Below are 72,089 nucleotides of genomic sequence, written 5' to 3'. Positions count from 1 at the left end.
CTCAGCCAGACCTAGCAAGAAACTGAAGTTGTGGCCTGAGAGGTATCCCTCAGGACAGCTACTAGTAACTATTCATCTTGTTGCATGCAGAAGTCCTCCAAAACAGAGGATGAGCAGTGGGGATTCCAACCTGTGAACTGGCTTTCTCTCCACCTGCTTTCCCCCTTGTCCTCCTGCTGTACACACCTCTGTCATCTCTCCTTGGCAGAGATTTGTCTATCACATCCTATTCAGAGACTGTTGGTCTCTTTCTCCGTTCACCACCTCTGTGATCCTTTGGAGTTGGTTCCAAGAGACTATAAGAATCTAGGATAGACTCCCTGTAATGTGTTTCCAATGTGGTAGCCCAGGCAGAGAAAGACTTAGGATGTTTTTTGGACTCTATGTCATGACAGTCTGGTTTCTCTTGTTTTCCCTGCTGCTGTGCCTTATGCTGCCAAAAAGAAAAAGTTGGAAAAAGATGGAATGTTAGCTCAGTTTGGGTACCCATTTTCTGATTCCTGACCTGAGCCTACATCAGAAGTCCTAGGTTGGCACTGTAATACATTAGATTCTGGATGATTTTTGGAATAGGTCCTTCTGAATGGTCTTTGGAAGACACCAACCTAACTAAAACTATTTTGCATTAAACTCAACATTGTCTGTAGTCCAAAGGTAGGCCTCTTCCCAGGAGAAAGTGCCTCTCTTTATCAGGGCCACAGCTAACCTTGAACCCTGCTGGCTGCCTTTGGTAACTGGGTGATAGACAAATGAAAACGTTCTCCAATCACTTCCTTATGGTTTTTCTTTGTCACTGGCTTCCCTAAGTTTTCTCCCTGCAGATCAGTCACACCCTGTCGTATGCCTACTTTAGCCACATTGGAGTTTCCCTGTGGCCCATATTCTCTCTTCCCTGTCAGCTTCAGGTACTTCCCCAGCACCGTCAATTCCTGGTCCCACAGTACCTACTGAGTACAGCCAATCTCTACCTCACTATTGGTACATGGTTGCTGCTCCCATTAGAACAGCTGGTTGGCATAGCACTTTTAGAAAGCACCATTAGGGGCTTCTGGGTGGCTTACTTGGTTAGGCATCTGACTTTTTATCTCAGCTCAAGTCTTGATCTGAGCGTTGTGAATTCAAGCCCCAAGCCCTGCATTGGGCTCCACACAGGTGTGTATCCTTCTTATAAGCAAAAGCAAAAACAAAACACGCCATTAGACACAATCTTACTTAATGCTCACCCTAACCTTGTGTAGTATGTACTATTATTTCCATTTTTCAGGTGAAGAATCTGAGGCTCAAAGAAGTGAGGTGACTTATTCCCAATAACACAGCTGGTTTTGAGAGCAACAAAACTAGGATTCAAACCCAAGCCCTTCTAAGGAAAATAAGATGTATTTAATCGTTGCTTTTATAAAATATCTGCCTGTTGGGAGAAGAGAACTGGGAGGTAGAGGGGCAGGAATGGCGGGGAGGCTTCCTACTATATACCATTCTGTGAACCATGTTACTGTATTATCCATTTAAACAAACAGAAAAGCTTGCCCCTGCCTTACTTCTTTAGCCTGATCTACTGACTTCTGTCAGTGCCCAGCTTAATAAGCCACTCAGCTGAGTTCATCAAGGCAATATGCTTCTGGAATTGACAGTATTTGGGGTTTAAAATTCAAGTACTGGTTTCAGCCTTCTCTCATGAATCCATTCTACATTATCTAACACATCCAGTCTCCCTTAGGGGAAAAAAAAAGATCTATTTCCCTAGTCAAAGCAGACCAGCCAGCAGTTGTCTGGGCATTGCACTTCAGCCAGCCTACTAGGGTGCTGACACTGCAGAGAAGCCACAGCACATCCAGGGTCATCTGCCACTGGAGGATCTGGGATGGTCCGCTGTTCAAGGGATTGAGAGTTTTTGGCAGGCTGGGGGATTTTTCCCTCTATTAGATTCTTGGTCATATCAAGAATCAAGCTTGAGGGGGTTGGGACTTCCAGAATGGCAGAGAAAGGAGCTCAGCAGATCTTCTCCCCAGCAAACAATAATGTAAAAATTAAAGTCTCTGGAAATTGTCCTAAGGGCATACTGCAAATGAAGAAACAGTCATTCAAGAAAATCTACTAAGTCTCAGTAAGAACGGGAAAAAGCTATGGCATTTGAGACATGGGCAAGCTCCTTTACCCCTTCTCCCAGCTTCAGGTTCTGGGAGTTCTACCTCAGGCATGATACTCCTTACGAGTGCAGCCAAGAAGACAGAGGCTCCCCCCCAGCATCTCTCAGTCTGGGATCACAGTTTAACCCCAGGAGGGTTAAGCTGCCAGTTTTCTCACCCCTTTCCCATAGCCTCTTGTTGCAAAAGCTTCATAGCAGGCAAGCAGAGAAGAGAGGACTGGGTCTTCTTTCCCCAACTTGGTCTTCATTCATAGAAACTGGATCACTCATGCTACTGGAGAGAATGCAAAATGATGCAGACACTCTGGGAATCAGTTTAGTAATTTCTTAAAAACCTAATCATACAAGTACCAAACAACCCAGCAATTGCAATCCTGGGCATTTATCCCAGAGAAATGAAGACATATGTTCAAACCAAAACCTGTACACATATGTTTATAGCAGCTTTATTTGTAATTGCTCAAAACTGGAAACAACCCAAATGCCCTTCAACAGGTGAATGGTTAAACAAAGTGGTACATCCATACAAGGGAATATTCCTCAACAATAAAAGGAAACAAACTATTCATCATGCGACAATCTGGATGAATCTCCAGAGAATTATATTGAGTGGGGGGAAAAAAACAATCCCCAAAGGTTATACACTGTATTCTTTCATTTATATAACATTCTTGAAATGACAAAATTATAGAAGTGAAGAACAGATTAGTGGTTACCAGAGGTCAGGAAGGGTAGGAGTAGGAGTAGGAGGGAAGTGGGTGTGGCTATAAAAGGGCACATGAGGGATCATAGAGATAATGGAAATGTTCTGTATCTTGACTGTATCAATGTCAATATCCTGATTGTGATATTGTAGTACATTTTTGCAAGATGTTACATGGGGAAAATTGAGTAAAGGATATCTAGGATCTCTCTATTTCTTAGAGCCATATGTGAATCTACACTTACTTCAAAATAAAAAGCTTAATTTTTTAAAAACTGGAAAAGATTTGAATGGACATTTGTCTAAAGAAGAGATACAGATGGCTAGTAAGTACATGAAAAGATGCTCAACACCATGAGTCATTAGAGAAGTGCAACTCAAAGCTGCAGTGAGCTAGGATAGCTAGGAGCAGAGCCAGACAGTAACAAGTGGTGAGGAGGATGCAGAGAAATTGGAACCTTTATACACTGCCGGTGGGAATGTAAAAAGGTACAGTCGCTTTTGAAAACAGCTTGGCAATTCTTCAAAATCATAAACTTAGAGGTACCACATGGCCCTGTAATTCTATTCCTAGGTACATCCACAAGAGATATGAAAATATACATTCACCAAAAACTGTTTTTCAGCATTAGAAAGGCATGACTGATACATGCCACGACATGGATGAACCTTGAAAACATACTAAGTGAAAGAAGCTAGTCATAAAAGACCGCATACTACACTTAAATTAATTACATTTATAATTATATTTACATGAAATGTCCAGGACAGGCAAATCTATAGAGGGAAAATAGATTAGAGGCTGCCTAGGAGCAATCTGTGTGACTGCAAATGGGGAGAGGATTTTTTTGGGAGAGAGTGAGAGTGTCTCAACTGTGGAGATGGTTGCACAAACCTGTGAACTTACTAAAGAACATTGACTTTTACACTTTAAATGGGTCAATTGTATGGTAAGTGAATTCTATCTCAATAAGACTTTTAAAAAGAAGAAGAATTAAGCTTGAATCCAAGCCGTTTCTCTTCTGCATTATTAAAAAAAAAACAACATTTTATTTAGAAAAAATTTTGAAGTTACATAAAATCGCAAGATAAACCAATTACTGAAATTTTGCCTATTTTTAAGATCAAATTCCATCATCAGCTTTGGGCTTTTGTATTCATCGGCTTTTTTGGAAGGTCTTGGTTTCAGATTGTGTTGCTTACTCTATGCCAATGGTTCTCCTTCGGGGCACTTGGCAACGTTTGGAGACACTGGGGCCGCTACTGTCATCTAGCGACTACAGGCCTAGGATGCTGCTAGACATCCTACAATGCACAGGGCAGCACTCCCAACAAAAACTTGTCTGGACCAAAATGCAAACAGTATCAAGACTAAGAAACTTGCTGTACTCTGTTAGTGTATTTATCAAAGAGAGACATGTTATCGTCTGGTCAAAATAGTCTAGGGATTTTACTCTTCGATTAGTGTTTTGGAGCATAGAATTTGTGCATCTTTTATGGTTTATTTATTAGTCTTTCAATTGGTTCTCCCACCCTAAACATTTGCCTGTTGCCTAGAAGGGCAGGAGCCAGACATAAAGTGCTACAGCCTCTGAGCAGCTCTATAAACTAATGGGCACTTAAGTATTTGGAAAAGATGATAGGGCCACAGCTGGGAAGTCAGGTGGCAGCATTAACATGGCCCAGAGGGACAGTAAAGCCTGTGGCTTGAGAGATATGGTCCCAGTTTGAGGCACCCATGACATGACACTGGGATAAACTACAACCGTAAAACTTAAAGGATCTAAAAGGTCATTTCAAATGTGTCATCTTGCTACTGTTTCCCTCATGAAATGGTGGCACTGTGGTCTCTCCCAGAGGCTGAGTGGTTGAGCGGGATAACTACATGCTAGCATATCTCTACATGCAACCAGTCAAGGCTTTTTAGTAGATATGGCTCTCCTAGTTTCACATGGGCCTGTTTAGGGTTTCTCTTACCTCCTGAGAAGATGGGAACCACTAAGGGAATCTTAGGTCTTCTGAAAGACCTTGCACAGGAAGTTGAAAGCTTTCACTCGCCATTACATAGATATATGTGCCATGATGGGACTTGGGTGTGTATGTGAAGGCATGCTGAGCATCTGGTCGTGAACTCCTGAATCCATTATTTCTGCATGTTCCCAGAATGTTTTGGTCTCCTGTGCAAAGAGGGCACTCAGTAATCTTTTTTTTTTATTACTATTTTTTTAATGTTTATTTATTTTTGAGAGAGACGGAGTGTGAGTGGGAAAGGGGCAGGGAGAGGGAGACACAGAATCCAAAGCAGGCTCCAGGCTCTGAGCTGTCAGCATGGAGCCTGATGTGGGGCTCGAACCCATGAACCACAAGGTCGTGACCTGAGCTGAAGTCAGACGCTCAACCAACTGAGCCACCCAGGTGCCCCAGTAATCTTTAGTAAATATTTGAATCTCTGTTATGTTCCAGGCACTGTATGATGTACATTAGTGGGCACGGTCCCTAACCTTAGGTAGCATATATTAACAGGAGTACCTCAGTATATATTCATCAGTTCATTTTTCTGAGAAACTAGCTTCATCACATCTTTGCAAGTTATCATCAGAAAGTTTTTGAGATGAATAATGCTTATCTATTGAAGCAACAGACAGACCATTTTTTAAGTTTTCCAGAAGGGTTAATAGCCATCAGCTAGAGCCATAGGCTACTGGAATATCCTCCTTAAGATGTTTATTTAAGTGGATAAGCCACTAAAAGCTCAGTAATTGAAGAATGAAATGGTGAAATGGAAAATATGGGCATATAAATTGAACCCAAAACTTTGAAGACATCATATGGGAAGGCCAAATGACTTTTGAAAGAGTACTGTTGCATCTGAGCATTAGAAGCTGAGAGCATTCTTTAAAGCAAACTCTAATTGTTGTGGGCGATAAACACTCATTTGACCATATCTGTTTTTTCTGCTCCTTTTTTAAACTAACAAGTTTTTGTTCTGTTTTCCTTTTTGTTGTTCGATTTTATATAGGAAAATATTTTAATTTTTAAATGTCTTCAAAGCTTTTTTTTGAATAGGGTTGGGTGTAAATAAATACTTTTTCAAAAAATCAGAGCAGAGTATAGACAATAGATGTTCCCTGGGGTGAAGGTCAGGAAGGGCAGGGGTGGAGAAAGGTATGCCAAGGACAGAAGTCCCCTGACAGCATTATGCCTCTATGAGATCCTGAGCACAGGTTTCTGTGTCATTTCAGACAAAACGGACCTTTGTCTAAGGCATTGTTTTTTTCAAAGCCAAATAGTTTTGATACATCTTCTACTCCTTAGATAACTGAGATTCAATACCTGTACAGTTACTGAACTGAACATGATTTTATCCATATTCACAACTCCCAGTAAATGGAACTTCATGCTCTAGCCTTAATACAATAGAAGCTGAGGAAAATGAGAACTTGGATGATAACCTAGGACTCTTCTTTAACAGAATCCAGTAGATAAAGATAGGATGCTCTCTCAGTTGAAAATCAGTTTCATTTTGCCACAGGTGGGCCTTTGTTAGCTTTGCCCTACTTCTTTGCAAAACACGGGCAGAATCTGAACCCCTTTTTGGAGACCCAGAGGGTAAATGCCATTTCTTTTACCTGGAGTTTCAAATAGCCAAGTCTTAGCCTCTGCTGGATCCAGACTGGAACCAGTAATTTCCTTCCCTTACCCTTTCACAGAGCCGTTGGGTTTTGTTTTGTTTTGTTTTCCCTCTGAACTCCATAGAGATTTCCCTGACACAGGTTCCTGTTAGGGGTTCAGGGTTTATCATCCAACACACATCATTACCAGTGAACTCACAGGGCTTGTCAGAATCACGTGGGAAGAACTGGTATCCTCTCATGCCCTAGCCTTGCCTCTCCAGTCCCTTGCATGCAGGAGCTGGGTCTCCTCCACACTCAAAGAGCCTAACTTGGAGCCAGGCATACAGAAAACATTAGCCAGTTAGTACTAGCTCAATTGTTTTAAGATATTTATGGCTTTCCACGAAAAGTATGTACAGATTGGGGCACCTGGGTGGCTCAGTCGGTTACATGTCCAACTCTTGATTTTGACTCAGGTTACGATCTCCGGGTTTGTGAGTTCGAGCCCCACATCTCGCTGCTCTGAGCCTTTGTGCTGACAGTGTGGAGCCTGCTTGGGATGCTCTCTCTCCGCCCCTGCCCCCCGCCCGTCCCCCACCTCTGTGTCTCGAATTAAATAAATAAACTTAAAAAATAAGTATGTACACATCTATCATAATGACTGAGACAAAATTAGTGATAACACTAAATGCTGGCAAGGATGCAGGAAAACTAAATCACTTCTACATCACTGATGAGAATGTAAAATCGTACAGCCATTCTGGAAAACAGTGTGGCAGTTTCTTACAAACCTAAATATGTACTTCTGACCCAGCATTTGCACTTCTTGAATATTTATCCTAGAGTGATAAAAACCCATGGTCACACAAACACTTATATGTGAACGTTTATAGCAGTTTTATTCATAATAGCAAAAAAACACAAAAATAACCCACATGTCCTTCAACCAGGTGAATGGTTAAACAGGCTTAGGTACTTCTACATCATAGAAAACTATGGAGCAATAGAAAAGGAACAGACTATTGATACACAGAACAACTTGAATGGATCTCAAGGAAATTATACTGAATCTCAAAAAAGCCCATCCTAAAAGATATATACCGAATGGTTCAACTTCTATAACATTTTTTTGCAGTAACATTGTGAGTTTTCTTTTCATTTTTAAAAATATAATTTATTATCAAGTTAGCTAACATACAGTGTATACAGTGTGCTCTTGGTTTTGGGGGTAGATTCCCGTGATTCATCGCTTTCACACCCAGTGCTCACCCCGACAAATGCCCTCCTCATGCCTATCACCTATTTCCCCCTCTTCCCCGCCCCCCTCAACTTATATAACATTCTTAAAATAATTAGTTTTAGGGGCACCTGGGTGACTCAGTCAGTTGAGTGTCCAACTTTGATTTCGGTTCAGGTCATGATCTCAGGGTCATGGCATCGAACCACGCATTGGGCTCCATGCAGAGCATGGAACCTGCTTAAGATTCTCTCTCTCTCTCTCTCTCTCTCTCTCTCTCTCTCAACTTCTGCCCCTCTCCCCAGCTTGTGTACTCTCTCTCTGTAAAATAGAAAAATAAAAAAGTAATAGCTTAGTTTTAGAAATGGAGAACATCTAAGTATTTGCCAGTGACTAGGGATGTAGGGAAGAGTTGCTGGATGGAAATGGATGTGATTGTAGTAGGAAACAAAAGAGATCCCCGTGGTTCTTTAACTCTTTTGTATCTTGACTGTGGGTAGTGGATATAAATACCTATTCATGAGATTAAACTGCATAAACACACACACACACACACACACACACACACACACACATAAAAGCTAAACTAAAGAAATCTAAGGGGGTACCTGGGTGGCTCAGCCAGTTAAGCATCCAACTCTTAATTTTGGCTCAGGTCATGTTCTCAAAGTTTGTGAGATTGAGCTCTGTGTTGGGCTCTGCGCTGACAGCATGGAGCCTACTTGGAATTCTCTCTCTCTCTCTCTCTCTCTCTCTCTCTCTCCTTGCCCCTCCCCCGATCTTGTGCATGCACTCTCTCTCTCTCTCAAAATAAATAAATAAACTTTTTTAAAAAGAAATCTGAGCAAGATTGGTGGATTGTATTAATGTCAATATTCTAGTTGTAATGTTTTGCAAGTTGTTAGCACTGGAGTAAACTGGGTAAGCAGTACATAGATCTCTCTGTATTCTTTCTTAAACCTGCATGTGAATTTATAGTAAATTAAAATTTCAATAGCCATTAATGATAAAAACTCAGGGGGCGCCTGCGTGGCTCAGTCGATTAAGCGGCCGACTTCGACTCAGGTCATGATCTCGCGGTCTGTGAGTTCAAGCCCCGCGTCGGGCTCTGTGCTGACAGCTCAGAGCCTGGAGCCTGTTTCAGATTCTGTGTCTTCCTCTCTCTGACCCTCCCCCGTTCATGCTCTGTCTCTCTCTGTCTCAAAAAAATAAATAAACGTTAAAAATTTTTTTTTAAATTAAAAAAATGATAAAAACTCAGCAAACTGGGAATAGAGAGAGACCTCCTCGATCTGACAAAGAACACCTACAAGAGACCTGCATCTATCATCGTGCTTAATAGTGAGAAACTGGATAATTTCCCCTAGGAACAAGGCAGAGATGTCCTCTGTCACCACTCCTATTCAACATTGTACTGAAATTTAAAGCTAGTATGGTAAGACAAGAAAAGGAAATAAAAGGTAGATAGATTAAGAAAGGAGGGATAAAACTATTCACAAATGACAAGAAAATCCCCCCCAAAAAACAACCAAAAAACCCCCTGGAACTAATAAATGAGTATAGCAAAATCACAGGATACAGGGTTAATATACAAAAGTCAATTACTTTCCTATATACCAGCAATGAATTATTGGAATTTGAAATTTCAAAAAACAATTCCCACTTACAATAGCACTGAAGAAATGAAATACTTAAGTATAAGGCTAACAAAATATGTATGGGACCTATATGGGGAAAATTAGAAAACACTGATAAAAAGAAATCAAAAATCTAAATCAATAAAATCGAAATCTCAGCAAATTATTTTGTAGATAATGACAAACTATTTCTAAAGTTTATATGTAAAGGCAAAGGACCTAGAATAGACAACACAGTACTTAAAAAAAAAAAAAAATTGGAAGACTCATTCTACCCAATTTCAAAACTTAATGTAAACCTTCAGTAATCAAGACAACATCCTATTAAGAACCTAAATGTCCACTGACTGATGAATGTTGGATAAAGAAGATGGAATGGAACAATGGAATGTTACTTGGTGATCAAAGAGAATGAAATCTTGCCATTTGCAACAACATGAGTAGAACTAGAGTGTATTATGCTAAGTGAAATAAGTCAGTCAGAGAAAGACAAATATCATATGATTTCACTCATATGTGGAATTTAAGAAACAAAACAGATGAACATAGGGGAAGGGAAGGAAAAATAAGATAAAAACAGAGAGGGGGGCAAACTATAAGAGACTCTTTAGAGAACAGTCTGAAGGTTGCTGGGCTTGTGGGATGGGCTAGATGGGTGGAGGGCATTTGTTGTGATGAACACTGGGTGTTATATGTAAGTGATGAATCACTAAATTCTATTCCTGAAACCAATACTATATTTATGTTAACTAACTTGAATTTAAATAAAAAAAATAAAGCTTTATGGTTTCAGGTCTTAAAAAAAATAAGACAACATGGTATTGATGAAGAATACACACAGATCAATGAAATAGGTTAGACAGCCCAGAAATGGGCCCACACAAATATAACCAACTAATCTTTGGCAAAGGGGCAAACATGATTCAATGGGGGAAAGGATAGCCTTTTCTTTTCTTTTTTTTTTTTTTAATTTTTTTTTCAACGTTTATTTATTTTTGGGACAGAGAGAGACAGAGCATGAACAGGGGAGGGGCAGAGAGAGAGAGGGAGACACAGAATCGGAAACAGGCTCCAGGCTCTGAGCCATCAGCCCAGAGCCCGACGCGGGGCTCGAACTCACGGACCGCGATCGTGACCTGGCTGAAGTCGGACGCTTAACCGACTACGCCACCCAGGCGCCCCAGGATAGCCTTTTCAATAAATGGAATGAACAAATGGTGATGGATATCCATATGCAAAAAAAAAAAAAATGAACCTAGACACGGACCTTACACCTTGTACAAAAAGTAACTCAAAGTGGATCATAGACCTAAAAAAACCTGCACTGACAGTGCAGAGCCTGCTTGGGATTCTCTTTCTCCTTCTCTCTCTTTGCCTCCACCCTGCTCTCCCATGCATGCTCTCTCTCTCTCTCAAAATAAACATATAAAATATAAAATAAAATAAAATATAAAATAAAATATTTGTCTTTAAAAACCAGTGAAGGGTCTCAAAGAGATATCTGTACACCCATGATCACAGCAGCATTAGTCACAACAGCTAAAATGTGGAAGTAACCCAGTGTACATTCACAGATGAATGGATAAGCAAACTGGTATATACATACAGTAGACTATTATCCTTACAAAGGAAGGAAATTCTGACATATGCTACAACATGGATCAATCTTGAGGTTCCCTTTATGCTACTAATGTGAATTTAGCATATTAACATTATGTTAAGTGAAATAAGCCAGTCACAAAAAGACAAATACTGCATGATTCCACTTATCTAAAGTGTTTAGAGTAGTCAGATTCACAAAGACAGAAAGAATAGTGGTGGCAAGGGGCTGGGGGGAGGGCGGCATGGGAGTTATTGTTTAATGGGTGTAGAGTTTCAGTTTTACAAGATAAAAAGAGTCCTGGAGATGGACAGTGATGATGGTTGCACCACATTTTGAACGTATTCAATACGTTCAAATACACTGACCTGTACACTGAATGGTTAGGATGGTAAATTTTGTTATGTGTGTTTTACCACACACACAAATCAATGAATCAATGAGTAAAAGACTGTTGGAGAAGAGCATATTCACACAGTATGAAGGTAACTCATACATACACACACACAAACTTACACAGTTTGCCTATTAACTACAAAATGGAGAAGTGATCTTCACAGAAGAGAAAACTGGATGGGGAGCCTGGGTGGCTCAGTCAGTTGAGGTCTGACTCTCAGTTTTGACTCATGAGTCTGAGCCCCGCATTGGGCTCTACACTGTCAGTGTGGAGCCTGCTTGGGATTCTCTCTCTCCCTCTCTCTCTCAAAATTAGTAAATAAACTTAAAAAAAAAAAAACTCTTTAAATAAAACAATGAAAAGAAAAGCCCAAGACTTAGAAAAAATATTTGCAAGACACATATCTGATACAGAACTTATATACAAAATATATAAAGAATTGTTAAAATACTATAAGAAAACAACCCAATTAAAAAATGAACAAAAGATCTAAACAGATATTTCACCAAAAAGATCTACAAATGGTAGGTAAACCTATGAAAAGATGCTCAACATCATTTGTCACTAGGGAATTGCAAATTACAACAACAATGTAATACACCACATACCTATTAGAATGGCTTAAGAAAAAAACCCAGGGGCGCCTGGGTGGCCCAGTTGGTTAAGCATCCAACTCGACTTTGCCTCAGGTCATGATCTCACAGTTTGTGAGATGGAACCCCACATCTGTCAGCGCAGAGCCTGTTTGGGATTCTCTGTCTCCTCCTCTCTCTCTGCCCCTCCCTTGCTTACACTCTCTCAAAGTGTGCTTACACTCTCTCATTTATAAGACTAAAAACAAAAGGAATTATGTATGTAAGTACCATTTCCCATGAGGGTATGGGAATTCTGAAACCATTATATAGGTATACTGGAATTGAAGAATTAAAAGAATGATGGGTGATAGGAGCCAGGTTGTTGTGGTAGGTTACAGATAAGGAAGGGAAGGGGAAGAAGCTAACATAATCTATGTTGTAATGGATTAGAGTTGGAAATACCAGTGTGAACTCATGTTTAGCTTAGTATAGATACAGATGATTACAGATAGAAATATTTATAGATATGTATGTATATATATAGGTTAGTATACACACCTATTATTTATTTGCTTTGTCAACTGAGAGGGCTTAAAAGAAATGACAGCCCAGTAGCAATGAACACACCTAGAGCCAGATCTTGGTTTCTAACACCAGTCTCCAATAAAAGGAATCAGGGCTCCTTGAAGAAAAGGCTGATGCTAGGAATGGGACAGGAAAGATAGAATTTGAGCCTAGAGCATCTTGTAGTGCCAGAAAGGAAAAGAAAGTGCTAAAAACAAAAAAAAAAAATCAACTTCACAGTGATGGTCATATGGAGACATAGTGTCTGATTGAATGAGTTCCTAATGGCCAAAGCTGGAACAACGTGAGCAACACAAAGAATAAAATAGTCTTGGGGTGCCTGGGTGGCTCAGTCGGTTAAGCGTCTGACTTCAACTCAGGTCACGATCTCACGGTCTGTGAGTTCGAGCCCCGCATCGGGCTCTGGGCTGATGGCTCGGAGCCTGGAGCCTGCTTCGGATTCTGTGTCTCCCTCTCTCTCTGCCCCTCCCCCGTTCCTGCTCTGTCTCTCTCTGTCTCAAAAATAAATAAACGTTAAAAAAAATTTAAAAAAAGAATAAAATAGTCTTGTAACCCTAAGTATAAAATAAATATTCATGAGTCCATACTGATATACATAAGTGACTAAATAAATAAATAAATTCAGGACATTAGATATATCTCTCATGCAGAATTGCAAATAATTGATGTAAGTATTCTGCCCTTAAGAGTGTGGAACATAATTCCCCATTCCTTAAATGTGGGCTGTTTATGGTGACTTTCTTCCAAAGAATACAGTATGGAAAGAAGAAAAAAAAGAGAGACAGAGAGAGAAAGCTTACAGTAGAGAATCCTGACAAACACTATCCCAGGCAGGAAATTAAGGGCAACATCAGCAGTGATAAGTCATGTTGATAGTATGTACCCTTGATATGATATGTGATGATAATGGTGCTTCATCTCTGTGGTCTTCCTTCCCAAAACACATTACCCCAGTCTAATCATGAGGGAGCATCAGATAAATCGCAATGGAAGGACTTTCTACAAAACATCTGACCAGGAGTCCTTGAAACTTTCAAGTGTCATCAAAAACAAGAGAAGTCTGAAAATAATAGTCACAGCCAGAAAGACCCGAAGGAGACATAACTGTAAAACATCAGATAGTATCCTGGATACGATCCTGATATAGAAAAATGACATTAGGGGAAAACTGAGGAATCTTCAAGCGTGAACTTTAGTTAATAAGAATAGATCGATTGGCCCATTAATTATGACAAATGTACCATATTAATGAGAGATGCTAATGATAGAGAAAACTGGATGTAGCGTATATGAGAACTTTTTGTACTTTCTAAATACTAAGTCTGTAAATGTAAGACTGTTCTCAATTTTTTAAAAAATTATTTTAAAATAAAAGAAATAGACGTGTTCCCTCTTTCACTCTCGGAGAGGGTCCTGGTGCACCTGTGCCTGGGCTGGTGGTACTCTCGCACCTTGGCCTTTCAACTTTCCCTCTTTCCCACCCTCTGCTCTGCTTGAACAGAGGACTCGGTGCTGAGATTGTCTGATTGTCTAAACCCACCAGGAAAATGGTGGAAAATTCACTATCACCATTGTCAGAAAGAGTGGTTTATGGTTTTGCTCTTGAGCTCCCAGTTTGTCTTTGTATTATATCTTGTATGAGCCTTTATTTCTGAATCTTTTTTTTTTCCCCATTTATTTTTGAGAGACAGAGAAAGAGTACGAGCAGGGAAGGGACAGAGAGAGAGGGAGACATAGAGTCCAAAGCAGAGCTATCAGCATAGAACCCTACATGGGGTTCGGGGCTTGAACACATGAACGGTGAGATCATGATGTTAGCCAAAGTCAGACGCTTAATCGACTGAGCCACCCAGGTGCCCCTTTTATTCTTGAATCTTGACTAGACTCCTTAGGCTTAACCTTTTGGCCTCAGAAATATTGGGCACTTGCATTACCTGTTTATCTCCTACAGTAATCAGCTATGTACTTTTATTTGGACTTTATGTGATGAATACCTTTCCACTCAATTCCATTCATAACAGACATAAATAACTATACTAAAAATCAACAGCAGAAGAAATACCAAGAGCCTGCCTCATCATTAAGACACACTGCTATTAGTGAAGCAAACCAAATATTCTTTTTTTTCAGCCAAAAAATTTTACACTAAAAACTGAATTATATGTAGACATACTAACACCAGACATTTATTTGTGATTTTTGACATAATAATTTTGGCCATAATTATTTTGAATATTTTTTATTAATACCCAGTATTAAGATGTTAAAAAAAGTACATTGAACTTCTCTTAGATTAAGTTCTATTAATATTGTAAATGTTCTTAAATATTAGTTATTAATGGAAAGAATAAATAAAATGTTATGTTACCAAAGAAAATTTAAAAACAAACAAAGGGAATGAACTATTGATACATATAATATTTGGGTAAATCCCAAGAGAATTAAGTTGACTGCAAAAAGCCAACTCAAAAAGTTGTATATATATTTTTTATTTTTTTAACTTTATTTTTTATTTTTTAAAATTTACATCCAAATTAGTTAGTATATAGTGAAGCAATGATTTCAGTAGATTCCTTAATGCCCCTTACCCATTTAGCCCATCCCACCCTCCCACCACCCCTCCAGCAACCCTCAGTTTGTTCTTCATATTTTTGAGTCTCTTTTGTTTTGTCCCCCTCCCTGTTTTTATATTATTTTTATTTCCCTTCCCTTATGTTCATCTGTTTTGTCTCTTAAAGTCCTCATGTGAGTGAAGTCATATGATTTTTGTCTTTCTCTGACTAATTTCACTTAGCATAATACCCTCCAGTTCCATCCACGTAGTTGCAAATGGCAAGATTTCATTCTTTTTGACTGCCGAGCAATACTTCATTGTATATATATACCACATCTTCTTTACCCATTCATCCATGGATGGACATTTGGGCTCTTTCCATACTTTGGCTATTGTTGATAGTGCTGCTATGAACATGGGGGCAAAAAGTTATGTTTATATAATATGTAGCAATTTATATTAAATTTCGAATAACAAAATTATAGAGAACAGATCAGTTGTTGGCAGCGGCTAGAGATGGGGAGGGTATGAGTAAAACAGGTAGCAGGAAAGACACTTGTGATAATGCAACAGTTTTGTTATCTTGACTGTGGTGGTGTTTACATGAATCTACACACGAGATAAAATTGCACAGAACTACATGCACACACACACGCACACACATACAGCCATGTACAACTGGTGAATTCTAAATAAGCTTTGTGGACTGTACTAATGTCACTTTCCTGGTTGTGATAGGTATATATTCATGCAAGATGCGACCCCTGGGGGAATCTGAATAAAAAGTAAATGGAATCTCTCATTACATTTTTTTAAAATTTTATTTACTTATTTATTTATTTATTTATTTATTTATTTATTTATTTATTTTTGAGACAGAGAGAGACAGAGCATGAACGGGGGAGGGTCAGAGAGAGAGAGAGGGAGACACAGAATCTGAAACAGGCTCCAGGCTCTGAGCTGTCAGCACAGAGCCCGACGTGGGGGCTTGAACCACGAACCACGAGATCATGACCTGAGCGGAAGTCAGACGCTTAACGACTGAGCCACCCAGGCAGCCCTCTCATTACATTTTTAAAGGCATTAGCTGCTGCTTTCTTTTATTCATTCTTTCTTTAATGACATATAATTCATATACCATACAATTCACCCTTTTGAAGTGTACAATTCAATGGATTTTAGTATATTCACGGTTCAATTTAGTAACATACATGCAACCATCACCACTAATTCCAGAATGCTTTCATCACCGCAAAAGAAACCCTATCCTCAGGAGTAGTCACTTCCCGTTTCTCTTCCATTATCCTTTAGAAATTACTAATCTACTTTCTGTCTCTGTGGATTTGCCTATTCTTGATATTTCATTTACATGGAATCAATACATTATGTGTTCTTTTGTGTCTGGCCTCTTTCACCTAGCATGTTTTTAAGATTCATCCACATTGTAGCTTGTATGAGTTTTTCATTCCTTTCTGTGATTAATATTCCACCATATAGATATACCACATTTTGTTATTCATTCCTTACTTAATGGACATCTAGGTTGTTTCTGCTTTTTGACTATTATGAGTAATACTGCTGTAGACATTTATGTACATTTTCCATTTTCTTGAGTATATACCTATGAATGGAATTTTTGGATCATATGATAACTCTCTAGCTTTTTGAAAGACTGACACAGTTTTCCACGGTGCTGCACCATTTTACATTCCCACCATCAGTGGATGAGAATTCCAGTTTCTCCATATCTTTACTGACATGTTATTGCCGGTTTTTTATGATAGCCATCCAAGTGGGTGTGAAGTGATATCTCATTGTGGTTTTGATTTTCTATTTCTTTATTTAAAGTGTTTATTTTTGAGAGAGAAATAGAGTACACAGGCGTTCGGGGGGGCAGAGAGAAAGGGGGACAGAGGATCCAAAGCGAGCTCTGCACTGACAGCAACAAGCCCGATGCAGGGCTTGAATGCACAAACCATGAGATCACAACCTGAGCTGAGGTTGGACACTTAACCAACTGAGCCACCAAGGCGACCCTTGATTTTCTATTTCATAATGACTCAATTTCAGTAGATTTTGGTTTTCTAGGAATTTATCTATGGCATCTATGTTATCTATTGTTGGTAAGCAATTATTCTTAGTTTTTCCTTATAGTCCTTTTTATTTTTGTAAAGTCGATAGTAGCATTCTCTTTTATTGTTGATTTTAGTGATTTGAGTCTTCTTTCTTTTTATCTTTATCAGTCTAGCTAAAGGTTTGTCAATTTCATTGATTTTTTCCCCAAAGAACCAACTTTTGGTTTTATTGATTTTCTCTATTGTTTTTCTATTCTCTAGTTCATTTATTTCCTCTGTAATCTTTTTTAAAATTTTTTAAAGATTTTATTTTTAAGTAATCCCTATACCCAATGTAGGACTTGAACTCACAGCCCTGAGATTAAGAGTTGCATGCTCCATCTCTGTAATCTTTTTTTCTTTCCTTCCTCTTGCTTTGAATTTAATTTGTTCTTCTTTTTCTAGTTACTTTAGGTGGGAAGTTAGATTTTTTTTTTTTATTTTTTTTTAACGTTTATTTATTTTGAGACAGAGAGAGACAGAGCATGAACGGGGGAGGGTCAGAGAGAGGGAGACACAGAATCTGAAACAGGCTCCAGGCTCTGAGCTGTCAGCACAGAGCCCGATGCGGGGCTGGAACTCACGGACCGCGAGATCATGACCTGAGCCGAAGTCGGCCGCTTAACCGACTGAGCCACCCAGGCGCCCCGGGAAGTTAGATTATTGATGTAAGATTTTTTTTCCTTCTTTTTAAACACAGGCACTTATGGGTTCTCTGTATATTTTTTGCAACTTCATGTAAATCTGTAATTACTTCAAAAAAAATAAGCAAAAAGTACATATTTCTACTATGCCAGGGGAGCTGTATATAGTGAGGACTCAGCTATTGCACCTATCCTCAAGGAGTTTAGTCTAGTAGAGCAAGGTACAGAGTGTTCCAGAGATGAGTAGATGCCTGTTTGCTGCAAAGGTGAGAGAAAATACTGAAGGATATCCAGGAAAGCCCCATGAAGGTACAATTGAGGGCTTATATGAATTGAAGAACTATGGTTTTATCATGGGAGTTCCATTCTCAGAGAGGCCAGTCCTTGAGGAGGTTGTCACTTATTTCTTCTCAGATCTTCAGGGACCACAGCTAAAGCCATTTGGGACAGAGATGGAAGCACACTCTGATTAAGGCTAATGTTCCTAGCTGAGGGCTTTTCTCTGCAACTCAAAATTCTCAGAGATACCCTTATCTCCTACCAAGTTGTTCAAAATGTTCAAAATGTGCCTATTGACTTCCTTTATAAAAGATAGCAAGAATGATGTTTAAACAGGAAGGGAAGGCTAGAAAATGTGTTGAGTTACTAATAATGAAAACAGTTTAAAAAATTCCCATATACCCTTTAATGAACTTCCTCAACTCTCCCAAACATTAACACTTTGCCTTCGGTTTCTAACACTTTTTAAATGTTTATTAAAAAAAATCTTTTTGACCAAACAACACATTCTTTTAGCTTATGAAGCAAAATAGTATAAAGAGGTACACAGGTGAAAAGTCTTCTTCTCCTCTCTGCCCTTTCTTTTTTCTTTGTCTTTTTCTTTCTTTCTTTCTTTCTTTCTTTCTTTCTTTCTTTCTTTTGAAGATCTAATTGACTTTATTAAGTGATTCATGAATCAGGGGCAACATCCCATCTAATGAGTAGAGGGAGCCCCTCACCTCTGCCCTTTCTACCCCATTACTCTCCTGCCTCACAAACACTTACAGGTGGCCATCTGTATTTTTCTTTATGCAAACCTAAAAATATTTTCATACCCCCCCATTTCTCCACCTCCCTGCCCCCGATCTAGCATCCTATGCATACTGTTCTGGACTTTGCATTTATCATTTAACAGTGTCGTTTAGAAAGATTTCCAAATCAGAGCATAGTAATGCTTTTTTTTTTAATTTTTATTTATTTATTTTTTTAAATTTTTTTTCAACATTTATTTATTTTTGGGACAGAGAGAGACAGAGCATGAACGGGGGAGGGGCAGGGAGAGAGGGAGACACAGAATCGGAAACAGGCTCCAGGCTCTGAGCCATCAGCCCAGAGCCTGACGCGGGGCTCGAACTCACGGACCGTGAGATCGTGACCTGGCTGAAGTCGGATGCTTAACCGACTGCGCCACCCAGGCGCCCCAATGCTTTTTTTTTTTTAAATGGACTTTAGTATTTATTGTATCTCAGCCCACTGCCCTCCAGCATTACCTCAGACGTTGTTCATGCTCCCTCTCTTTCCTGTCTAACCTCAATTGTTTGAATCCCAAATTCCCCAGTGTAGTTCATTCTCTGCGCTAACAAGCTCAGGGCTTTTACAGACCCCAGACCGTGTGACTGGAGCAAAGCCATAACAAACCCCCTGTGCCATCAGGACCACAGGGACACAGTCAGGAGCGACAGCAACAGGATGATGATTGCCTTAGCATGAGAGACACCCTAAAGAGATCACTGTGGGCCAAGAAGAAGAGATGATCTGGAACTAGGCCTTGTTGCCAAGCAACCCCAGAGGGGATGAAATTAACTCAGTCTGTTTTTCATGTAACTGCATCTCAAATGAAAGCTGAGGCCAGAGTTGATCCCATGCAAAATTAATAATTACCACGTGATTCTTTCTTTCAAATGGCTGTTGCCAAAAGACAGGGGACTAAAGAATATCCCTCTTTTAAAGGGGTAAAGGAGGGGGAATAAAAGAGAACACATAAATGCAGATCCTGTGTTTTTCCATTTGAGTCTTAGGTAGGAAGTCAGGCCTTTCTATCTGAGACTGCTACTGAATCTCCCTGGTAGGAAACCTGTTGTAAAAGCATATCCCAAGTAGACAAGATAATATGCTGATAAAGGGCTGAGGGAGGCTTTTTTTCTTAGAGGTGAGAAAAAGCTTTGGATCATGTGAGACCCTTTCAGTCTCCTTTTTAAGAAAATTAAAGATGAACTTTTTCCCCATTAGTATGTTCAGAGAGGAAAAATTGTCATAAAAATAAAAATAGCCCTACTGCTTCCACCTACTCTCCTTAACCCAACACCAAAGGCTGTAAGAGGAGCACAGCTTGATACACTCAATAACCTTTGCTTTTCAAGGGCTTATCAAATTTAAAAGGCAAAAACGACACAGAAAAGTCGATTCCCAACCCCGACCTCGGCTTCTGCTGCATTAATTTGGGGAAATTAACTGTGTGGTCAGAGAGGAGGAATGGCCTTCTCACCAAGAGAACCTTCGATCTTTGTTTTGTAGTTCTGCAATAAAACATGATTCAAAACACAGCTTTTTTAGCCAAAGAAACTAATTTTACCTGAGAAGGAAAACTTGCTTGCCTAACAGAAGGTCAGACCCAGAATTTGTCCTGGGGAAGGTAGTGACCAAGTGATCACCCTCACTCAGCATTTATGCAGTATATTTACTAGAGCTGAGACCAGACACTCCCTTGTTGCCCTTTGGCCACCCCACCACCTTCACCTCATTCGAGGCCAATTTGAGCAAACCTCCTCCTGCCCATTGTGCCTCTGTGAAGCACGATAGAGTTGAGCAGAATGTACTGGTACAGAGAGAAAACCAGATAGCGAAATGTACACAATTGATTTTTGGGAACTCTATCAGTCAGCGTCTCAGCAGGAAACAGATGCTCCATTCAAATTGGACTCTTCGAGGAGCTTTTAATAAAGGGGTTATTTAGAAAGGTTGGTGGGGAAACCACAAAGGATTGGTATTATCTTGGGCTGATAACACTGGATTGGGAGTCACTACCATGTCTAGGCCTGAAGAGTGGGAGAATTGGGAGGCAGAGGGATGGGAGGGAGAGGGCCACTCCACAACAATGTAGCATCATTGGGGGTAGGAATATCCTCATATCGCTTGCCTTCTTCCCTCCGATATCTGGCAAGGGTTCCCCATTTGGCTGAACCCCAGCGAAAGTCAGAGGACCAAGAGACCCTTAAATGTAGAAACTATACATCAGCTGTCTTGGGCATGGAGCAGCAGGCAGAAAGAGCATGACACACAGAAAATAGCCAGTGCTAAACTTAACTTAATCTTTCTGGCTTCTGGTCTATTCATTCGGCCAGTACTTATTGATCACCAGCTTGGTGCAGGCACTCAACTAGGAGACAAAGCAGTAAACAAGGCAGCCCTCATGGAGTTTACAATCCCCGTGGCCATGTCAGGCCTAGGCAAGCCCAAACTACAACTAGACTGAACATTTAAGACCACAAGCCTTCCAACTTATACTGTAGCTATCATCTGACTTCCCTTATTTGTCTTCCCTCTTGGTCAGGAATAAAGATTTTCTTGTTATTAACTATCAAATCTTGCTATCAGCTAGATTTTCTATGTATCAACTATACTTGATTATTTTTTTAAGGTTTGTGTATTGATTTTGAGAGAAAGTGCAAGTAGGGAAGGGGCAGAGAGAGAGGGAGAGAGGGATCTCAAGCAGGCTCCACGCTGTCAGGGCAGAGCCCTATCTCACAAACAGTGAGATCATGACCTGAGCCAAAGTCAAGAGTTAGACACTTAACCAACTGAGCCAGCCAGGCGTCCCTCAGCTGTACTTTAAATAAATAAATAGGGTGCCTGGCAGGCTTGGTCAGTAGAGAATGCAACTCTTGATCTCAAGGTTGTAAGTACTAGTCCCACCTTGGGTTCAGATTACTCAAAAATGAATTATTAAATAAATAAATAAATAAACAAACAAATAAATACATTTTCAAATAAGAAAGAAAAAAAGATTCTCTTGTTACCATAACTAGTAGCAGTAATGCGGCTGTATATGCGTAGGTATATGGTAAGTCATGGGTATCGGAAGGGAACATAACACAGGAACCCAGAAAAAGGAGGACAGTCAGGCCTGAGGAAAGACAGGAACAGTGGTAAAGCCAGGTCACAGGAGCTTCTCTACAGGGCATAGCCTTTAGGACCCAGCTCCTACCCATGTGTCTGCCCTCTACCTCCTCCAAGTGCACCTAGCTTCTAGCTCTTATTCCCATAGGTTTGGCCCAGCTCATCCTTCTATGCTGGCCACTGCCTGGCCTGTTGGGGGGGTTGGGGTGGCCCTGGTCCCAGCCTAATAGTGGCCATTCCTGGACATAGAACAGCTTGGTGCTATCTCTTTGTGTAGGAGACTCTGGTTGGGGGGGGGGGGGTGGGGGAGAAGACCAATGTCTGTAGAAGACATTGGGTATGTCAGAGCCCATAACTGAGATTTCCAGGGCCCCCTACTGCCAGATGATAAACTGCTAGAGGTCAGGGATCTCGGTCTTAACAGTAGTTTTCCAGTAGCACATGCCATTGTTTCTTTTAAGTCAGCCACTCAGTCAGTTACTGAGTAGACTGGGCAAAATAATCCCTAAGTTATAATTAGCTCCCTCAACTACATCTGTTCTTGGGAATCTTAAAGCACAAAGACATCTGACATTTGTTGAGAAGGACTTTGTTGATCCACAGGCAGAGAAGCCAACCTGTGCTGGGCTGATGAATAGACACACTGGTGAAGTGTGCATCCTGTTGGGGACAATGGCTCCCTTTTCCTGAAATGCCTCCCGGCTGTGTGTGGCCAAACCAGGGCTAGGCTCAGTTCCTTGCACTAAGAAATCTCTTAGTGTAGCCTGGGAGCAAGTGAGGCACTGCCTTTGCTATGGTAACCCTCTTATTCCATTTCAGTGATATGAGCTTATTGACATTGTACAGAGAGACTGACAGCATCAATTCTCCCAAAACAAAGCTAGCCCTTCTGACAGTGAACATAGCACTCACTGCTGTGTATCACAAAGGTTTCCTTCCTGATTGTTTCTGAGGGATAGAATTCCTTTGTTTGATAATTGAGAGTATGAGCTAGAGTAAAAGCTGCTGGCAGAAATGTTTCTGAGTTCTCCTATACTTGTGGCCTAGAACCCTTAAGGCAGAAAACAACTTGTTTCCCTTGCAGGGATAGTTGGCACTTTCCACATGACACAGCTTTCTAAACTAAATTCACCCGTCCTTGGGAGACTTGCTCATCCAGAGACTCAGCTGGTTAACAACTTGAAACAGCAGGATTTGACCCTTAGGATGGGGGAAGGTTTTAATTAATTTCATCTGAGAACTTTCCAAGGCCTTTTCAACTGTTTTAGAATGTTGTGTTCCAAGCAGTAGAACTTCCTTTTTCTGGCATCTAAAAGTGACCTTTAGAAGCAAAATAAGAACAGCTTTTGGTCCCTGATATCATAGCATATCAGCCAGGCCTGAACCTGTCACTAAATAAGGAGAAACTGTCTCTGGGGTTTCCTAGGGCCAGAATGCCATGCTTGACCTTAGACACGAGGACCTGGAAGTCTTGGAGCAGACTGCCTGATTAGCCATCAATGCTCGGGGAAGGTCTGGGTCTTCTCCCAATGCCTGGGACTTGGGGGACAGCCAGTTAATATGATAGCCAGCTGGGCAGTGTTGAATATCAAGAGAGGAGAAATGGTGGCTCTTTGGTATCATGAGGCCTGGTTTTCCTGACAGCTTAGAGCAGAAATGACCTGTTGGGACTAAGGGATCTAAAAAAGTCAAGGAAAAGGGTATGGGAACTTCTTTTCCACCTGAAAGGATGTGCTGCATCTTTTCAAGAATGGGCATCTCATTCTTCCATTCAGGGAAGGTTGATTGAGCCCTTTCTGCCCATCAGGCACCATGCTGGGTATTGGAGGGATAGAGTAGCAGTCACACATTTTAAGAGCAAGGACCATGTTTTATCCTCCTTAGTCTTGCTTAAACAGGAACTCAGGAATATTTCAGTGAAGTGGTTCTCCCTAAGTCACATGGCTTCACCCATTCTCCTGTGTCCATTTCCTCTCCATTTCCTTCCTTTAACTGATCTCCTATCTCCCCAAGTCAAGAAAAGTTTCATTATCTTTTCTATGCAAGTTGCTGCCTTGCACAGAAGTTCACTTGTAAACTACCAAAAGAGAAGTAGAAGGGAAGGGAAAGTAGAATTTGTTTTCCTTGAGCCCTGCCTGGTTTTCACCAGGCACAACCTGACTCTGAGTGGTTGCTGGTCACACTGACAAAAAGCCTGTTCCACCCTAACTCTTCCTTCCCACCTGCCCACTCTCATTATAAATGGATAAATAAAATAGAGACACCTGGGTGGCTTAGTGGGTTAAGCATCTGACTCTTGTTTTCGGCTCAGGTCATGATCTTGCAGTTGTGGGATTGAGCATCACATAGGGCTCCTTGCTGGGGATGGAGCCTGCTTAAGATTCTCCCTCTCCCTTTGCTCCTCCCCTCCACTCTCTCTCAAAAGTAAAATAAAATAGGGCACCTGGGTGGCTTAGTTGGTTATGTGTCAGACTCTTGATTTCTGCCCAGGTCATGATCTCATAGTTGTGAGACTGGGCCCTGAATTGGGCTCTGCTGAGCATGGAGCCTGCTTGGGATTCTCCCTCTCCCTTTCTCTCTGCCCCTCCCCCAGTTACATGCACACACTCTCAAAAAAATAAACATTTAAAATAAAATAAAATAAAATAAAATAAAATAGAATAGAATAGAATAGAATAGAATAGAATAGAATAAAATAAAGGTTTAAGAAAATTAATGAATTTTTAAAATATAATTTATTGTCAAGTTGGCTAACATACAGTGTATACAGTGTGCTCTTGGTTTTAGGTGTAGATTCCTGTGATTCATCACTTACATACAACACCCAGTGCTCACCCAAGTCCCCTCCTCAATGTTCATCAAGTATTTTCCCCTCTCCCCTGCCCCTCCCAAATGTTTCTTTTGATTATAAAAATAATAAATACCATTTGGAAAAGAGAATAATACATTCTTCTCCACCCTAATGCATTAAATAGATTATTTTCCAAGGTGAGTTTCTGAAGCCATGCTTGGTTCTTCCTTTCCAGGGGTTTCCAGAGGAGGAAAATTAGTAACCCCCTTATGTCTTACCTCTGATCCTTGATTCCATGATTCCATTGTGGTGACTGTTGCCATTGAAAGTGCTTCAGGGGCACCTGGGTGGCTCAGTTAGTTAAGCGTCCAACTTTGGCTCAGGTCATGATCTCATGGTTGGTGAGTTTGAGCCCTGCGTGGAGCTCTCCACTCTTGGCGTAGAGCCCGCTTCAGATCCTCTGTCTCCCTCTCTCTCTGCCCCTCCCCTGCTCATGTGCATATCCTCTTTCTCTCTCTCTCAAAAATAAATAAGCATAAAAAAAACTGCTTCAGCCCCAGGCCTATGATTTCATACAGATGTTCACAGCTGTCCAGATGTTCATTTTAACCAGATTTTACTGATAAAAGTGTAGAAAGACAGGCAGGAAATGGGGAGAGGGACCCAGGACTGAGATTCTATGTTTATATGGAATAACATTGGACTGGGCCCTGAGCCCTCAGTTGGAGTCCAGGTTTTGTCAGTAACTAGCTGTTCCCTTAAGAGAGTCGCTCAGATTCTCTGTTTATTTTATCATTTGGGAAATAATAGTTGATTTGATTATCTCCAAGTTTCCATAAATTGCTCTGACCCATCGTTTAAGAATAAATATTTATTTGGTCAGTCTACTTTCTCACTCCACCATGGTTCTTACTCTTTTCACCTCAAAGACCTGCCAATTTTACTGTTTCTCATTACCCATCCCTACTGTTCTTCCATGTAGAAAGGAACGAGATGTTCTCCTTTCCAACTGTTCCTGTCAGTGAGCAAACTCATCATCTCACTTTCTGGTTGTTTTTTGTGCTCTTTTTCTGTGCTCTTTCTGTGGTCCTCCCAATCTTTTATCCCAAAGGAGGCCTCACAAAAGCAGGTTCGCCTCTCTGATCTATGGCTTTTAGTGACATAATCAATTAACTAGCAAGTCTTTATTGGGTACCTACAATGAACAAAGCACAGCTCAGTGTGTTAAAAAGAGAACATAGGTTTAAGACATGTTCTCAGCCTTCTAGAAGGCAAGATCCCTTAACTGCCCTCTGGTCTGCCACTGACCTCCCCAGCCAGCACTGCGAGCCATGCTGCCATGCCCAAATGTTCTCTTCTCTGGGATGTTGCATTTCCACAGTCGCTTTCCTCCTCCCTCAGGTCCATTCACTAAATTTGGTCCCCAGGGGCACTGTCCTAGGCCCTCTTCTCTTCTCAGTCTTTTCATTCCCTGGACCATCTCAACCATTCCCATGACTTCATTTACCATCTGTATACTGATAATTCCCCAAAATATGTATCGTCATTCACATTAGTGTGTCTGCAGCAGCACCTGTGATCAAACACATTAACATATGTGTAGCGAAACCTGGGATAAATAAAAACTAGAACTACCCTCTCATAAGTTCTAGTCACATTTTGCTGCCAGGTTAGCTTTAGCAGCACTTCATTTTCCAGAGCTGTGTGCATTTCAGCTTTGCCCATAAGATTATGAGGGGTGGCCTTTGTCACTCCAGAGAGGGGGAAAAGGTATAAAGAAAAACAAACTGTTTTGTATTTCTCCTTCCACAGAACAATGAGTATCCACAAGAGGTCTCTACTACTAGAATGAGGTCTCTACTACTACTACTCTAATCACTAGAAGTGATTAGAAACTTCCTTTTTCTTGTTAACGTAATAATAATAAAATCATAAAGTTCTATCACATCTGACTCCCTACTACAATATGGCCATATCAGATTCAAGCCCCTCACTCTACCTAGAATTTCTCACTTGGCTGAAATGCTTAGAGCCTCTGTAATGCATAGTCTCTGTACTTTCTTTTTTTAAATTTTTTTTTTTCAACGTTTATTTTATTTTTGGGACAGAGAGAGACAGAGCATGAACAGGGGAGGGGCAGAGAGAGAGGAAGACACAGAATCGGAAACAGGCTCCAGGCTCCGAGCCATCAGCCCAGAGCCTGACGCGGGGCTCGAACTCACGGACCGCGAGATGGTGACCTGGCTGAAGTCGGACGCTTAACCGACTGCGCCACCCAGGCGCCCCTGTACTTTCTGAATTAATATACACCACTCATGTATATGGCTTTAATTCTTGGGTATTTAACTGGGTGCATAACAATGAACAAAGTAAATTTCCCAGCTCCTTTCAATGACGACTATTTTCATTCCCTAACATAACATTTCCTATGAGTTGGCCCTATAGCCAGATTAGTAATAGAGTTTGAGAATGTTCAAGAAGCTGGGGGTGGGGGTTCGGGGGACAGAGCAGCATGCAGAGGCTGAATAACATGTCATTTTAGTATTTTCAGTGAGACGGAGAAAAAATGCATGCAAATATCTCTACCCCCCCCCCCCCCCCGCCCCCACCACCTTTTTCTGTTTTGCAAAGCCTTTCTTTGTCCAAATCTCAGTTTTGGATTAGACCCTTGTTGACTATGTCTGTTTAAGTCCTAGATAAAGGCTTATTTGTTTGACCTGTCGTATCCATAATTGCTCTAACTGCTCGTTTTGATTTTCTTATTGTGTAGACTGTGCTAGGAAGCTTGGCAGGAAGCACACTATGGAAATGTGGAACCGAACAGCTTAATGTGTGTAATTTGGGAAGTTCAGCAGATGCCAGGGCTTAGCAGGCTCTCGGCTTGTTCAAGACTAATCCTGTGGATTTTCATTCTTGTGGGCATCATGCCCCTTAAATCTGAGGGCTTAGGTCCCACCCAAAATCAATCCACACAGCCACCTCCCAGCTGTCCCACCCTTAAAGACTAAGATGGCAGCTGACATTTAAAGGCTCTCTCCTGTCACCTCTTCCTAAGGAAGTGGAAGTGTAGTGAGATGATTGGGTTCCAGAGATGGTCCTGGTACAGACTGTTATTTAATGTTTTCTCTGGACAGGAGTGTGGACTCCTTGTTTCTAGGGGACCAATAAAACTACAAATGCAACAAACATCCCCCCCTCCAGAGGGGATGACATGTTGTGCCACCCAGATCCCCCTCTCCAAGACTGAAGCATTTGTTTCCCCATCTATTGAGAGGGTTGACAGCAGCAACTGTCAGCTGGGTCCCTTTCTGAGACTTCTCCTGTACTGAAAAGAACCACCTTGCCGATGGTCATTGTCCCCCTTCCCAAGGGCAGCTCACATCTCATATCTGGTTGATGCAGGAGTAAAAAGGCCCAGCTCTGTCACCCCAGTTTGGGACAAATCTGAGACAGCCCAGCAGGAGAGCTCCCTGAAAGATCAGCTAGGCTTTTAATGTGATTGCATTGTAGTTCAACTGCTCTCTGTGCCTATTCCTGCTGACTTCCCTTCCCTCCAGGTGTTTCCTAGGAAACTTCCTACTTGCAAACCTCTGTCTCAGGGCTGGGGGCACCCTACCTGCAATACACCTTTTATCTTGGTTAGTAGAGCACTGACTGTATTTGGGGGTCCCTACCTTCTTTATGTGATGACTTAGGAGTAAACCACAACTGGTCCAAGCTACTCAGTGTGGTCCCCATCCACTTTGCTGGTGATTGACTTAGGAAGGATCATATGACTCCATCCCAGCCAATGAGATAGGAAGGGAAATCTGGTAGGGACTATGGGAAATGTTTTCTGGATCAGGAAAAGAGACAAAGGATAAAGAGTCCTTTTTTGTTGGATGTTGACTCTGAATGGGATGCCTAAAATAGCTATAGAAAGGAACAGAGGTGGGAAGAAGAGGGAGCCAAGAGAATATCAGAGAAATCAAATTGAAGCAGAGCCCACCTTGCTGATGATCTTTTTGTCATCTGCAATAAATCCCCTTTGACAGCCCAGAAGGAATTTGTTACACAAGTACTTAGTGACGGAGTTTAGTCTATAATCTGTGATTTTTGTTCCTGTTCCAACTGTTATTTCATTTTTCCATCCTTTGGGGGCTTGCACTTTTTGAATTTTTTTTTAAGTAGGCTCCACACCCAACATGGGGCCGGAACTCACAACCCCTAGATTAATAGTCTCTTGCTCCACTGACTGAGCCAGCCAGGTGCCCCCTTTTTGAAATCTTTGATTGTCAAAATTCTCCCAGAAAGTTTCCTGGTGATCCAAATCCTTTTTTTTTTCTGACTTCTAATGAACATTAATTTTATTTTGGCTGATCAATTAAACTCAGCTTCCTTTTCTATAACTTCCTGGGCACAAAGTTTATAGAGTTCATGAAATCCAATAATGTGTATGTGCAGCTGGGGACAGAGGGAGGGTGACTCCTAAAGGATGCTGACTCTGAAAAACCATGTCCTGGGATGGCTTTACATGAGAAGCAAAGGAAATGTGATGAAAAGGATTCAACTTACAGAGGAACAAGGACTTAAACCTAATGCTTGCCCCAGAATAGGATACTTTTTTTTTTAGAAAAATGCATCCTCTCCTACCTGTAGTTTATTTTGAAATGTCAGTTCATAGCTGTCATAGCTGTCCCAGAGTTTGGTGCTGAAGAAACTGCCTGGCATGGTAGTGGATGGGGGCCCCCTTCTTTCATCCACTTGCCTGTACTCCCACCTAAAGACTGTTTTTCTTCTTCCCTTCCTTCCCTTCCTTTCCTTTCCCTTTTTCTTTCTTTCTTTTTCTTTCTTTCTTTCTTTCTTTCTTTCTTTCTTTCTTTCTTTCTTTCTTTCTTTCTTTCTTCCTTTCTCTAGTTGAGGCCTAATTTATAAACAATAAAATGCACAAATCCAAGTATACAGTGTGGTAAATTTTGACATGGTATGCTCCCACGTAACCATCATTCCAATAATAGATGGACCATTCCTCTCATCTCAGAAAGTTTCCTTATACTTCTCCTTTTTTCCCCTTATACCTGTTTTCAGTTAATTCTCTCCTTATCCCTGAGGCAACTGGTGTTCTGACTTCTATCACCATAGGTTAGTTTTTGCCTGTTCTTCATGTATATTGTTTTCTGTGTGAATTCTTTTACTCAACATGTTTTGAGATTCATCCACCTTGCCACATGTATCCTGCTTCCATTTTAAGACCCTCCATGGGTGTGTCTGGTTTTTTTGCCTTAAACATCTTTGCTGCAAGCATTTCATCTGTGTATGTTATTGGCTATAAGGCAGTTTGACATAAAAGATAAAATGGCAAAAATAAAAGAGGAACATTCATTAAAAAGAACATAATGAAACTTGGAAAATGAATAACAAAATTTAAGAGACTTTATTGCAAAATACAAAATATTTGAATACATTCAAAATGTGTGTTGATTCATGGCAGTATTGCACAAATAACTGGTTTTATTTTGTAGATTTTGTACCTAAGTGATTGTCTTCAGTCTTTTGTTCATAGTATCATACTTTTTTTTTTGCTTGTTGATTTGTTTCATTTGGCATTACACTTTTTCTTTATTTCTCTTTCTTTCTCTTTCTTTCTTTCTTTCTTTCTTTCTTTCTTTCTTTCTTTCTCTTTCTTTCTTTCTTGCTACAATTTCTTCCTTCATAAGAGATGTATCAGATTCCAAATACTAGGATGCATATCTATAACTGGGCTTTGTATTGTGTTGTGAAAGCCTTCTACACTGCTATTTTTCTGTGCATATTTTCACTTGTCTGTTGATAGATGTTCCAAAGTTCTATGGGAAATGCAGGTTCAAGACTCTTTGCTGGAGTGCCTGGGTGGCTCAGTCAATTGAGCGTCCGACTCTTGATTTTGGATCAGGTCATGATTCTAGGGTCGTGGGACCAAGCCCCATGTCAGAGCCTGGAGCCTGCTTAAGATTCTCTCTCTCTCCCTCTGCCTCCCTCCCCTGCTGGTGCTCTCTCTCAAACAAAAGAAAACAAAACAAAACAAAACAGAATAAACACTTCTATGCCACCATATAGACTATTATGAGAGCTAGTATTTATATCATATAAAAATGTGAGGACTGCCTCAGTGGAGAACTGAAACCAAACTATCAACCAGTTGATGAAACCAAACTGTCAAACAAACCAGACTGTCAACCAATTACTTTTTTTTTAAAGATTTTATTTTTTAAGTAATCTCTACACCCACTGTGGGGTTCTATCTTACAACCCTGAGATCAAGAGTTGCGTGCTCTACCGACTGAGCCAGCCAGGCACCCCTACTTTTTTATCTGTAATGGCAACATTGTATTATTGCTAATTAGTTCTTCTACAAAAATGCTGGAGGCAAAGATGTCTATGGCAAAGATGCTTACAGCACAAGTAATCAGAACCATCCATGGGGTCCGTTGGGCTCTGATTTGTTATGCTTAAGGAAAAGGCTCTGCGCCTCCTGGTGATGGTTTTGCTATGAGACAACTTGCCAAGTGAGTTTCGTAAGTTACAGGGTCCTAGAGACCAAGCAGGTGGCTTCTCCTAGGTATAGACAATTGATCTTCCCATTCTAAATGGTGATTTTGGTTAATGGTATCTGAACATTTTGGAATAAAGATAGAATAGCAATTCCTCTTGTAGGCTCCCAGGACAAATGTTGGTAATCTCAGGATTCTCTGCCAAGGTACCACCTATACTTCCCCCTGATGAGGACTTGGTCCCACTCCTCAGGCCGAGGGTGAAACAAACTTTTATTAAGCACTTGATTATAAATGACCTTATTTCCCCATCTTGGGAGCACTTCAAGACAGGTATTACTACACTCATGAGGACACATGGGGCTTGTTCCCAGAGTGGGATTTGAACTTGGATTTGTAGATTTCCATACCATGATTTTTTCACCACCAGCAGCCAAGACTTAGGCCACTGTGTCCATCTGAAGGTGACAGACCTCACACTTATACCCATATCTGGATTGCTGCAGGGCTGGGAGGACTCAGAGCTTAGCATACTTTCTTTCTCAGTAAGAGCCAAGTGAAGCTGACGGATGAGTCTTCATTTTTCAGAAATGTTCTCTGTTCTCCTTAGCCAGGCGGCTTTGACCTTCAGTAAAGGCCAGCAGATCTTTGTTATGCCCCTTGGAAATCACTGTTTTGTAACAGTTGTGTTTACAACTGAGATGGTTTCCAGACCTAGGGTAGCCAGCAGGATGATGCCAGCAGTGAGGCATTAAGTTCTCTAATAGGCTTATGCCCTGATAATCATATTAATGGCACTGTCTCATGCTTGATGCTGCAATTATGGGCCTCTCCTCTTGAATTTGATAATAATTACAAGGATGATTTTGCATTTCTCTTTAATGAGAGTTCCATTTCCCAAACAATATTATGACCCCAATAGAGAAGGCTGTTTGTGCCCCTTCAAATTACTGACCTTACACACCATCACAATGTCATACACAGGGTGGACTTTACTCACCTGGGAATTCTGAGTTCTTCTAGCATCAGGATGCTGTGGGAGATGGAGCAAATCCCCTGGGAATTATGACATTGGTTTCTGGCATCTGCATCTGATAATGGGGTTTTATGTTTTTCTGCTATTGCAAAATTAAAGTAATCTTTGGATAAAGGGTTTGCTTTAGGAGCCAGGTGATTTTTTTTTAAGTTTTATCTATTTAAAACCAATTTTTTTAATCTTTATTTATTTTTGAGAGAGAGACAGAGACAGAGACAAAGTGCGAGTGGGGGAGGGACAGAGAGAGAAGGAGACACAGAATCTGAAGCAGGCTCCAGGCTTTTTTTAATTAAAAAAAATTTTTTTTAATGTTTGTTTATTTTTGAGACAGAGAGAGAGAGAGAGAGTGCACACAGGGGAAGGGCAGAGAGAGAGAGAGAGAGAGGGAGACACAGAATCCGAAGCAGGCTCCAGGCTCTGAGATGTCAGCCCAGAGCCTGATGCAGGGCTTGAACGCACAAACCGTGAGATCATGACCTGAGCCTAATCCGGACGCTTAACTAATTGAGCCACTTAGGTGCCCCTAGTTTTATTTTATTTTTGAGAGAAAGAGCATGAGTGGGAGGGGGCAGAGAGAGAGAGGAATAGAAGATCCGAAGCAGGCTCTGCACTGACAGCAGCAAGCCTGATGCGAGGCTCGAATCCATGAACCACGAGATCATGACCTGAGCTGAAGTCAGACGCTCAACTGACTGAGCCACCAGGCACCCCAGGAGCTAGGTGATTTTTTAACCTGTGACTTAACTGACCAAAATTCAAGAGATTATCTCTAGTATCAGATGCTTGGCCTCCAAAAAGCTAGTTTTCGGACCTTCTTTTTCTCACTTGTAATTTCCAAGGGATTTAGACTGGAGTTCCAAGAATTCCAATGCCAAGATTCCACACTTCCCATCAATTATTAATATTTTAGCCATTAACAGAGGTAACTTTTGTTTTTATGGCCCTAACTGGGACTGATTAACAGACTAGCAAAACACAGCTGTCCTTCAGGAGCAAACCTAAGTCCATAGCGTGCACAAGATTTAGGGATTTCCGCTGCTGATGCTACCCGTGTGTGCTTGCCCCTGAAGCATGATGGGATCTTTTCCGGAATGGTGGTGAAGGGAGGGGGGAAGTACAGGGCTTGAGGCACCATGCAGGCCACGGGACTAGTTACTGAGGAAGAAGGCCTTCACTCTGAGCCATTTCCAAAGGGCTGCAGGGGTTGGCTCCAGCACAACCAAAGGGGTGGAAGCTAGCTCTGGGCTTGCAGGTCTTGGGCTCTAGGGTGGCGGCACCATGGGGTCTGTATCTGAGTGGTGGGTTGTAGGGTGCTCCGGGACAATGAAGCAGAGGCAGTAGGAGCAAAGGAGGCAGGTGGGGGAGCGGGTGCAGGGCTTTGATTCAGTGGACATGCAGGGACCCTAGCCTGGCCGGGTGCAGTGAGGCAAAGAGCAGCAAGAGGAGCATTCAGGATTGCTAGCTCAAGAGCCTGCAGTCCGGCGGGGCAAAAATTTGAGGTCTATGCTAGCACCAAAGACGGTACGAGAAACTTGCTGAAGATCAACCTCTGTTTCTTCACCAGGAAAATAGGTAACAAGGGAGATCAAAACATGTGAGGCCCAGGACAAAGCATGTAAGATTCACTGGATAGTGCAGGCTGCCCAACCACCTGAGGAGGAGCACAGGACACGGACTGAGAAGGTGCATGGCTATAGGGTGACAACACGTTGGGCAGCAAGGGGCGCCAAGAGAGAAATCTGTGACCTAGAAACGTTTTGCAGACCCATGTCAGATTGTCAGATTGGACAGTCTTTGCAGCCACAAAGGAATGGGCATTTGCAAATATTCTTCTTGGCTTAAGTGATCAGTCTGGGTGCCTTTCACCCCACCTTCTCCAGGAAGCCTCCCAGACTTTCCCAATTCTGGCTAATTGTTCCCTTTTCTGATCTCAGAGCTCTTACTGTCTGCACCTTACAATTTAGCACTTAATCAGACACAGCTGTGCATTCCTTTCTAATTGTTTTGGGTGTGTTTGTCCTGTCTCCGGGCAAGATTACTGCTTCCTCTAGAGTAGGACTCACAATCTTTTGGGGAGAGCTCCTGGGAGAGAGATGGATGTATGTGAGGGGGTTTTGATCAAGGGAAATCACTCACATTCCTACAGCGATTTACAGTTTAGAAAGTTTTTTTTTTTTTTGTAATTAATCTCTACACCCATGAGGCTCAAACTCATGACCCCAAGATCAAGAGTCACATGCTCTACCAACTGAGCCAGCCAGGTGCCCCTAGAAAGTGCTATTACTTAAGTTATCTTCTCTACTCCTTATAATTGTCCTGAGAGGGTGTGTGTTTTAGCATCTACAGACAATGAAACAGACAGAAGAGTTCAACAACCTGCCTGAGGAAGAGACAAGGTAAGTAGCAGAGGGGAGATAAGCCTGGGATTCCTGATTCATGGCCAGAGTCCCATAGGCACTCCCAGTGGAGAAGAAGGGGAAGGAAAATGGAGGCCTCCACATGCCTTCCTGATGGGAATCTTGGGGTGAAACAAGTGAGGGGGATGTGGCCCTGGTTTACAGACCTACTGGGTCAGGCTTTATAGAGACCACTCGTTTCTGTTTCCATTATCATTCTCTCATGGATCCTCTATCTGCCATCATGCCCAAATCCTCTGCTCTTCCTGGCACCTGACCTCCCACCTCTACTCACTCCCACACTCCAAATCTTTTTATACAGTCCTCTGGGATTGCAGACTTCAATAAGCAAACTGAGTTGAAGGTCGGTTCATCCATGTCTCCATCCACACATCCATTCTTAAGCTCTACTCAGAATGAAATCCCCTTTGCTTCCCCTGAAGTTCTAGTAGATGGAGCTGCTCACTCTTTCACCTGAGTGTCCCACCAGAGTGGTGTCAGTCCTCTCTGATGTCTCCTCCACCTCTTGCAAACGCTCTTGTTCCTTTGAGGAGACTGCTGCCTACCCATATTCCCTCTTCCTTTCTGGTTTTCCTATCTTCTGACCTCCCGGTCACTCCCTCTATCTCACTTTCTTAAGGCTTTAGCTCCTAGCTCCATGACCTTCACACTAGGACCTTGACTTCAGTTCCTGCCCACATCTTCCAGGTTGGCTTCACTGTTCACGCAGATGACCTATCCAGTACCTTGCCTCTCAATCCCTTGGCCTCATATTTTCCAGTGACTCTCACCTCTACTGTTGCCTATTTTATCATGATTTTGTCATGACCTTAAACCTCTCCATCTCCCAAACCACTAACATCAGCATCCAGATTGTGAGACCCAACCTCCTCTTCTTCCAACATGACTAAACGTTGCCTCCTTTGACCCCTCCAGCCCACTGACTTCTGTCCTTTGTCTCTTATCATTCATCATGCCAACCCCACTTTTGCCACTTCTCAATTCCTTGGCAAAAGGAATTTGCTCCTCTGCCCTAGTGATTTCCTCACCTGAGCAGACAGCTGAGCTCTGCCGGAGCAAATCACATAGGAGGGCCCAAGGGTACCTTATAAGTTCACACCACCAACCTCAAGTGGGTTGCCATGTTGCCGTACCATATGGCCATTTCTCTGGTCATCTCAACCTTCCCACCTTCTGCAATGACTCTGTCACACCTTCTCCACTCTCTTCAGAATCTCTCAGCTATCCTTGCCTCACCCCCAGCCTCCTGTATGTTCCAGAGCAATAGAAAGTCATGGTGTGGAAAGATTCAATGTCCCACACCAAACCTGCTGGCTCCTGTTACAATAGTGGAGGTAGCCTCCTGCATGAGGTCAGCCTTTTCCATCCATACACTGGTTCCATCCTCTCCCATGGTCATAGGAACCTTTACTGTCCACTGTCCTTTCACTGCTATACCTCATCTTCCTCTTCTCTATAGGATCCTCCCCATCTGCATTTAAACACACTCAAGTTATTCTATCGTAAACCCACTGCTGACATAACAATCCTCAACATCTATTTCTCTCTGACTCTTTGACCCTTTCTGCTTGCATGAAGTAAGTGCCTTTCTTCATTTCTTCACCTCTCACTCACTCCTCAATCCACTCCAGTCTATCTCTTTGCGAGTCACTGCTCCATGAATGTCCCAATGATACCAAGGCCAGTCAATCCAGTGGATATTATTTAGTCCTCATATCCCTTGGTCTCTCAGTCATTTTGAGGGCTGCTGACTACTGCCTTCTTATAACATGTTCTTTCCCTGGGCTCTGGGACCCCACCTCCTCAAGCTCCTAGTTTTCTTCCTGCTTATCTGGCTGCTCTTCCACTTCATCTGCAGGATAGTTTGCCTTGGGCCAGCTGAAAAAAAAATTGTTTTTAATGTTTGTTTTTGAGAGAGCCTGTGCATGTGTGCAAGCGAGGGATGGGGGAACACAGCATCTGAAGCAGGCTCCAGGCTCTGAGCTGTCAACACAGCACCCAGTGTGGGGCTCAAACTCACAGTAAGATTATGACCTGAGCCAAAGTTGGATGCTTAACCAACTAAGACACCAAGGCCCCCACCCGAGTCCAGCTTTTACCTAAGAGTTCCTCAGGGCTCAGTCCTAGGCATTCTTCTGGTCAAACTCTCTATTCTCTTAGGAGACCACCTCATTCTCCTGGCTTTATTACCACTTCTACACTTATTACTTTGGCTCCAGCCTCTCCTCAGAACATCAGATACTACAACCAACCACCTGCTCAACATCTCCACTTGGATGTCTCACAGGCACCTCAGACCCACCTTGATCAAATGTGAACGTTGGGAAGGTTTTCTCAATCTTTTTCCCTGAAGGCCCCCCAACTGAGAAAATAGCATCACTGGCCATCTGGTTGAAGAAGCAGAGAACTGGGAGTATTCTTTGAGTCCTCCCCAGTTAAGCAATCACCAAGTTTTGTTGGTATCTACTTCTCTCCATTTGCTTTACCACTTAAACAGCCCCTTTCATTTATATTTTGGCAACAGCCTCCTGTCTCTCAACCCCCTTTCTCCCTCTTCCCTATTCCTTCTTCACATTGTGGTCAGAGTGATCTTACTGAACATGGTATTCTAGGCCCTACAAAATCAAGCCCCTGCCTACCTCTCCAACTTCTCCCTCAACCACATTCCCTTTGTAGTCTAAACCAGCCAGGAACTCTGCTCCATTCTCCTCTCTGCCTGCTCGCTCTTCAGAGCTCAACTCAAATGTCACCTCCTCTTGGACTCCCCAAATGGTCACACCACCTTGAGCTTCCTTGGCCCATATCACAATTGCAATTATATAATTGATAGCACATGTGATTGTGTTTTTAAAAATGTTTATTCATTTACTTCGAGGGAGACAGAGCTCGTGAGTGGGGGAGAAGGACAGAGAAGGAGGCAGAGAATCCCAAGCAGGATCCATGCTGTCAGCGCAGAGCCTGATGTGGGTCTCGAACTCAGAAACTGTGAAATAGTGCCATGAGCTGAAATCAGGAGCTGGATGCTTAACCGACTAGGCCACCCAGGCACCCCAATAATGCACTTCATTGTTAAACTCTCTCTCCAGCTAGACTGTAAGCTCCGAGAGGGAAGTGTTTTACCACATTCACCACTCCAGTGCCCGGCACTGTGCACTGTGCCATGCACCTAGTAGGTGGTCAACACATATTTGTTAAATAAATAAATAATACATCTTTACCTATGGATGATGGACCCAGGACCCAACCCAAGTGTAAAGACTACCGCCAAGTGGGGTATGGAATTTAGCATTGAGTAATTCTCCCCAAGGAACAATGTTAACTGTTATAGATACACTCCCAACTGCATTAATTAATAGCAGGATGGAGAGAATGCCCTTATATGCTTAGAAACAATATATCAATCTGATGGCACAGAAAAATCTTCAGATGTCAGTCTGGTCTTATCACAGTAGTTAATCAGAAAGGCAGCATAGAGATATCTTTATTTAAACCAAGGAACATGGACTCAGGATTAATTACTTTGATGCAGAATGAAAGACATAGGCTTTGTTTGTCTATTAATTTATACTTTATGTACTCTTAAAGAGTTTCTAATCTCTAAGGGCACCTGGGTGGCTCAGTCAGTTAATCGTCCGAATTCAGCTCAGGTCATGATCTCCCCACGTGTGAGTTCAAACCCCGTGTGGGGCTATGTGCTGACAGCTCAGAGCCTGGAGCCTGCTTCGGATTCTGTCTCCCTCTCTCTCTGCCCCTCCCTCAATCACACTCTGTCTCTCAAAAATGAATACATGTGAAAAAAAATTTTTTTAGGAATTTCTAATCCCTATATTTCTTTAAAAATGTTTTATTAGCTTTCTAAATTAAGAGAGTTAATACCACTGGAAAAATACAAGATTCAAAGTCAGTAAGGGTATAAAATTCATCTCCCCGCTTCCCACACTCCAATCCCACTCTTGGGGTAACCGTGGTTAGCAGTCGGTGTGCATCCTTCTTGTTTTTCTATGAATATACAAAAATCCAACTTGTTTCTTGGACTTTTATGTCTCAGTCTTAAGAGAACCATGTGATCAACATAAAAGCAAAACGTTCTGAAGGCTGAAAATAAAAACTTTCCCAGATCTGGCTCTGAATTCCTGTTTCTAGAAGAGTGCACCCACGTGGCTCCGTGCATCCAGCAGCAAAGTGTTCTACTCTGAGCTTGGAGAAGAGTTAGGGTCCACAGTCAAGTGGGCTGAGCTCACAGGTCCCTGAATTCCTACATTTGCAATTCCTTCCCCTTCGGCTAATTCCACCTCAGAAAGCCTTCCGAAAAATGCAAATATTTGAGGGTGTCGTGTCCTTAATTGTTCAGTCTGGCTATGTAAAGGAGACCTTTTTCTTCCTGAAGAGATAAGGACCAAGAGAGGGAGGTGCTCTCAAGTGTGCCTGCCGCCAGGGGTGAGCTGGCTGCTCTGGGCCTTCCAGACCTGGGCAACCTCCCCACGCGGTCGCGCAGGGCTTACCTGGGGCTCCCCAAAGTTGTTTTCACAGCGGCTGGGACTCGCCTTAAAATGCAGTGCTCTGGCGAGCCAGCGGGGGCGCTGGGCTGGGAGGATGCGTCTATGGTTCCAGGTGTTTCGGCCGGTGTGTGTCGTCGGCCCCAAATCCTCACCCCGCAGCGGGGAGCCGAAGGTGTGAGCGTCAGAGTTCAGCCATTTAGGCAGTTCCCAGGCGTCCGCCCAGCCCCTCTGGGCCGCGGTGCGAGTTGGAGGCGCAGCGTCTGGACACCTTATTTCTGGCTTTCAAGACTCGCGTGGAACCTCGAGGAAATTCTCTGCAAGACACCGCAAGGAGAACTAAAACTTCCCCCTCACCAATTAGTGGGCGGCCTCATAAATCCGAAGATCGGGCGGCAATGCCAAGTAGGGCATCACTGTAGGCCTTGGGCTCTAGGGCGTCATTTGGGTATCCGAGAGGTGGCGGCGGGTAATGGGCACGTGGGCAGAGAGCAATGGTCAAGTCCCATTCTGGCCCTGGTTCCCCCTTACTCAGTGGAACCCCGGGTTTTGCGGGGGGGGCACGCACCCAAACACCGGAACGGCGGCTGTGGTCCTGTATAGGCGCAGTTACAAACTGGTTCTGGCCATTTAAGGTCACTGGAGTGCTCCCCTGGCCATGTGCTTAGTCCCCCAACATCAGACGTACCACAAGAGGGGCAACCTGCAGTTGGAGGGATTTAGGCTAGACCAGGTTTGGGGATACGGTCAAACTGCCGTGTTTTTCCGAGGGAGTCTACTTCCTGGGGTCCCCTTCCCCCGGCTTAACCCTTTACTGCCCACGTGTAGACCTGGGGGTCCCAGATGGTCCCCGGAAGTGAGGAGAAGCACGAGACTGGGCGAATCTCGGGCGCCAACTCGCAGACAGATTGGCGCACGGCCTTCCCCAAACTTGGGGCGCGGGGCGGCGGGCCGGGCTGGGCGGTGACGTGAGGGGCGGTGCCGGGCCTGATTGGCGCGTGGGGCGGGGCGAAGGCGGGGCCGGACCGGGCGCCCAGAGGCGGTGGCGGCGCCTGGAGCCGGAGCCGGGAGTGAGAGGCGCGGTGGCAGTGGCGGCAACAAGTGCTGGAGACGAGCCGTGCCGGTGACTTCCCCGCCGCCGACACCACTGGGCCGCCCGTCGCGGTGCAACGCATGGAGCGTGAGCGGCGGCGGTCGCCGGGCTGAGCCGCGCCGAGCGGCCGGGACGTGGATGTGGCCGGGATCTCCCGCCCCCGCCCCGCTGAGCAGGAGCTGCTCCCGGACAAGGTACGGCCGGGCGGGTGTGCCCCCCCACCCCCCGCCCTCCGCCCTTCCCTTCCCCCACCACCTCCCCAAGCCCTCTCCGCTTCCTTTCCATCTCTGCTCCCGGCTCCCCACTGCTCCGCACTGACCCCTCTCCCTCCCAATCCAGATCCTCGCCGGTTCCGGCTTCGTGCCGGCGCCCCAGAGGAGGAAACCATTCCTGGGTGGCTCCCGCCGCATTTAGGCGTCCCCCGTTTCCTCCACCTTTCTTACCCTAGAGGAGGAGGATAACAAAACCAGCAGCAGCGTGTCTTTTGAGTCTCTTGCCCTATTCCACCCCCACCCCCACGGGGCCGGGGGACATTCCCCCCTCCTCGCTGCACCCCAACTTCCGGGGGAGCCCGCGCTGGGTGATGCAGGCATTGCGAAGCGGCATCTGGGGCCCGCGTCCTCACCTGGCTTCCACGGGCGGTTTGGATAGGGGGCTGTGCGTGATTTCGCTCTCGCAACCCTCACCCCACCCGCTCATTGCGCTGGTCTCGGGTGCCGCATGGGGAGATCAGGTGTTTTGTGAGCCAAATAGCCGCCAGCAGCCGCTCCCCGCCCCCATCTGCCAGCCGCTGCCACCTCCGGGTCCCCAAAGGCTGGTTTCTGTGAAACTTAGGGAGAACCTTTCGCTTTGACCTCTAAAAAAATGTTTCACGCCGCCCGCGTTGAATGATTAACCAGGCTACTTGCCTGAGACCTGGGGAGGGGGATGGGTGGGTGCTGCCGGGAGCGTGTAAGACAGGCCCTTGCGAAACCTCTCGTTGGAAGGGTGGGAGTGGGGGCGCGGGGTGGGACCCCGCTGAGGCCGCGGGCGGGGGTCCTGGAGGCTGTCCCGGGACGGCAGGCGGACTCTTCTGGAGGCAATAAAACCAAGTCACCTTAATTTCCAGAGTACGGTATTTTGCACTTAGGGCAGGGGAGCCCCAGAACCCATTATCTCCCCACACGTGTCACGGCGTGGAAGCCTACCTCTGAAAATAATACATTTTAAATCAGGGCGAGGAGGCTCCCTCTCCTCCTTAAAACGTAGAGATGGTATGTTTGTCTTTGCTTCTCTACCCTCATGGCCTCGTGAACCTTCCCAACTTCGTAGAAAGATAGTTTAGGACAATTATACCATATTCTCCTGCCCCTCCCTGTTGGAGCCTTGATGTAGATTTCAGATTGCTAAACCAGTTGGTGAATATGGGTGTCTACTTGTTATGACAAATTCTTCCGGTGTATTTTGCCTCCGGAGGTGGCCAACGGAGTCAGGATTGGGACTGGGAAGTAGGGGAGACCCGAGCCTAGCCCAGTCGAAGGGCTCTGGAGCCCAGCTGTCTGCTGGTCGCACCCATGCGGATCTGACAGCTGACCCCGGTGGGAGGACAGACAGGGTTGGGCGGTCACTTCTTCCCACTGCTCTAGTTCTCACTTCTCTTTCGTTTGAATAGAGGTTATTAAGCCTGGTGGAATTTGGGAGAGTGTTAGAGTCCCTGTGCTCTTAAATCAGATTAGATTTTAAGACGAGGGAAGTGCAGAACCCTATAGAACTCTCTACAAGTAAAGCTTTCTGCTCTGCGCAGCCTTTACCAATGCCTTTATCTTTGGATCTAATGTTTGAAATTACAATGTTGAAACTTTTCAGTTTGAAATGCTCTTTTCCCTTATGGCCGTATCCCAACAGCAGGGGCTCACTGCTCTTCATTTAGTTTTTGTGCAGAGGACATGTGTATGATGCAAGACCTAATTCTCCAGAACAGTTCAAGTTCCCACCCTCTCTGTTCACTGGTCTCGATACTGTTCAGTGACCTAGGGCAGGTTTGATCATCCCAGCCTTATTTTCCATAACTGGTTTTGGGAATGGTAACACCTGCTCCACCAGATTGTTTTTTAGGACAGATAGGATAATGTTTACCGAAGTCCTGGCTCTGCATTATGGGAGTTGAGCACTTAATAAGTGGTGGTCATTGTGTAATCAATATAGAAGTTCCGCTAGGCATCAACTTCCCCTTTACCAGACACAGTAACTGGGAACCATTCAGATTTGTCTGACTGAAATCAGCCAAATTTGGCAGATGGAGATAAAGCTTTTAAAGTCCAGGGAATGAAGTAATCTTTTGATGAAAATAAACATATGCTTGTAAAAGTTATGATTTTTGGGGGGTTGCTGATGGATAGCGGAGTAATGGTTTATAGTTTTGAAGAGTTCCTTGTTTAAAAAAACACAATTTAGATTTTTCTGATTCTAAGATACTACAGTTTTGCTAAAGTAGGAAAATGGAACTGATAATTCATGGTTGATTTTTCACTATACAATTTGTCCAAATGTGTCCCTTTTTTTAGAGGTACATTGGGAAAAAAGGACTTATATTAGGAAATGAATAAGAATGTAAAAAAAAATGGATCATTCTGCTTTACATGATGCATTGTTGGTATAAAGCCAAGATGTTGTGGATAGAAATGTGTGGGGCTTTTTCAGCTGATGCTGGAATAAGAGAAAAGATGAATCCATTGTTTCTTAGAGAAACTTTGAAAAGTTTTAATGTTTTCTGGTAATGTTTTTGTGTTTGTTTTGTTTTGTTTCTTTTTAAACAATAATTTAAGGATCCTGACCAGTGCTGTGAATGTGCTGAAGCATACTCTGTTCTTAACATACTGGGTCAGGGCTTTTAATTCTTTCTAACTTGCTTAATAGCTACAATATTAACTTTACTTAGTTTTTTTGACCGTTTGTTGAAAAGTTTGTTAAAGAGTTTAAAAATTAATAAATGCCAATGTATACTTTTATAAACATTAAGATTCTTGCATCTGGGATAATATTCGGTTATATAATCTATTGCAACATGTCCACTCATGGTTTATAAGTTACCAGTCATGAAAAATTCTCCTAAAGGCCTTTTGGTCTTATATGCAAATGATCAGGGAGAAGTAAAATCATTTCAGTCAATTGCCTGGCAATTTTAGTGTATACAGAACGTTAAAATATGAATTAAATTGGGCTGTGGCAATTTGAAAGTTAGGTTTCCTGGCTGACACAATCGAAAGTACCCAGTAAGACCACAGCACATATACCCAACAGGTGTGTAAGATACAGCTGTCTCCTGCCCCCACCCCACTCCCCGCTCAGGTGGGATAACTGTTACTAGGTGCTTGCCAAAGATATCTCCAAATTGTAGGATGAATAAATTCCTCTCTCTGGAGAGGCAATTACTGTTTGAATAAGATGTATCTGTGTGTGGTATAAGACTTTGAGAGAATTGATGTAATGATTTCATCATCACCTAGCGGTGATGAGGCTTTGCTAGTCTGAACAGAACTTCAGTGGGAAGAACTTGTGCTTACTTAATGGAGAATTTGTTATTAGGGCATATGTGGTACAGTAACTTTACTGCTGGAAAAAGTTAATTGTATGGACCAGTTCTCTGTGTGTTAGAACACTAAGCTGAGATTTTGCACTTATTATGTGTGGCCCCTACTGTGAGCTTTATGTTCTTTGCCCATCAGCTTTGGCCTGCCTGCCTTAATTTTTGTAACAGAATTCAAATTTCTTTTGAGAGTTAGCATTATTGATAAAGTTATAACATGTCTTGAAATATTTTGTGTAATTTTAGCTTTAGGTATTTCCATAGATAACTTGGTTACAAATTTTCTGTGCATCTGCGAACATTGTATTCTGATGTGGCTACAGAGGGGAAATTCCTAGTAGCCAGGAAATTGATACTTTCTACTTTTCATTCTGTGGCATTTAAAAGCAGGTTTATTGTTCCAGTGTCTTCACTCTGATGTGATTAGGATGTACATTGCTCACCAGAATATTAAAAAAAAAAAAAAAAAAAATTATCTGAGGAAATCAATTCTAGAGTGTGGCCGGGTCTGTCAGTGGCTCTGTGGTGGTTTAGTGGTTAAGAGTATGAACTTAGAGTCAGATGAGGATTTTTAAAAATTGTTTTAACTTGAGAGATAGCATACAGTAAAGTGTAAAGTGCCCTAATACTATGTACAGTTCCTGAATGTGTGTCCACCACCTCGCTCAAGAAGTAAACATTTTCAGTGCCCCAGAAGGTGCCTGTGCCCCTTTCTAGTCTGTATCCACCCGCTAGAGGGAACCGTTATTCTAACTTTCATATCATCTTAGATGTGACTCCTTTCATAGAGATTGATTTTGCCTGTTCTTGAACTTAATATAAGTGGAATTACAGAGTCATACAGTGTCGAGTCTTTTGTGAAACAGACCTGGTTTTGAGTTGCATTTCTGCCACTGTGTGACTGTGATTCCTGTAACTAAGTTACTTAACCTCTCTGTGTGTTTCTTCATTTGTGAAAGGGGGAAGATAAAGCTCTCAGATTTACTAAGAAGATTCATGTGATCATACACTTACAGTATCTAGCACTGTGTTTGACATACACTCTTTGTCGCCCTTTTATTTCTTTCAAGGGATGATAACTAAAGCAACTATATCTTTCTTGTTTTAATATGCCGTTTCATTATAAAAGTTATGTTGATCTTTTACTGGAAGTTAGAAGCCAAGTCTTTGTTGATTTAATATTTTGTTGATGTAGCTTTCAGCTTAAATAAGACGTATTATGTCTTAGTAATTGATCTCCTATTATTTTTAATTGACATTTCCTCTGTAAGTCATGAAATGACAGTCATTGAAATGTAGAGCTGATCAGTCACTTGCAATCACCTGCGTGGAATGAGCTGTGGTGCAAGGAAGACAGTTTACACTTGATTATGAAGTCTATGGAAGAGTTTAGATAAGAGGCAATAGTAAGTGGCCGGGATATCCAGAACAATGTTTACTGCTTTATATTTTGTGAAATAATTGTTTCAGAAGTGAAAGCACAGGACCAGTTGTTATGCTCAGATGATCGCATACTCAGACAAACCATTCAAAACATTTCAGCTTCTATAATCTTCCTGGTAAGTGGCATTATATATTCAGTGGTCTCCTTTTCTCAGTGTTTTGGTGGGCTTTTTGGATACTTTCTATTTTTGGAGACATACTTTAAATGTAACTTGGGTGGTGCTCTGGCATTCTTTCTAAAAGACTTTTTCCTTATGATGTTTATTTAGGGAGAAAAATCAAGGTCAGGTAAAGGCAAATAAAATTAATGCCACCATCTCTTAACACTGTAACGACTGTTAACTTGGTTTGGATCCTTCTAGGTTCTTTTCTTGTATCTGTACACTTCTGGACGGGGCTTATGAAAAACACATTGCTGATACTTTAGGCAAATTTAAAACAGATTGTGTGGCCTGCCTAGACCTGACTGAGAGGGCAGGAGGCTTTGAAGGCTTGAGTTCAAATCCATACCCAGCCTGGCCCCTACTTGTGGCCATGCCATTGTCAGGTGTGCTAGGCATGCAGTCCCCCAACACTCCCAGCAGGTCCCCTGTCCACATTACAGCAGCTGAGAGCGAAAATCTGTCCTTGGGACCCCCTCCCCCTAAGACCTCAAGATGATGTGTAATCAGATGAGCATTTTATTCACTTGATCAGCATGCATTAACTGAGCACTCAGTGTGTGCCTAGCACTGTGCTTGGCCCCATGTGTATTCCTAGATGGTCCAGGCACAGTTCTTGCCCTCGAGTTAGCCATCTGTGACACCTCTAACCTGGAACCCATGAAAGAATGCTCTTGTAGAGGTGCAAGCAATGTGTAGTTTTGGAGGTAGCCAAGAAAGGCTTCCTGAGGAAGTGGTATTTGAACTTAGCCTTCACCGATGAGTTAATAACTTTTCAGAGGGCAGAGAAAGGAGAGCAAAGGTATTTCAGGCCTGTGGTAGTGTGTCAGGGAAACAGCAGGTGATTTCATGGGTTTAGAGGTCCGGGTGTTTAGGAAAGGGTAATAGGACACGGTGCAAGCTCAGTGACCATGCAAAGAAGTGGCACTTGATAGCTAATGGAGGTCATGGGAGCCATGGAAAGTTCTTGTGGAGAGGATGTGGTGACATCTCAGGGTCAAGCTTGCATGTAGGAAGATGAGATGGATGCAAGGCAGGTGTGATTATGGGCCTGGGTCATTTTACAGCCTCCTGATGGGGAACCTTTTTTCCAGTTGCCCTACAACAGTGTATTCTCTGAAAGAAGGTGGAGGAATCTTTACAATTGAAATTACTTTATATGCTTCTTGACACAGTAGCTCCTACTGCCCCTCAGAATAAAGCCAAAGTTCTTCTGTTACCTACCAGGCTGTTGGTTCAGTTTACTGCAGTGACACTGGCCTCTGTGCTATCCTGCCTCTGGCATTTGCACTGGCTGTTCTCTCTTTCTGGAATTATCATGCCCCACTCCTGCTACCTTCTCGCTGAGAAGAGAGGTTTTGTCTGACTGTCCTTATCCTTATCTGTACTGTCCTTTATATTTGTGTAAGTTCCTATCAACCTTATGGTAATTGACCACATAACTTTATTCTTGGCTGTCTGTTCATTAGTTAATTTTTAAAAAATGTTTTTATTTATTTTTGAGAGAGAGAGCATAAGCAGAGGAGGGGCGGAGATAGAGGGACAGAGAATCCGAAGTGGGCTCTGCACTGATGGCAGTGAGCCCGATGTGGGGCTTGAACTCATGACCTGCAAGATCATGACCTGAGCCAAAGTCGGACGCTCAACCAGCTGAGCCATTTGGGCACCCCATTATTTGTCTGTTTTAAATACTACTCAGTTAAAATACGTGCTTGCTACTTGTTGAATTCGGTCACTTCATCAGTCTTTCTGGGGGAAATCTGAGGGCCCAAACCAGGCCAGGGATAGTGCAGGATTAAAGTGTGAATATGTGATATATTTGAAAGAGACTGAGAGATAAAACCAGTATAGGGAAGTGTGAAGGGGGTGAGCTACAGATATAAGTACATGGGGGAGCTTTTTAACATTTAGGACATTGGAGGCTCTAGTGGTGTCTCAGAGGGTCCAGGGGACAGGAGCGAGGGAAGACCCAGCAATATAGGCTTAAGCCCAGAACTGTGGAGAGCACCAGTTTTGGGGCATGGGGCCAGGAGCAAAGCTGCCAAGATGCAAGAGAACCAGGAAGAGAATCCAGGTTGGGTGGTCTTGAATTTGAGGTTGGGGGGAGGGGGAAGCAAGGGTGGTGGTCAGCAGTGTTAGGTGCTCTGGGAAGCCAGGAGAGGCTGAGGACTGAAGATTCTAGAGGATGAAAGGAATTGGAAAGGTCCGGGCATATAAAAGGGCATGACCAGGAGCAGAACCTTTTCAGAATATTGGCAGAGAAGGGAAGGAGAAGCTTGCACCTGGAGCCACTGGGAGGGAGAGTTGGAAGGTGAAGGAGAAAGTGGAGATCCACCATTGATACACGGGACCCCAGGGGAGCAGCAAGGGCTGTCACAGGGGATGGTAATCTTAGGAGGGCTGGGGAGTGACTTACTGTCAGGGGGAGAGTGGTCCTTGTGGAGAACTTGAAGTAGATTTTGGTCCCAGGGCTGACTTCAGGGGAAAACAAAAACCAAAAAACCACACACACACACACACACACACACACACACACACACACACACACACCTTTGTAACCATGGCAACCCAACTTAGCTTCTGTTTCCTCCCCCACCCGTGCAAAATAACCTGCACAGCCAATCTTACATGTTGATTGTTAAAATCCAATGCCATCATGAATATGAAAGTGTTAACACTCCAGTAAGGTTATTTCTATGCACCATAAACTTGATAAGGCTTTTAATTTGTGCTTCAGAATTCTGTTGGTGTTTATTTTCTTTGAAAAGCACTTAACATCCAAGAGCTTCTCTGAACTACTGCTTTTGAGTCCTGATCAGAGAGTAACACAATAGTGGTTTTAAGACAAACAAACAAACAAAAACAAAACAACCTTCAAGTCTGGCTCTAGATTGTTTGTTGGGAGGCCTAGTGACGTTTTTAGAATCAAATATATTTGTTTTAGCACTGAAAGGGTCAAATTGGGTTTGTTACAAATACCATCTTTTCTAAATATTTAACATTTGGAACTAAAGAAATGTATTTTGTATTTATTTTATGGCTGAATTTGATGCTTATGTATAAGGAACTTATGTAGCATTTATTCTTTATAGTAAATGAGATGTAGCTATTTTATTTTTCTTCCCATCACCACATAAGGTATTATTTTCTTCAAATGAACTTAAAATATCTCTCATGAATACTCCTATTTTTAACTGTTTCTCTTTTGAATTTTTTTCCTTAAGGTTCTGATGGAGCCTTTATAAAAAAAAAAAAGCTCTTTATAATGGAGATTTTCAAACTAGTACAGATACAGAGAGTGATATAATGAAGCCTCAGGTGGCTGTCACTGGTTTCAGCATGACGTTTCTTTTTTCGTCCCTGCCCCACGCATGAGTGGGAGGCTGTGTGGGCAGCACCCAGAGCGGGAGGGCAAGGCCTGTGACACCTCCAGCTCCTCAGTTGGACAAGTAGAAACCATGAGAGTGTTTCGACCCCCATGTCGAAACATGGGGCTCCCCCATGTTTTGCCCCATGCGGAGCGAGAAGTGGGCAGAGGGTGGACGTGGATTGCTGTGGTCCTGATATTTCCAAGTAGATGACAGCCTGTGACATGTGAAGGTGACATTCACAGATATACTTAAAATTAGATGATTTAAACCGCTTGGTCAAAGAGGCCCAGTTTCTAAGCTGTTCTGTCCTGTGCTCTTATATTGAGCAAACATGTTCTCTTTTATTTTGGCAACATAAATTTTTCCTGGCAGGTGGCCAAAGAAAGAAGTGTTACCATTTCGTCTCTTTAAATATGTGGACCAAAGTTTTGGTTGAACAGCCCCCCTTTTAATAGAACATTTGGATAAAAGGCCAAAATACCAGTTTTGATGATAGGTATTTTAAATCCTTATGTCTTATTTTGATATCTGAAAAAGCAACTTAGAAACAATCCTCAGGCTCCTTTTAGTAACTTTCTTGAGATTTAACATTAGAGGAAAGGAGAAGAGGCAGGAAAGGGAAAGGAAGCTTGGGGAAGGGAACTGGGGGGGGGGGGTGTATTTTGCTTGTTTGGTACCCTGTTCTGAAGTTGCCACCCTAGGGTCACTTGTCACTAGAAAGGTTGTCTACTGGGATGAGGATGGTCCCCGACTCTGGAGAAGAGGTGGCATCCCAGGGGAGCCTGGTTTAATTGGACATTCCGTGTGTGTGTGTGAGGAGCAGCACCTGGCATTCACTCTGTGTGGTCGGTTTGCTTTCACCTCACAGCTATAGCACATGCGTGGTGGGCGCCTTGGTCCTGCCTCCCTCAGGGTTGAGGAGAGTGGGGTCTTGGCTCCCCTGACCATTTGGGCTGGGAAACACTACTGGGGTTGAGGAGTGGGCTCTAGGTAACTAGTTCCTGGTACTCTTTTTCTTTTTTTTAATTTTTAAAAAATTTACATCCAAGTTAGTTAGCATATAGCGTAACAACGATTTCAGGAATAGATTCCTTAATGCCCCTTACCCATTTAGCCCATCCCCCCTCCCACAACCCCTCCAGTAACCCTCTGTTTTCTATATTTAAGAGCCTCTTATGTTTTGTCCCCCTCCCTGTTTTTATATTATTTTTGTTTCCCTTCCCTTATGTTCATCTGTTTTTCTCTTAAAGTCCTCATATGAGTGAAGTCATATGATATTTGTCTTTCTCTGACTGACTGATTTCGCTTAGCCTAATACCCTCCAGTTCCATCCACGTGGTTGCAAATGGCAAGATTTCATTCTTTTGATTGCCGAGTAATACTCCTTTGTGTATATATATATATATATACCACATCTTCTTTATCCACTCATCCATCGATGGGCATTTGGGCTCTTTCCATACTTTGGCTATTGTTGATCGTGCTGCTATAAACATTGGGGTGCATGTACCCTTTTGAAACAGCACACCTGTGTCCCTTGGATAAATACCTAGTAGTGCAATTGCTGGGTTGTAGGGTAGTTCTCTTTTTAGTTTTTTGAGGAACCTCCATACTGTTTTCCAGAGTAGCTGCATCAGCTTGCATTCCCACCTGGTACTCTTTTTGAGAGCCTCCAGTTTTGGGGGGGATCCCGAGTGCCAGGAGGTAAGATTAAATACAGTGTGCACTGAGGGAATAGAGGATGTCCTCATGGAGGAGGTGGTGGAATTTGAACCATGGCCTTCAAGGATGAGGGTAGGATTGAGAAACAGAAGAATGAGCATTTCAGGCTGGGGGAAGCTAGCATGAGCAAAGGTGTGGGTAGGAAGGACAGGAGTTGTTCAGTTGTTGCACAAGGGTGCAGGTGCCCAGGAGTTCTCTGGGAGGGGACTTTGAGGGTGACATGCTTCCATCTAGGATGGTCTTTGTGAGAGTGCTTAGTGTCGATGGGGATGCCTACCTCCCTCTACCCTGCCCATGCCAACCACACAGTGCCATGCTTGTCTTCAAGTTTAGCGGCAACTGGGATGAACTTATGGGCTGGGAACCCATCTGGGTTCCCAGTTTCTGCCACTCTCCCTCCGTTTACTCACCATCTTGGGAACCTCAGGCCAGTTTTTGGAAGCGATTGACTTATCTGTAAAGTGAGGATACCTCGGTGACCGTTTCACAGGACTGAGTATCCAGTTGGGCCCTTGGCATGCTTCCTGGTACGTGGACAGTGAATGGGTAAGGGCTGGTATGCAGTTGTCAGTTTGTTGTTAAAAGGAGCGTCTGGTACTTCCAGCCCATTCCTTCCTTTCTTCTCTCCCCTCTCCCCTCCAAGATATTAGATCCGTTGATTTTTTCTATTTTAATACACTGTCATTTAAATCTCTGCCCATGCCAATTCTGTACAACTTTCTGTGGTTTTTATGCATGTTTTTAGAGTCCTGGAGGCCCAGTAACTCATGCCCCTTGGTGTCACCTTCACTGTAATGAAGGGCAGATTTTCTTTACGAAAACGTGGCACTGGAAACCCTCATCCTAGCAGCCAAGAAATCGAGACTTCCCAAGGCAACTTTTCAGTTACTTAAAACAAACACAATGCATGTCATTGGTGTTAATTTAAATATTAAAGCTACAAAAGAAGTCTAATATGATATACACAGTCTCAGTTTGCCGCACGTTCAAATAACGTTTTCTTGTCTTGGGGAGGTTATCTATTTATTTTGGAAGGAAGACAGATGTAAACTTTTATGTTGCAGTAAATTGATGGACATGCTCTGAAATTCTGCATTTTGTGGGGACAAGAATTGCCAAATATAATTTAATAAAATTGGGAAGGGCAGTGGTTGATCTGAAAGTTTGTCGAGCTTGTTGGGAGTGACGTAGGTCAGTCTCTATGCCACATTGGATTTGGCTGTCCCGGTGCTTAACATTAAAGTGATTGTTTTAAAATAAAAAATTCCTACTTCTGTTTGTGGTCACTTATCACAACCCATGGAATTAAGTGGTGGGCAATGATGTAATTTTGAAAGTTAATTTTAAAACTTTGAGGAGAGTCAACTTTTAATTTTGTTAAGTTAGTCTTTAAGTGAAAATTTCATGTATTTTACTATGTAAAATGCCAGTAATCTCTTCTCCAATACTTACATGAAAATATCCTTTCTTATTGATTTCATCAGCTTTTCGTTTTAAGTGTCTGTAGACACGAGGAGTCTACATAGCAGGCACCAAATTACCTCCTCCCCTCCCCATCTCTGTTCATCAAAATTTTGCCAAGCCATGGCCGATGGCCTAGTTACTTCCAGAAGCATTTATATAAGGTCAGTTTGATAACTTCGTTTATATAATGGGATTCTGTTTCTAGTCTAATACTGTAATTTATGCCTGTGCATTTTTATTAATTTGTAATTGTCTTTCAACCCTTGGGCCTATGTTTGTTTATAGATTTCTTTAATCATATTAGACTGTTTCCTGAGATGTTTTTAGGTGATGTACTGCTTCTGATGAGTGAGAGGGGTAAGGCATTGAGGAGGAAAGCACTGGACTTGGAAAAGGCTTAGGACCCTTAGGAAGAGGACTGACCTGGACTGACAGATAGCCGGGGGGCCAGGTAGGGTGCTCTGGGGGTGAGGGTGGGGGTGTTGGAGATGTAGGGCCTGTGTGTGAAAATTATTGAACCATGACTTGTTTAGAGTGATGTTGATTCTTGATCATAAGGACCAAAAAAATAAAAAATTATAGTCTTTGTTTCTTTACTGCACCTCCCCTTTTATGTCCTTCTTTTCCTCAGATTCATTGACAAAATAGCAATATATTGTCTGAGTGGCAGACACGAGAGATACAGAAATTAATATGGCCCAGCCCTTGTCCTTGAGGCTCCCACATCCTGTGGGTGTGTCAGACTTGTTAGCAAGGAGGTGTGGGGAAGTCAGATAAATATGTGTGTTAGGGGTTCCAGCAGCAAAGGGGAAGTACCACAAACATACCCAACGGGAGGAGATCAGGGATGGTACCACTCCGGGCAGTGCTGGGCAATTGGCCTTTTGGCCTTTTTGTTTTTTATGTTGAAGTCCTAGCACTGAAGCTGTAGACTATGAGAAAAAGACTTTGTCCCTGACAGTGATTCTCACTGCTGGACTCACTGCCCTGATTGTTCCTGTGGGGATGTGTCGGACAAGACGTCCTTTTGATGCCTTCATTTCCTCTTCTGTAAATGAGTTGATTGGAGTAGATGAGCTACAAGGCCCTGGAAAGGAAAGTCTTAACAGCTTCTTTCTGATAACGAAATTGGTATATGATCTCTGTGTGGAATGTGTGTGCTTGTGAAGGAGAAACCCAGTGAAAGGCTGAGTGGTACAGTTTTGTGGTCAACGTTTGCTCTTTGATCATCTCTTCTGGTGAGGGCTGGTGTCCTTTCCTCTCAGAGCTGGGGGAGTGGAGTTCTGGGCCAGATTAGTTCTGTGCACTAACCTGTAGCAGGATGGAGGGCCGTGCTGGGATCCCTCGCTTCAGGCGGTGGTGCTAGAGGGGAAGGGAAGAAAAAGGTCACATTTTCTCTGTGTAAACAGCTCTCACAAGAGTTTGCCTGGAGAGTATGTGATTAGACCAGTTTCAGCCCCTGCCAGTCTCTCATTCTATAGCGTGGGTAAATTCCTCACACACATCTGCAGGGACCTCACCCCTATCAAGGAAGGTGCTTACACTACTGGACCAGGACCTTTGGCACCTCAAACCAGTGAACGGTTCCCAACAGGCGATTTTGTCTACAATGCTGCTTTCTCATGCTGATTAAGATTTTCATTCCTAAGTTATTTTTTTTAAGTCCAAGCTTATCTGGGGATTCTTGACATCTTGAGCATCAGTGTTGTGTGGTAGAAAGAATAAGAGCTTAGTCTTAGGGTCAGGCTCCAGGGTCCAAATGTTGGCTCCACTGGGATTAGCTCCATGACCTCAGACTAATTGCTTCACATTTTTGAGCTTGTAGAAGATTAAATGAGAGGAGAATCACTGACATAGGAAAAGGAGAAAGGGCATGAGGAGTAGGAAAACCAGGACGGAAGCATATTAAAGTGTAAATTAAAACAAGGAGATGTCCATTTTTTGTAAAGACTAAAAAGGACAGTGTCCACGATCAGTGGACCACATCAGTGTGGATGGCTCCATGCTCTTAAGTGTCCAGTGAAGATAAACCAGTTCTGACCTTTCTTTTTGGTGGGGGAGATGGATGGGGTGGGGAGAACAATTTGATTGGTTTCTAAATTAGCCACCTGGGTGGCTCAGTCAGTTAAGGGTCCGGCTCTTGGTTTCAGCTCAGGTCATGATCTCATGGTTTGTGAGTTTGAGCCCCACATCCTGGGTTCTGTGCTAACAGTGCAGAGCCTGCTTGGGATTGATCCTCTGTCTCCCTCTCTCTCTGTCCCTCCTCTGCTCTAAATAAATAAATAAGCAAACTTAAAAAAAAAAAATTGCGTTCTCTCTGTAGTTTTTCCAAAGGAAATCCTAAGACAGAAAACTTGCATTTATGAGGTTGTTCATCAGGGTTTTTTTCGATTATGTGGAAAATCATGAACAACTCCTTGGTAGTGATTGATAAGCCAGAACAAATAGCTATGTTCCCACAAAGCTGTATGAGAGATCCACCGATAGAAGACAGACTACTCAGATTGTGCTCTTTCCCCTGTGAACTCAACCTGCTTTACAGAAATTAATTTGCCGTGAATGCAAAAGTCAACTGTATTTGTCATCAGTGTGCACATCCAACTCGAGTTCTTCATTTTTCCTTTTTTCATATTCCTGTGATTTTGCCAGTTTTCTTTTCTTCTTTTTTTGTAAATAGCGGGGCTGTGAAAGAAAACACATTCCTACAGTCTCTCCAGCAACAGCACTTGTTAAGTTAGGCGTAGGCATGAGTCATCCTCTTCCAGCAGAGAGGCCCTGGGCCCACCAGCACCTAGTTCCTCTTCCCAGTGTGGCCTCAGAGCCCACAGACTGGCCCCACTCAGTTCCTGCCTTGGCCTCTGCTATCAGCTAATGGACTGTCATGTATTTGTTGCCTACCTACCAGTTCACTGTACAGGGCCCATGTTTTATAACAAACCTTTGCTCCCAACTTCAGACTCCAATAAAAGTACTGTAGTTAGAGATGAATTTGGGTTGGTGATCTAGGGATCTAGAACTTGTGCCAGTTTTTGTTTGTTGCCTGATATGTGAAAATGGATCAGGGCCTTTAAATATTTTTCCTTTGCCTTGTATAAATTGAGGCTCTGAAGAGGGTGTTGCAGAAGAGTAGGATTCTCCTTCCTGGATCCCAGTGTCTAGAACCAGACTCTCCTACAGAACCTGCTCGTTTTCTTGCACTCCTAGGTACCTACAGGGCATGGCTTTTTCCATCTCTGGCAACAGTGGTAGGAAGGGGAGCCTGGGCCCACCCCAGGCCACTGCTTCCCTGGCCCCTGTCATTAGGCCCATGTATATTCATACTGGAGCCCCATGGTCATGACTGGCCTAGTGAACCTAGACCACATGACATGGTCTAGTGAACTGGCCACCCAGTCTTTGTCCCAGGCTGCAGCCAGGAGCTGCTCCTGTCTAAGCCGTTCATTGACATGCTAACCTGCCACCGAAGGGGGTCTCCCTACTTCCTTGTCCCAGCAACATCCTGGACTCCCTGTGTGTGGTGACCCCCTCTCCACCCTCGTTCTCTCTGAATGCCCACCAGCAGTCTCAAAGGTTTGTTTTCTCTCATCCTCCTGATGGGGACACCATGTGTTCCAGGCTTTGTGCCTGCACCCCAGAGGGTTGTTCCTGCTCTCCTGGTGACTAAACCATCTCTGGCCTGGGAACCTGGGAACTTTTCCGCCATCCATACCTTCTCAAATAAGCTCTGAAGCTGTCTTCCACGTTTGTCCTTTTCCTGGTACTTTTCATTTGCCAGAGACTACTCTGTGGAGTTCTGTTCCGTCCTGTAGTTACTCACTTACTATATTCTTAAACTTGTGCTTAAATTATTGTGTGGTCTCTGCCTCCTGGTTGGACCCAGACTGAAACATATCCCATGTAACCCAACGAAGCAGAAGGATGAGTCAGAGAAGTCTTGGCGGCCCATTGAGAGCATGCCAGATAACACTGTTTGTGCAAGGATCCTGCAGCTGCCAGTGGAAGTACTTACCAAGCCATAGCCACGTCCAGCTCTTAACAAGGGCTTTCAAGACACGTGAAGCTCCACAGGAAGTGACTACCTGCACTTCAGTGTTTCTTTTCTAAAATGATTTCCTGCCTTAGGGAAGTGGGTGCCCTCAAATTGTAAGTCTGTACTAAGGGCCTGCCTTCCTTTAGGGTTCACCCTGTGCCTCACCGTCATGGCCTTGATGGTGGTAACAGTTCTTCCCCCACTTGCCCGCTCCCCACCAGGAAGGGGATGTGGAGGCTCCTCTGTTTTGGGATAGGACAGAGGAAGGGTCTGCTGCAGGAGGAGGGATGGAGCCCTCACCTGGAAGCACTACTGAGTCCTGTGCATGTGCATTCCCATGCACAGGATGTGCCCGAAGCACACCCACAAGTATGTTGCCTTTGGTGGGTCTGGGGCTGACTGTGGGAGATGGGGGGCTGGGCTATAGTGTCCACCCCTGTTTACTTCTTCAGATCTTATCCTGAGCTCTCAGGTTTAATATGGGCTCACTACTTTGAAATTCATCTCTCTCAATTCTAGAAAGATCCTTTAAATTTTTTTCTGTTGTACTTCAGTGTTTTAAAAAGAGAGACAGATTTATATAAATACGTGTGTGTCATTTACCAGCATGCTCATACATGATTTCCCAGTGTCCTCTCTTTGGAGGAGAGGTATATGTGTTTAATGCAGTTTCTACTCAGTGAACTTGGCCAGATGACCAAAATATCTGTCCATTCAGCAAATGCGGAATGACTTTTAGGTGCCACATGCTGGGGGTAATGGTGGCAGAGTGTGATCATGCAATATGCCCAGGTGTAGGCCAACATGATCAGGAGAGGATGCCCTAACTCTTGCGAGGTGGGTGCTTCAGCCAGGAGGTGACACTTGAGCTAATTTGGAAGGAGTAGAAGCTCTCCAGCAAGGCCTAGCAAAAGGAAGGCACTCTGCAGATGGCAGAGAGAAGCTGAGATTTTCTGGAAGAGAAGTGTGTTTGCTGTGTTTGGATGTTAAAGCGTGGATGGTGTTGGGGTGGGGGCTGTTGGCTGGAGATGGTTTGAAGGGAAGCACAAATAGTTATGAAGTGCCCTGGCTGGGACCAGAAGGGTGTGTGAGTTGGAAAACTGGAGGACTGAGGCTGGTGTTTAGGTTGGGACATATCACTGGGTAGGTCATGTTGTAGAAAAGGGGGAGAGGCCCTGAAGCCCTGAGCTCCAGCTCTGGGAATGGAGAAGAGAGGAGTTTTTTTATTTTATTTTATTTTATTTTATTGAAGTTTATTTATTTGGAGAGAGACAGGGAGAGAGAGAGAGAATCCCAAGGAGGCTCCGCACTGTCAGCGTGGAGCCTAATACAGGGCTTGAGCCCATGAACCGGAGCTGAAATCAAGAGGCAGATGCGTAACCGACTGAGCCACACAAGTGCCCCAAGGAATTTTAGAAGACAACACAGTTCAGGTTACCCTTTGAGGGAGCAGCAGCCTGTTGGTGGTGGTCTGACCACACCAGGGGAAGAACATAAGCAGGGAATGTGTGTTTGTACAGGGGGCTGAAGACTGGGTACTTGAGGAAGAGGGCATATTTGGGAGCATGGTGAGAAATAAGGTGGCAGGCTATCACAGTGGCTGGTGGCAGAGCCTGAGCAGAATAGAGGAGAGGTGATGGCAGAGGTACAAGTCACATTATGGAGGTGGGTCCACAGGACTCTTCTCCTTGGTTGGATGTGCAGAGCAGGAAGGGGCAGCAGTTTGAGGTAATACACCCAGGTGCCTGTGAAGTTGATCCATTTTAAATAGGGGGCCTGAGAAGAGGGACCCCACAAAGCTTGTTAGAAGCTAATATCTGCAGTTAACTGAGTCAACTTGTGATCCTCCGTCAACCTGTGATCCTCCTTTTGGAGGTGATGCTTAAGGCAGTGCATAGACCAAGTTCCCAGAGAGAGCAAATTTATGAAAGGGGCAATGAAATGTGCTTAGTGTTGGAGGAATCAGAATCCTTGAAGGAGAACCATGGAATGCCCAGTGAGTGATAGACAACTGGTGTGGTAGGTAATTTCATCCCCATTTTACAAATGAGGAACCAGAGAGGTCAAGCAACTGCCCAAGGTCACACAGCTAGTAGGTAGCATAATCAGAATTTAACTCTGGGCTGTTTGACTGCAGATGCCAGGCTGACCTTCAAAAGTGAAAATGGATCTGGGACATTTCTGCCCTCAAACATCTACCAGCCTTGTTTTATAACTACATAATCTTTTACACTGAACATCTAAAACTGTTGTCAGTTTTACAAAAAGCAGGGTCAAGATGGCCTCTGGGAGGGTTAATTCCCTGCCATCATTTGCGCATTTTCTTCTTCCTCCTTTTCTGAAAGTTCTGTACATGTTTATTTGAAGAATGAACTTAGTGATTAATTGTATCTTAAATGACAAATGCCACTTGAGGAAGTCAGCCATACCAGGCTTTGGGGAACTGTAATCACTTGGGGACCAGAACATGTCCTGCCAGACACTTTCATGTATAATGTTGCCTGTGGGGATGTGTAGGTGAGCACATTCATCATATGTTCTTTTCCCTTTTCATTTCAAACATGAAGTACTAATATTAATGACTGTGAACCAAATTTCCTTGAATTTAGCCAGTAGTTTGTTCTGTGACTTAGAGATTAGAAAGCAAAGTCAAAGACACATGTTCTCTCTCTGTGCCAGCCTCTAGGTTATGGGGGAAGTCCTGGGCTTCCCTGCCCCAGCCCTGGCAAGAACCCAGGTCAGGTTTCTTGTTCCTATTAAGGAATGGGTTCTAGGTCTGGCCCAGCTCTTCTGAGCAGCTTCACTCAGACCCTTATCACCCCACTGTCTGCATGAGTGCTAGAAGCTGTTCTCTCCCCCAGAACCACTTAGCTGCAAACTGTCCCTGTCTCTGTTTATCGGAGCAGAGCCTGGAAGGGGCTGGCAAGGACTAGGCAACAGATGGGAGCAGCCTGGGAGGTAAGGATTTAGGAAAGCCATTCTCGCCAGGGTTTTGGAGGGTGGGGGAGAGCAGCAGCCAGCCAGAACCATGTGCACGTTCTCCAGAGAGTGTACGTGTTTCCCCTGCCCTCATGATATGGCAGTGGACTTGGGCTCTTTCCCCCGTGAAGGGGTGTGTGTCTGGTTTGTGCAGGAGAGTGAGCAGGAAGCAGGGCCCCCTGGACACGAAGGCTGCTAGTTCATACTGTGGTTGAATCAAGAGCTTGAAATTCCAGCCTCCTTGCCTCAGCCTGACTGGACGGGGATGGCTGCTCATTTTATTTAATGGTTACACAAGAAGGTCCTGCCTTTCCTTTATCTTTAACCTTGGGAATACTGGGGTGAGAATGTATGGCAGTCTCAAGCACAGGTTTTGGGTCAGGCCTGGATATGATTGCTTGCTCTAGCCCTGATTAGCTATTGGTAGCCATCTCCCTAACTTGCTTGAGCTCCTTGGTTCCGTGTGTGTGTGTGTGTGTGTGTGTGTGTGTGTGTGTGTGAGAGAGAGAGAGAGAGAGAGAGAGAGAGAGAGAGAGAGAGAGGAAAGAGAGAGAGAGACTGACTCTCCTTGAGTTGGAGTTCTGTGAGAATGAGTCCTCTTGGCCACAATAAAATGTTTTCTGGTCAGCACTTTGTTTCAGTGTTTCTAGGGCTTTCAGAACTGGAGGAAACCTTTTAGGATGATACACTTCAGTGGTTCTCACTCGAGTGTCCATGAATGAAATACTAGGATTGCTTGGACTGCATACCGGGAAACAAAATGAGGTATGTGAGGTATTTTGTCCAGGACTTAGTTTATAGAGGAATCAAGGTTACTTATTTACCACCCTGCCTCTAGTATCTGACTTTGACGGATGGTAGTTTTGTAGGTTAAAGTGTATAAATGAAAAGCTTTAAAATATTTAATAACTCTTAAGGAGATTAACCACTGAAAGTAAGACTAGTGTCCATTAGTCATAACCCTGTGTGGCAGCATTCATTTGCATCATGGTTTAACCTTCAGACTCTGGAGCTGAGCTGCTTGGGTTTGAACTAGTGTGACCTTGGGCAAGTTCAGTCACCTCTCAGAGAGTATCTGCCTCATAGGATTGCTGGCGCCTGGCAGGTACCTAACTAAGTATTCAAAGAAAGCATATGTGCTCATAGAAAGCATCCTTTCTAATAGGTGACTTCAGATAAAGAGCACAGGAGATGTGCAGGTGGGCTAGGGGTGGATGTTGTGGCAGAGCCTCTGCGGAACACTGTGGGGTCCAGTGCAACGATATAGAGACTGTGGGACTGAGGCCGTGACACAGGATAGCGACGTGGGCTTCATAAATGGGAACCCAGTCTCAGGAATTTTGTGTGATATGCTTCCCACCCCCATCCCAGGCAGTCTGGATGTTGTGGTAAGAGGCTATTCAAGGAGGGACATGGTGTGGCAGTGTTAAAGAATGTTAAAATAACCTATAATCCTACCGCCCCGATGAAACCAGTTTTGTTTTCGTGTCGTATTTTATCTGGATTTTCACATAGTTTAAGCAGGGCCTCTGTGCTATTTTGTAATCCGTTTTCAGCTAACAAATACATTTTTCCTGTTTCTAACTTGCTTTCTAAATATTTTAATTGCAAAATAAAGAAGAAAGTTGTTTTCCGTTACACAGAACCAACTGAAGCGTTTTAGAAATTTCAAAACTGTTCAGTCCTTATTGGGGAGCACCAGGTGAAAGGCTAAGGTTGTTAGCATTTGGGATTTCTTCCTATTTCTGTTACTCATAAGAAAAATTCTGTGTTTCACAAGTATAACATCTTGCCCAGCTTTGGGTTAAGTTTTCTTACTCAAATTCTTTTTAAGCAATGTAACTTCCTGCTCAGAAAAGGACACGTATTGGTTTTATGTCTGTAATGGGAATATTTAGTCAGATATTCAGAGAGCTTTTTCCCACAGATATTTTTATGGGGGTCACTGTTTTGTCCTCCTTTCCATGAACTTTGGTTTGTAGTAAGAGTCTACCAAAAGCAGAGTTCTCATGAGAGGGACTGTGCCCAGGTCACAAATGAAAGATGACTTTTAAACTTCATGGAAAACTATAGTTGAGAATCTTGGTTTTCCCATCTTTTTTTCTCAGGTTGGAAGAAAATGTCCTTTAGCAAGTAGTGGGTAAGCGTTAGCCTGAGCTGCATGTTTGGGAATTTGGACAAGTAAGGCTGGCCCATTCTCAGAAGGGGGGCTGGGAGCTTCTAGGCACTCGCATTTCCTTTTCTTTGGAGAGTCTTAGTAATGATCAAATGTACCTTGGTACATTTGAGCTAACAAACAGAGTTTTCCTGTGCTTTGGGTTTTTTTCAGTCTTGAGCCAGCCCTCGTAACCTTGCTGTTGACCAGGGTCAGATTACAAGAATGTGGCTGTGCCTTGTAGAAAAAGGAGGAGATCCACAGAGCCCTGGATTGGAAACCGAAAAACTGTATCCTCTCACCCTTGTCACTTAACTCTTATATAATATTTGGGCAGCTCAGTTAACCCTCTCTGAGCCTCCATTTTTCTCACTGTTAAGGCGCTGTCCTTTCAGCTTCCCTTAGGGGTGCAAATGGGAAATGGGCAGGAAAATGCCCTTCAGCCTGGAATCCTTGAGCAGATGTAAATAAAGTGAGGATGGTGTCCCTTTGAGAGCCGTAAAGCTCTGTCTTGCCCGAGGTGGTGGGAAGTCCTCTCTGGGTCTTGATCATGGAAATAAAAGCCTGAATTGCAGTGGATGAAGTTGGGTGGCAAGCCTGATGTATTCCTCCAAATATTCCCGAAAGAAGGATGGGTGCTTTTCGTGATAGAAACTTCAGAGCATCACTTCAGACAGTTATGGCTGGACTCCAGATAGCCATAACCCTGCCCCATAACCTGGATGTACAACCAGCTCATGCAGCTCATTTATCTGGGATCGTCTCCCATCTTATTCACTCTGAATCTTTCCCTAGGAAAATTAACTTAGAGGTTCACAACCTGCTATGTAAAGTACTGTGCTTTCCTTTTTTCTTCTTTAAACTGACTTCTTTTACTCTAGAAATTTCAGAAGTAGTCTACTGATACCCATATTCCTTTTCTGAGTTGAAAATGCCTGAGTTGAAAATGTAGTTAGCTGCCCCATAGTGCGTGCTGTTTTTTTCTTGAGTACCTTCGAAATCTTTGTCCTCATTGTAGTCTTTCTCCATTCACCCTCATACTTTTCCTTATTGCCCTTCCTTCAAGCTGTTTACATAAAGTGCCCAAGATGTAGAGATCAGAGATACTGGGTCAAATGCTACTGTAGCTGTAGGAGAGTTATCCCAATTTAGAGAAAATTGCTTGTTTTTGAAAACTATTTTGTTTCAATTCAGAAGCCAAAAAAAAGGCAAAACAAAAAACAACCCTTAAAATTATGATTTATTTTCTAAAAAGATGGCAATTTCTTTAACTGTATGAGGTACCCATGCAAGTATATTCTAAGTGTCCATTTGAGTTCTCTTGTCCTTGCAAGTAAGGCCCAGAGTAAAGGGGTTTAGGTTGCCAAAGATGTATTGGACTGAGACCTTCAGTTTGATCATTAGGTTTGCCCAAAAGCTCATTTTAAAGGAGTTAACCTGAGGAGGGTGTGGACTCTAGACCTGGGTATGGGTGTTTGAATTATTCAGGTTGTGTGTGCCTTGGGGCCCTTTAAAACTGGAATTAAGGAGTAAGGAATGTCTTGTGGTTTTTTACTACGTTATCTGGAGGAAGTTTATTTAACAGGGCCCTTTCTTGGTAGCTCAGTGGTGGGGTTCTGGAGGGGTAGGTAGTGGTTCAGAAGGGAGGGGAGATTTGAAGTGGGATGGGGGCTGCTTATTGGGTGAGTTGGGGGCACCCACATAACTTGGTCATCTGCCATGTTTTCTAGATGTGCAAAAGCTTTAGAAGTATGGGGTAGGGGCCATTGTGTGTGTGTGTTTTAATATACTTTTTTTTTTTTTTGAGAGAGAGAGAGAGAGAGAGAGAGAGGGGCAGAAGGAGAGAGAGAGAATCTTAAGTAGGCTCAATGCTCATTGGAGACCCAATGCGGGGCTTGATCTCACAAACCTGGGATCATGACCTGAGCCCAAATTAAGAGTTGGACACTCGACCTACTGAGCCACTCAGGCGCCCCCTGTTGTTTTTCTTAAACACCTTTTACTTCTTTGTCTATAATCAAAGCTGTTGAGCAGTGGTAAACAGAAGCAATTGGTATATGTGCTGCCGAAGCGAGCACATAAACAGAAGCAATTAGATGAGGACCTACTAAACAGATTTTAAAAGACACAAAAGAACTTGTGAATTCCAACCCATCTCATCTGGGCTGTCCAACATGTGATAGCTTCATAGCATTCTCAGCATAACAAATACTTTTACCTTGGGACTATCTGTTAGAACCCAGTAAACTTAAATATCTTCTTATATTAAAAAAAAAAATAGGGGCTCCTGGGTGGCTCGGTCAGTTAACTGTCTGCCTTTGGCTCAAGTCATGATCTCGCGTGGTCTGTGAGTTCCAGCCCCGCATCGAGCTCTGTGCTGACAGCTCAGAGCCTGGAGCCTGCTTCAAATTTTATGTCTCCCTCTCTCTCTGCCCCTCCCCTGCTCATGCTCTCGCTCGCTCGCTCTCTCAAAAATAAACACTAAAAATTAAAAAAAAAAAAATAAACACTATTCTTTGAAATAAGCACCCAGCTTTGTTTCTAGAGGTCAGAGGAGACTGACTAACTACCCTTTGATTTGGTGGCCTTGGAACCTGGTTGCCTTGGCTGGGATTCCAGCTCTGCCTCTAACAGTTACTTCTTTAAATCTGTTTCCTCAGGTATAAAATGGGAATAAAGGTAACCACACCTACTTCATAGATTCACTATATCAAGTAAGGTATTACACAGTGCCTGGGACACAGTACTTCTTAGGAATTCTTTTCTAAGGATAGATTCTCAGTGATAGAATTAACCTGGTAAGAACATTCCTTGCAGTGTATTACCATTCCTATTTTTTTGGGTTGTCAAGTTTATGCTTCTTGTATAAGTCATCCATCACAGTAGTGCTCGAACTCTGGAGTTACATCCCTGTCAAATAAACTATTTTATTGCTCTTTCTTCTGTTGCCCACAGCCTGAAATCTATTCTTGGCCTTTGATATTTCACGAAAATGTCATTTTCATTTCCCTTTTTCGTTTTGCTATGAACAGCGGAGATCTTAAGTATGCAATTTGAGTTTTGACAAATGTGTACATCCATGAAACCCTCATCCAGGCCAAGATATACATACCACATTTCTGTTCTCTGGAAAGTTCCTTCCTGCCCCATTCCAGTCAAAACCTCTATCTCTATCATTTTCAGGTTATTTATTTATTTATTTATTTATTTATTTTTAATTTTTTTTTCAACGTTTATTTATTTTTGGGACAGAGAGAGACAGAGCATGAACGGGGGAGGGGCAGAGAGAGAGGGAGACACAGAATCAGAAACAGGCTCCAGGCTCCGAGCCATCAGCCCAGAGCCTGACGCGGGGCTCGAACTCACGGACCGCGAGATCGTGACCTGGCTGAAGTCGGATGCTTAGCCAACTGCGCCACCCAGGCGCCCCAAGGTTTTTAGATCCTAGGTTAATCTTGCCTTCTTGAACCTAACATATATGGAATTTGAGGTCTTCTTTAAAAAAGCGAAAACAAAACAAAAAAAACCCCTAACATTTCTTTGTTTGTTTATTTTAAGTAATCTCTGCACCAAACATGGGGCTCGAACTCACGACCCCAAGATCAAGAGTAGCATGCTCTACTGACTGAGCCAGCCAAGTGCCCCTGTGGTCTGTCTTTCATGCACGGTGTGCTGTTGTAGCTAGTTGTAGTTTTATTGCTGGGGGTTATTCCATTGTATGAAATACTACAGTTTGACAGTCCGTTCTTCTGTTGGTGGTATTTGGGTTGTCCTCAGTTTTTGGCTAGTAGGGTAAAGCCAATATGAGTCTTGTCATTTTGTTTCTCTTAATACTCAGTCTCATCCAACTCCTAGCCCTGCAATCCTGGCCAAGCGTCTTAATCTCTGCCTTGGTTTCCTCATCTACAAAAGTGTGGATTGAGAAACAATTCAGGGTTGGTATTACCATTTTCTAAAAAATGAAATGAAACAAAACAGAAAAAAATCTGTGAATTACACGGAAACTCACACATTGTAACACATGAATACAGTTCTGTGTGTGAACTGGGTCACAATATAAAATGTATTTGTTATGAATTGTGAGTGAATCAGTTTGCAACACACTGGTTTGTATGTGTGTCCTTGTAAGCAAGGCAGTTGAACACCTGTGGGGTTACTTAGTAAATGTATATCTTTGCCTTCAGGTGTCTAAAACAGCCACTCTATTAACAGTCACTTACGTACTGCTTGCTGTGGGCCAGCTACTGTTTCGAAAGCTTTTCATATGCAACCATTCTATGAAGTGAGTTATTTTCCCCATTTTATAGATGGAGAAACTGAGACATCAGTTATACAACGTGCCCACAGTCACAGAGCTAGAATAGTAGGGCCATGATTTGAACCTAGGCAGTATGAGCCTCGAATCTGTGTTCCAAACCACTATTCCAAAGAAGATAAAGACAAAGAGGCAAGTGACATATGTCAGCAAATGCAAATTAATAAGTACCTAATTAATACAATGCTCCTCCTTTTTATTCCAGATATGAGAAATGAGTGTTGGACGTCGAAGAATAAAATTGTTGGGTATCCTGATGATGGTTAATGTCTTCATTTATTTGATTGTGGAAGTCTCCAAAAGCAGCAGCCAAGAAAAAAATGGAAAGGGGGAAGTAATAATACCCAAAGAAAAGTTCTGGAAGATATCTGACCCCCCTGTGGCATATTGGAACAGAGAACAAGAGAAGCTGAACAGGCGGTACAATCCCATTTTGAATATGTTGGCCAACCAGACGGGGGAAGTATACGGGTTTTCCAACATAAGCCATCTAAATTTTTGTGAACCTGACCTGAGGGTCATGTCAGTTGTTTCAGGTTTCAGCAATTTGCCAGACAGATTTAAAGACTTTCTACTGTATCTGAGATGTCGAAATTATTCACTACTTATAGATCAACCGGATAAATGTGCAAAGAAACCCTTCTTGTTACTGGCTATAAAGTCCCTCATTCCACATTTTGCTAGAAGGCAAGCAATTCGGGAATCTTGGGGCAGAGAAACCAACGTGGGGAACCAAACTGTAGTGCGAGTCTTCTTACTGGGTCAGACCCCGCCAGAGGACAACCACCCGGACCTGTCAGATATGTTGAAATTCGAGAGTGAGAAGCACCAAGACATTCTTATGTGGAACTACAGAGACACTTTCTTCAACTTGTCCCTGAAAGAAGTGCTCTTTCTCAGGTGGGTGAGCACTTCCTGCCCAAATGCCGAGTTCGTTTTCAAGGGCGATGACGATGTTTTTGTGAACACGCATCACATCCTGAATTACTTGAATAGCTTATCCAAGAACAAAGCCAAAGATTTGTTTATAGGTGACGTGATCCACAATGCTGGACCTCATCGGGATAAGAAACTGAAGTACTACATCCCAGAAGTTGTTTACACTGGTGTCTATCCGCCTTATGCAGGGGGAGGTGGATTCCTCTACTCTGGCCACCTGGCCCTGAGGCTGTACAATATAACTGACCGGGTCCTTCTCTACCCCATTGATGATGTTTATACTGGAATGTGCCTTCAGAAACTCGGCCTCGTTCCAGAGAAACACAAAGGTTTCAAGACATTTGATATAGAAGAGAAAAACAAGAATAACATTTGTTCCTATGTAGATTTGATGTTAGTACATAGTAGAAAACCTCAAGAGATGATTGATATCTGGTCTCGGTTGCAAGATGCTCATTTAAATTGCTGAAATAGATACAAACTAAGTTTTGCATAGAAAGACATATCTTGAATAGTTCCCATGTTGTGTTCTTTCACATTAGGGGTAATACCTATGTTAAACCATCAGAACTGCCTTCATTAGTAGTATCCATTTGAGGGCCTTTATACCCTCTGGTGTGGTACTTTCTGAAGAGGGAAAGCAGAAGATTGTTAACTTTTCACAGAGGATATGCTGGGAAAATTGGTTCCAGTCCTTCCTATGGCTAGTGGCCATTGTTTCCTAATTTGCCTTCCTTCATAGCTGAAATCATTTATGTTTCTGGAATTTCCAGGTTTAGGTTATTTATGTTTTGCCCTCGTATGAGAGAGAGTATTCTTACTTTCCATTATAATGACTGAATTATCTGCAACTTAGGTGTTTATAGACATGCTGGCTACAAAGACCTCGTTATACATGATTCGGTGGTTTTTGTTAAATGCAATTCCATTTATTTTCATGAAATTTGGATGAATTTTTAAAATCGGCTACAGAAATTAACTTCTGTCAAAATTTCCTGCCACCCCAACAGTATTTTCTTGTTTTAGTAGGTCAGTTAATTTTGCAAAATGAGAATCACTGTGTGACATTTATCCGGTTTACCTTGTTACATGGTCTTAGGACCGTACTAAGGAGAAAGCTTAACAGTCCTGATATTTGGTTTGCTGGGTGGTACCGTGATAATTCTCTAATTTTAGTATTTGAAGATCATGAGTATGATTCCATAATGGCCATCAAAAGATTGAATTGACCCTGGCAGCCATATTGTGCTTAGGAATTTTCGATGTGGACCAGGAAGGCATTTGTAATTTCTGAACTTCAAGTGAAAAGATTGAAATTGCAGACCTTCTCGTGAACGGATTGTCAGTTTAAAACTCCGGGATTCTATTCTTGCCATATTTCCACATGTCACGTATACAAAATTATTCTGAGTAGTGACTGCTTCCCTGTCTCCGTGTAGAAGTGCCTGTGTTTTTATTTATTGTTCAGATCAAAGACCAAAACATTTTCTTAAATATATTTTGTGTAATATTTTATTTGTATACAGTGTTGTTGATGAAATATTTAACTAGAGCATGATATTTTAAGTGTTAAGGTGTAACATATGTTAAATAAAGCTGTTATTTTTGAATTTTAAAATTTGGCTTTTTTGGGGGGAGGGGTCTGTGAACTACTAGAGTTGATAAAATTCTGCCAAACTGTTGCTTACATATACTATCTTGTAACATGCTTTCTTGAAATATTTTTGTGTTTATAGAAATGATGCTTCTTACCAGATGTGATACTGGGGATTGTAAGATGATGGAAATAAAGTCACTGTATTTTTACTTGTCTTGTGTCATGTGTAATAATCTATGATCTCTTCTGTTTCCTGTATTTGATTACATTTTCCCAAAAGAGACCATTTTTTTTCCACCCAGAAACAATTAATAGCAATATTGACCTATAAGTTTTTCTCTGTCTCAAGGGGTCCTCTGTCTTTGCGTTTAAAATTCTTAAAAGTGTTGGGGCACCTGGGTGGCTCAGTCGGTTGAGCATCCGACTTTGGCTCAGGTCATGATCTCGTGGTTGACGAGCTCGAGCCCCATGTTGGGCTCTGTGCTGACAGCTCAGAGTCCGGAGCCTGCTTCAGATTCTGTGTCTCTCTCTCTCTCTCTCTCTCTCTCTCTCTCTCTCTCTCTCTCTCTGCCCCTCCCCCGCTCATGCTCTGTCTCTGTCTCAAAAATAAACATTAAAAATTTTTTTTTTAATTCTTAAAATTACTGGGGCACCTTGGTGGCTCAGTCAGTTAAGCATCTGACTCTTGATTTTGGCTCAGGTCATAGTCTCGTGGTTCGTGGGATCGAGCACCATGTTGGGTTCTGTGCTGACAGTGCAGGGCCTGCTTGGCATTCTCTCTCTCTCCTCCCTCTCATTCTCTGTTCCTCCCTTGCTGTCTCTGTCTCTCTTTAGGTACATAAACAAACTTGAAGAAAATGTAAAAAATTCTTAAAAGTGCTTTCCCATTTAGAGTCTTGAAAGAGGAGTATCAGTATTTATTTATGCTTCCATTTGTGGTGAGTAGAGAGAATTTAGGACAAAAGCAGCAACTTTTTAATTTTTTTGAGTATAGTTGTTACACAATGTTAGGTTCGTTTCAGGTGTAACTTAGTGATTAAATTTCCCCTTACATTACGTTCTGCTCACCCTGAGTGTAGCTTCCATCTACCACCATGCAACACTATTACAATAGCATCCACTATATTCCCCGTGCTGTACTTTTATCTCCAGGAATTTTATTCATTCCATAATTGGAAGCCTGTATCTCCCACTCCCCTTCCCTCATCTTGTTTCTCTTCCCACCCCCTTTCCTCTGGCAACCATCAGTTTGTTCTCTGTGTTCATGGTCTATTTCTGCTTTTTGTTTATTCATTTGTTTTTTAGATTCTACGTATAAGTAAAATGACATGGTATTTGTTTTTCTTTGACTCATTTCACTTACCGTTATACTCTCTAGGTCCATCTATGTTGTCACAAATGGCAAGATCTCATTGTGTTTTATGGCCGAGTAATATTCCACTATGTGTATATACCACATCTTCTTTATCCATTAATCTATGCATGGCCCCCTGAGTTGCTTCCATATCTTAACTGTTGTAAATAATGCTGCAGTAAGCATAGGGGTGTGTAGATATTTTTGAATTCGTGTTTTTATTTTCTGTAGGTAAATACCAGTAGTGGAATTATATAGATCATACAGTATTTGTATTTGTAATTTTTGGAGGAATCTCGTATACGTGTATGCATGTACCAATTTGCATTCCCATCAATGATGCATGAAGATTCCTTTTTCTCTGCATCCTTGTCAACACTTGTTATTGTCATTTTGATTCTAGCCAATGAAGTGATATCTCATTCTGGTTTTGGTTTGCATTTCCCTAATGATGACACTGAGATACTGAGCATCTTTTCATGTGTCTTTTGGCCATCTGTGGGTCTTCCTTGGAAAAATGTCCATTCGTGTTCTCTGCCCATTTTTAATTGGATTATTTTTTTCGTGTTATAGAAGTTCTCTCTCTATATATTTTTAAAATTTTTTAATGTTTATTTTTGAGACCGAGAGAGACAGAGCATGAACGGAGAAGGGTAGAGAAAGAGAGAGAGACACAGAATCCGAAGCAGGCTCCAGGCTCTGAGCTGTCAGCACGGAGCCTGATGTGGGGCTTGAACTCACGAGCTGTGAGATCATGATCTGAGCTGAAGTCAGACACCCAACCGACTGAGCCACCCAGGCGCCCCTCTCTCTCTATTTTGGATTCTAACCGTTTTCTGGTTATATCATGTGCAAATGTTTTCTCTTATTCAGTAGGTTGCCTTTTTTGTTTTGTTGATGGTTTCTTTTGCTTCTTATTTTGGTGTAGCCTCTATAGTTAGTTTTTGATTTGTTTCGCTTGCCTGAAGAGACATATTAGAAAAATGTTGTTATGGCAGATGTCAAAGAAATTATCTATATTTTCTTCTGGGAGTTTTATGGTTTCAGATCTCACATTTAGGTCTGTAATCCATTTTGAGTTTAATTTTTGTGTGTGTGGTGTAAGAAAGTGGTCCAGTTTCAGTCTTTTACATGTAGCTGTCCAGTTTTCCCAACACCATTTATTGAAGAGACTTATCCTTTCTCCATTGTATATTCTTGTCTCTAAAGCAGCATCTTAAAGACTGTATTATCCTACCCCATGTCTATTTGGGGGTTTGTGTCCTTTTTTTAGCAACAGGATATACTGGGTTTTAAACCTTTACATGTTGCCTTTGGCTCTATCATGGCACCAACCGATCTTTGAGTTCACGAAACCCTCTCTTGGTGCCTACGAGATGGATTCTCCCCTGAACCTCCACCTCATGGATGTAAGCATCACCGTCTAATTCACTCTTTGAGAACTACTCACCTGAGCTCTAGCAGAAATGTGTTTGGACCTTTTTCACGGCTACTCCCAAGTCATGTCGATTCTAAGTTTGAAGTTCAAGGCTCAATGAACATTGCCAGGGTTTAAATTTCAACGAACCCAAGCAGGTGTTAAAAGGGAAAGGATGAAGGAGACATCCCTGCCCTGGTTTCCTTTCTTTAGTTGGTCAAGGGAGAACAGAACAGAAGGGCACGAAGGGAATACTCTGAGTCACTTGGAAATTGAATCCAGAATTAAAGCGCCTTCCCCTTCCCCCCAGGTATGACCATCTGCTTTGCTACTCCTGATTGACAGTGGTCTGGAATATTTGGTGTTCTGGGTTGTCTTGGTCCCCTCAGATGCAGAAAGAGAAAAGATGCATTTATTAAGGCAAAGGATGACTTATTTTCACTTCCAAGAAAGCTGAAATGAATAAAGCCTTTACTTGGGCCAAATTCAGTGTGATTTGCCTTCTTAATGAAAAATGTCAGATGAAGTAAAAATTCTTGTGTAGAACAGTTGAAAACAAATACTTCATGAGCTGGGCTGTGGGAATTACTGGATAAATTTTCCTTGATGTTAATTGTATATTGGATATACGTTTTATTTTATTTTTATTTTTTTAAATGTTTATTTCTGAGAGGGAGAGACAGAGTGCAAGTAGGGAAGGGGCAGAAGGAGAGGGAGACAGATTCTGAGGCAGGCTCCAGGCTCTGAGCTGTCAGCACAGAGCCTGATGTGAGGCTCGAACTGACAAACCATGAGATCGTGACCTGAGCTGAAGTCGGATGCTTAACCGACTGAGCCACCCAGGCACCCGTTTTATTTTTTTAAATATTTATTTATTTTGAGAGAGACTGCACGAGCTGGGGGATGGGCAGAGGGAGAGGGAGAGAGAGGGAGAATACCAGGCAGGTTCCGTGCTGTCAGTGCAGAGCCCGACGTGGGGCTCAATCTCACAAACCATGAGATCATGACCTCAGCTGAAATCCAGAGTCAGATGCTTAAATTGGTTATGTGCTTTAAATGCTAGGAACATCTGCCACATAATCTTGAAGCTGAACTTCACCTTGTTAGAGTTAACAGTAAATCTGAAAAATTAAAGTATTTGTCCTGATTCACTTAGGTCTCAAAGTAATACTTTGAAAAGGTAGAGGCCAAGAAAGAGGCATTTTAATACTTAAGGAGCCAAAAAATCTTGTCACATTGTATATAAAGTGTATTTGTAAATTTTAACCTGTAAT

At 42.8% G+C, this 72,089-nt stretch overlaps 1 protein-coding gene and 1 pseudogene across 5 annotated transcripts; both read left to right on the top strand.

Annotated features, from left to right (window-relative positions):
• The first annotated feature begins 13,455 nt into the window (after positions 1-13,455).
• On the top strand, positions 13,456-14,650 carry LOC121022306 (phosphatidylinositol N-acetylglucosaminyltransferase subunit P-like; annotated as a pseudogene).
• Positions 14,651-40,300: 25,650 nt separating this feature from the next.
• On the top strand, positions 40,301-68,253 carry B3GNT2 (UDP-GlcNAc:betaGal beta-1,3-N-acetylglucosaminyltransferase 2). 5 transcript variants are annotated; one of them, XM_040463319.1, is made up of 4 exons: positions 40,301-40,497; positions 45,339-45,427; positions 52,050-52,190; positions 65,714-68,253. In XM_040463319.1, exon 4 carries the CDS (start codon positions 65,723-65,725, stop codon positions 66,914-66,916), a length of 1,194 nt encoding a protein of 397 aa, XP_040319253.1. In that variant the 5' UTR covers positions 40,301-40,497; positions 45,339-45,427; positions 52,050-52,190; positions 65,714-65,722; the 3' UTR covers positions 66,917-68,253. The 5 variants fall into 5 exon arrangements, with proteins under 5 accessions (XP_040319253.1, XP_040319251.1, XP_040319252.1 ...); XM_040463317.1 differs by lacking the exon at positions 45,339-45,427; XM_040463321.1 differs by lacking the exons at positions 40,301-40,497; positions 45,339-45,427; positions 52,050-52,190 and adding exons at positions 55,443-55,456; positions 60,447-60,453.
• Positions 68,254-72,089: the final 3,836 nt, after the last annotated feature.

This window comes from Herpailurus yagouaroundi, unplaced genomic scaffold (assembly GCF_014898765.1).
Source record: "Herpailurus yagouaroundi ecotype Mexico unplaced genomic scaffold, PumYag 391, whole genome shotgun sequence".
Classification (NCBI taxonomy): domain Eukaryota; kingdom Metazoa; phylum Chordata; class Mammalia; order Carnivora; family Felidae; genus Herpailurus; species Herpailurus yagouaroundi.
Note: the sequence above shows the minus strand (reverse complement) of the source record. Positions and strands in the feature narration are given on the sequence as shown.

Bases quoted from the DNA above. Each gene is read 5' to 3' on its own strand.
- B3GNT2 (XM_040463318.1), top strand. From the start codon at position 65,723: ATGAGTGTTGGACGTCGAAGAATAAAATTGTTGGGTATCCTGATGATG.